General features: G+C 40.9%; 12 protein-coding genes across 12 annotated transcripts; 7 read left to right on the top strand and 5 right to left on the bottom strand.

The window, feature by feature from the left end:
- Window positions 1–3,361: 3,361 nt before the first annotated feature.
- LOC142959985 (olfactory receptor 2K2-like) lies at window positions 3,362–4,923 on the top strand. Its single transcript, XM_076101520.1, has 3 exons — window positions 3,362–3,723; window positions 4,172–4,398; window positions 4,553–4,923. The coding sequence occupies exons 1-3, from the start codon at window positions 3,362–3,364 to the stop codon at window positions 4,921–4,923; spliced, it is 960 nt and encodes a 319-aa protein (XP_075957635.1).
- Window positions 4,924–6,065: 1,142 nt separating this feature from the next.
- On the top strand, window positions 6,066–7,013 carry LOC142960284 (olfactory receptor 8G17-like). Its single transcript, XM_076102074.1, has one exon. The coding sequence runs from the start codon at window positions 6,069–6,071 to the stop codon at window positions 7,011–7,013; it is 945 nt and encodes a 314-aa protein (XP_075958189.1). The 5' UTR covers window positions 6,066–6,068.
- A 3,246-nt stretch (window positions 7,014–10,259) lies between these two features.
- LOC142960306 (olfactory receptor 8G17-like) lies at window positions 10,260–11,207 on the top strand. Its single transcript, XM_076102110.1, has one exon. It carries the CDS (start codon window positions 10,263–10,265, stop codon window positions 11,205–11,207), a length of 945 nt encoding a protein of 314 aa, XP_075958225.1. The 5' UTR covers window positions 10,260–10,262.
- A 3,136-nt stretch (window positions 11,208–14,343) lies between these two features.
- On the top strand, window positions 14,344–15,288 carry LOC142960270 (olfactory receptor 52N5-like). Its single transcript, XM_076102046.1, has one exon. The coding sequence runs from the start codon at window positions 14,347–14,349 to the stop codon at window positions 15,286–15,288; it is 942 nt and encodes a 313-aa protein (XP_075958161.1). The 5' UTR covers window positions 14,344–14,346.
- Window positions 15,289–27,018: 11,730 nt separating this feature from the next.
- Window positions 27,019–28,141, top strand: LOC142960265 (olfactory receptor 8G17-like). The gene has a single exon (XM_076102034.1). It carries the CDS (start codon window positions 27,167–27,169, stop codon window positions 28,139–28,141), a length of 975 nt encoding a protein of 324 aa, XP_075958149.1. The 5' UTR covers window positions 27,019–27,166.
- Window positions 28,142–31,272: 3,131 nt separating this feature from the next.
- Window positions 31,273–32,217, top strand: LOC142960283 (putative olfactory receptor 52L2). The gene has a single exon (XM_076102073.1). The coding sequence runs from the start codon at window positions 31,273–31,275 to the stop codon at window positions 32,215–32,217; it is 945 nt and encodes a 314-aa protein (XP_075958188.1).
- Window positions 32,218–37,645: 5,428 nt separating this feature from the next.
- Window positions 37,646–39,958, top strand: or6at1 (odorant receptor, family 6, subfamily AT, member 1). The gene is made up of 4 exons (XM_076101518.1): window positions 37,646–37,745; window positions 38,250–38,437; window positions 38,541–39,203; window positions 39,785–39,958. Exons 1-4 carry the CDS (start codon window positions 37,646–37,648, stop codon window positions 39,956–39,958), a joined length of 1,125 nt encoding a protein of 374 aa, XP_075957633.1.
- A 2,124-nt stretch (window positions 39,959–42,082) lies between these two features.
- Window positions 42,083–42,891, bottom strand: LOC142960623 (olfactory receptor 52N5-like). The gene is given in 3 exon segments (XM_076102549.1): window positions 42,083–42,620; window positions 42,622–42,822; window positions 42,824–42,891. Coding segments are annotated over 3 exon segments (807 nt in total).
- Window positions 42,892–45,791: 2,900 nt separating this feature from the next.
- Window positions 45,792–46,721, bottom strand: LOC142960622 (olfactory receptor 52J3-like). Its single transcript, XM_076102548.1, has one exon. It carries the CDS (start codon window positions 46,719–46,721, stop codon window positions 45,792–45,794), a length of 930 nt encoding a protein of 309 aa, XP_075958663.1.
- Window positions 46,722–49,577: 2,856 nt separating this feature from the next.
- LOC142960269 (olfactory receptor 52N5-like) lies at window positions 49,578–50,522 on the bottom strand. The gene has a single exon (XM_076102045.1). The coding sequence runs from the start codon at window positions 50,520–50,522 to the stop codon at window positions 49,578–49,580; it is 945 nt and encodes a 314-aa protein (XP_075958160.1).
- A 2,306-nt stretch (window positions 50,523–52,828) lies between these two features.
- LOC142959982 (olfactory receptor 52B6-like) lies at window positions 52,829–54,178 on the bottom strand. Its single transcript, XM_076101517.1, has 2 exons — window positions 54,141–54,178; window positions 52,829–53,450 (listed from the first exon to the last, which is right to left on the bottom strand). Exons 1-2 carry the CDS (start codon window positions 54,176–54,178, stop codon window positions 52,829–52,831), a joined length of 660 nt encoding a protein of 219 aa, XP_075957632.1.
- A 699-nt stretch (window positions 54,179–54,877) lies between these two features.
- On the bottom strand, window positions 54,878–55,825 carry LOC142959981 (olfactory receptor 52N5-like). The gene has a single exon (XM_076101516.1). It carries the CDS (start codon window positions 55,823–55,825, stop codon window positions 54,878–54,880), a length of 948 nt encoding a protein of 315 aa, XP_075957631.1.
- Between the last annotated feature and the right edge of the window lie 15,404 nt (window positions 55,826–71,229).

Here is a 71,229-nt window from a genome sequence, read left to right as displayed (position 1 = left end):
TACAATGAATAACTATGTTTTTACATAACATTTTCAACCTTCAGCGCCAAAGTCCGGAGTCAAAGTGTAGTGTAGAAGAGAAGTAAATGGTGAATGGACTTGTTTAGCGCCTTTCTAGTCCTTCCAACCACTCAAAGCGCTTTTACACTACATGTCATTCACCCATTCACACCCGTTCATACACTGATGACAGGACCTACCATTCAAGGTGCCTCCTGCCCATCAGAACTAACTTATCATTCACACCTGATGGCACAGTCTTTGGGAGCCATTTGGGGTTAAGTGTCTTGCCCAAGGACACATCAACATAAACTGGAGGAGTCCTTCTGATTGAGGGAGGACCCGCTCTACCTTCTGAGCCACAGTCGCCACAGGTGCCCCTTTGATGTCTTCTTCTTTATCTTCTTGATAAAGTGGATGCAGTTTATGGCGGGAACATCACCCCTCCCATCCTAATAACTATCTTTCTTATTTAATTTAACCTTACTTTACATAATCAATACTAGTGACTTACATAGTATATGTAATTCTTCCATATTTGAAAGCTGGGCTATCTCAGCTGCAGAACGGTAACAAACTGTTTGATGTAAATCACTGAATAAAACATCAGTGCTTTGGATAGCTAAAAGTTGCAGGCAGAACAATCAACATCCAGATTAAATAGCAGGAAACTAAAACTATTGTAAACAGAGTTGGCTATCATGAACTTAACGATACATAACTTTTATAAACTTAGATGTTTCCACTGTTGGAGATTTGGTAAACTTCAAGCTTGCACAGTTAATGTATAAAGACACACTATAACGAGTAATATGAGATGAGTTTTGTATGATTACAGAACAAGATTAGAATAAATGCAAACAAGGCAGTTAAAAGAGTCAATTTGTGAATAAAACACAGATAAAGTGAGTTTGTTTATGTTGAGGCAGATTCAAAATATATACATACAAATTACAAGGATCAACTAAGACTAGGACGAACATATCAATTAAGGTACCGTATTTTCCGCACTATAAAGCGCACCGGATTATAAGGCGCACCTTCAATGAATGGCCTATGTTAGAACTGTTTTTATATATAGGGCGCACCGGATTATAAGGCGCATAGAATAGAATAGCGTCGTAAGCGTGTCTCTTGAAAGGTGCCATTTTGGGGTCTTTTTACACACAAGTGGTGTTGGACTAGGAGTAAGCACAGTACCGGTGTTTACCGCGGTGCGGCTTTGTAGTTTACCAGTCGTACTGAAACATTTTGACAGAGCGCCGTGTACAACCAGTATGGATCAACCAATTAACCAATTGATCCATATATAAGGCGCTCCGGATTACAAGGCGCACTGTCGTTTTTTGAGAAAATGAAAGGCTTTTAAGTGCGCCTTATAGTGCGGAAAATACGGTACTTGTTATTTTGCATCAAGTTTCTTTAAGTTGTTTATTAACAATTGGATGTGTCTCTGTGTCCCTCAGGGATGTAGATGTTCCTAAAACTGGAAAGATGAGGTCACAAAACATGGGAGACTCAGCCTTAACGGTTTGAGTGTCAAGAGTCTTGTCCAGAGACGTGGTAAAAGACACGAGAAGTCCTGGCAGAAGTTTTTCAGTTAAGAATTTGGTCATTCTTGTATTTACTACATTTCAAGTTTCATCATCTTTCCGTGGATGTTACACAGATGAGTTTACATTTGATTTAGCTGAAGAGCCCGATGTGTCTCAAACACACGCTACAGGGTGCCTCGGTGCTGAGGGGTCAGTATTTGACGAGATGGGAGTGAGAACAGATTGTCTTATCATCTCCAGCCCTGGTGCCAACTAAAACATCCTGGACCAGTCTGTCCGCCCAACACACAACTGTTATGTCATTTCTGTATTTCAAATGTAATGAATTTTAAATTGTAATTATTTACACTGCCTTACTCAGTAATGAAGCTTAGTGGAAATTCAGTCAGGAAGAATCTCTTCACACCCTCATTAAATCATTCTTTATCTCTTTGGATTCTACTCTATCAGCTGAATATGGGTCTGAAGTCCAAGAAGTTCAATCTTTAAAACTCTTATCCTCTCTGCTATTGTCAGTTGTCAATGAACCGATGCGACCCTCCTACACTGATTCACCTCCAGTCTCAATTATATTCAGAGCCCATACTGTTCCTCATCCCTTCATCTGATCTTCAGCAACTTCCTTCACCTCCACCACCTGCACCAGTGTCTCGACTCCAGGGGGGAACAGTCCTGATGTAACTACTGCATCACTACCCCCTTTAATATACTACGTCATGATGGAGTCTAATCGCCAAAGACTATTCATTTATTAATCTTATGCATGTGTAATCAAATATTGTTTCACTCTAAATGAAACAAGCTATCGCTCAACACTTGCGTCTAATAAGAAGCCTTATCCAAACCTGATTAACATACAATTGTTGTGGCTAAAAGCTGAAGTAGAACTGAATCTGTTATTATGGCGATATATGGTGATCAACTTCACGCGGGACCATGGTGGCACCCTGATGGACTACAGGTTAAAATGCCAACCATGAACCACGACGCCTCCCCTCATGTCCTGGCATCACTCTGCTGTCAGCTATCGAGTAGAGGCATTAAAAAACATATATATATGAAATCTATGACGGCAGCTCAATAAGTAGCTTTAGGTGGAGTGACCCAGGTCAAACCTATGAAGATTGTCACATGATCCCATATAATCACTCAAGTTGTAAGATTCTGAAAATAGAAACCAAACAATTCTTTATGGTCAGCTTAGTGTTTGAAATCAAACTCTGTTTTCTGTGGAAATAAATGATTTACTCCAAGGAAGTAATCTTTTTAAAAGCAAACGTTCATTCTTAGTGCCAGCTACAGACATGCAGGCTGAAGAGGTTGGGAGTGAGGTGTCAATGGCAACGTTGACTGTGAAGGGATTGCCGTTACTAATGGACACACAACACACAAAGTAAGACCATTAAAAGCGAACACTCTCCTCAACAAGTCAGAGCATGATCAGCTCTGAAGAGAAGACGGGGGGGGGGGGGCAGTCATATAATATATTGCTGTGATCATTAGACATTACCTTTAGTTCTTTTATGTGTTTGTTTGATGAAATATTGAATTGCTCTGAGACGTCTGTCAGCTGTTTTATTGCAGGTACTTCTTTGTGATCTGTTTCATTCAGTTAAGAATTACAAGGAAAGACAAATCTCATCAACTCTTTTGTTCACATTTTTAACGCTACTGTAGAGTTTATTGTAACGTGTGGTTATACGTAAGTCTGAAATTATTATCACTGTCCCTGATGCGTGAAAAGAAGGTTTTAATAAACTCTCGTCTTTTACAGAACCCCACTGTATTGGATGGAGAACATAACAATGGTAACACCTCTCAAACAGCCTATCGTGTTCCACCTGGAGGGCTTCTATGTACCACCAGGCTATGGCGCCTTCTTGTTCTTCCTGGCTCTGTTTTACTACATCGTAATGCTGTTGGCAAATGGTGTGGTGCTGTGTGTTATTGTGATGGACAAGAACCTGCACAGACCCATGTTCGTTATGGTTTGTAACCTTGTGGTCTGTGATCTGCTGGGGGCCACGGCGGTGCTGCCTCGCCTTATGATGCACTTCTTGATGGGCCAGAAGAAGATCGCCTACATCCCGGCCATCACCCAGGCCTTCTGCGTGCACATGTACGGCTTCGCAGTGCAGACTATTCTGGCTGTGATGGCGTATGACAGGTAGAGAAATGCATCAGCACATCAAAAAAAATTGTCACTGATTTAATTATTTTACTGTCATGCATAGATAGAACAGTGCTCTCTTTTGTTATTGTATTCATACTTTGTGTCTTATGAATCATGGCTAAATGTTTATTAACCGTTGCACAAAATTCACAAGAAATTGTATATTTGCCATGGATTCTTGTGTAAGGGCCTGTGTCCACATAGCACCATTTGCTGAGAGACAGCGTCTTTTTTCATTTGTTCCCAATGAGGACAGAGCGTGTGCGGCTGCATGAGTCTGCCTAGAGAAAAGGCGCTGAGTCCAGCCTATATAAGGGCATCTTCAGGATATTTGCCGTGCATACAGAAACAGATGCAAACAGTTTGCCATGTTAAAAGAAATCTTTAACTGGAAAAAGCTGTGTATGTTTTTTATGTATTTGACAGTGCTCTCCCTCTGCAGGTACATTGCTGTGTGTGAACCACTCAGGTATCACGCCATCATGACGCCGGCTCGGCTACACTCCTGCTGCGGCCTGGCCTGGTTCATCGCTGTGCTGCTTATTGCTGTGCTCTTCATCTTCCACATGAATGCCCCGCTGTGTGGCAATACCATCCAACATGTCTACTGCAGCAACCGTGCTATACTGAACCTGGCCTGCAGTCCGACCCCCATAAACAACATCTATGGTAAGTGCATTCCTTTAGGATAACGGAACAAACATACGATATGTTGTGGAACATTGGCCCTTATCAAGAGGTGTTGAGCAAATTCAGCATGTTGCACTGCTCTCATGATACCTAACTAACAAAATATTTGTACATTTTCTGTATTTCTTTCTAGGTCTGTCCATGTCCTGGTCTTTGAATACAAGCATCTTCCTCATCATTGCCTTTTCCTACTCCAGAATCCTGCATGCTTGTGTAAAACATGGCAGAGCTGACAGCGGTATCCGCAGTAAGACCTTTCAGACGTGTGCACACCACCTTGTTATTTATGTACTCTACCAAATAGCTTCACTGGTCATAATTATAAGTCACAGGTTCCCCTCACTCTCACCAAATATCAAGAAGTTCTTCAGCATCCTGTTTATCATTATTCCACCAGCTATGAACCCCATCATATATGGACTGGTCAGTAAAGAGATACGTGCTAGCATCATCAAGCATTTTACCAATTTACATGTCCATCAGAAAAAGATTATAGGAGTTTAACTTCTTAAGGTCATTGTGTCCCTGATAATTGATTTTAAACCCATTTTACTTGTAACGTTTTCAATAACTAAGCACATTTCAGTACGAGAGATCATTTAGGTTTTAGGCGTACAGATGGTCCAGTTTGTCTCCTGTCTGTAGCTACCAACAACTCTAAAAGACATAACATACTGTCTGTTATCTTTGTTTTGATTTCTCAGACTTATCACTGGTAATTCACTACCTTTTAAATGTTGTCAGTGTTTGTATTACTCAAAGCATCGATATATTACAGAAGACAATTTAACATGTTTCTTTAACTACATAACTTTCTAGACGTTTTACAAATAAAATATTACAACCCGTTGAAAACAATGTGTGTGGATTATCCTGCTGTACAACGTAAAATAAAAATACAATGATTATTATTGTTGTTATTTCAGTTAAATTTGGCACTACAAGTGGAAACACAGTTAAGTGAATAAACTGACTTGACAGGAACATTCTGAGTTGTGTAAATGTTTTCAGTGGGCAAGCCAAACTGTAGGTTGCAGTAATCTAGTCTAGAAGTAACAAATGCATGAGCTAATTATTCTGCATTGCTTTGAGACAGGATGTGCCTGAGTTTTGCAATGTTACGCAGGTAAAAAAAAAAGGCAGTCCTTGAAATGTGTTATTTGGGAGTTAATGGACATATCCTGATCAAGAATAGCAAAGATAGAAGCTGAGAAACAATCAGAAGAATGCTTTAGTTTAGAAAGTATGAAAATGCCGAGTGAGCATTGAACATACCTTCTTGACTCTCAGCATGTAAACACAACTTGCAGGCAGCTTGTTGACATTTGCAGTTATTTCTTAATGTTGCATCACACATTATCTGACATAATGATCAATAATCCCCCCTAGAATAAAATTGTGTCTATAAACTTTGCTGCAGAGGAGCTCTTGATGGGTGGAGGTGGATCGTGTCAGCAGTGATCGGGGAGGCGAAGATGAAAGATTGAGAAACAATCTGACACTTTAAGGTGTCATTACTTATCTGCAAGCAACTGTTTCCTCATCATTTCTGATCAATGTCAAATCCAGTATATTCACTCCTGTAGCTTTTATTGCTTGTATAGATTACAAATTCTGTGACTTAAACATAATTTTGTTCTTTCAGGTTGATGGAAAACTACACTTATAACAGCCCCACGCTCCAACTGGAGGCTTTGAATGTTTCAAAAGCGTCGGTCTACCCTGTCTTTCTCTTGTTCTTGTTCTCCTACCTGTTTTTAATCGTTGCAAATGTGAGCATTGCTGTTCTGATTTTCAATGACAAGAACCTTCACCAGCCCATGTATCTCCTTTTCTGCAACCTGCCCTTCAATGACATACTTGGTAATTCTATCCTGTTACCCCGTTTGCTTATAGACATGTTGAAACCTCCCTCTGAGCTCTTCATCAGTTATTATGAATGTGTGGTCCAAGCTTTCACCACACACATGTTTGGTACCACTAGTCTCACAGTGCTCATGATTATGGCCTTTGACAGATATGTGGCCATCAGTAATCCCTTGCGATATAATACGATAATGACCAACAGAATGGTGATGAAGCTGACAGTTTGTGCCTGGGGAGTGGCACTTGTTTTGGTCGGGATTCTACTCGGTCTGACCATACGACTGAACAGATGCAGGACTTTGATCACAAATCCTTACTGTGACAACGCCTCACTGTTTAAACTCTCCTGTGAGAGTGCGTTGATTAATAATGTCTATGGCCTCACTTTCACTGTAGTCCTGTTCACAGGTTCTATAGGCAGCATGGTGATCACTTATACAAAGATTACAGTAGTCTGTCTCACCAGTAATAGCAAGTCTCTGAACAGTAAAGCCTTGAAGACCTGCAGCACTCACTTGGTTGTGTATCTGGTCATGATGATCAGTGCACTGTCAAACATTACTCTACATCGCTTCCCTCAGTACTCAGACTACAGAAAGCTCAGTAGACTTCTTTTTCATGTTGTACCTGGTAGCCTCAACCCCATCATTTATGGAGTGCAGTCTAAAGAAATACGGATTTTTTTGTCCAAGTTGTTTGACTCCAAGAAAGTTTTGCCATCATTGTAAAAAGAGTTTCCCATTATATTTTTCAACGCAACATATGTGACCTAAAGATACCGTACTGTGCTCCTGTTTTTTTCCCTTGTAAGTGTATAAGCACTTCAAGCACACATTTATGCTATTATTACTGATGCTACCGTTAATACTACTCTAATAATATGTATCATTTTTGTCATATGGATTGACTTATGTTGTACATTTATAATGTTCATTCTGTACACATGCCATCTATTACACTTCTGCTCCTCCTGGGAGAGGGATCCCTCCTCAGTTGCTCTCCCTTTTAATTCTTTTTTGGGGAGGGAGATCTTTCTGTTCCGATGCGAGGGCCCAAGGATAGAGGATGTTGTATGCTGTAAAGATTGTAAATCCCTCTGTGGCAAATTTGGGATATTGGGCTAATCAAATAAAACTGAATTAAAAAACATTTGTATTAGAATGGATGATTACTTTTTATTAGTGCTGGGTAATGATTGCACTTTTTAATCGCAGAAAACCATGCGATTAATTGCATTGTTATGGCAAAATTCAATAATGAATTCAAAAGTAGTGTATTGCACACTTTTATTTTAAAAGTACTGCTATATGAACAAAAGTGCAATAACATTTGGTTTGCAAATACTTTAAACAAATAAGGAGCTTTTTAACAGCAGTGTTCCCTTTACACAGTAGCTGTAACGGGTGTGGTTAGGACCCAGGAGCAGTACGACAGACACAATGGATAGTTTGAATTCGCTAGAAGGTCTGGCATGAATGCGGAGAATGATCTGTCAGTGAGTGTGTGTGTGACTGGGGTCTAAATAGTGGGTGCAGCAGAGTGAGCAGGTGAGAGTGATGAGCTGATGAGGTGGGTGTGACTAGCAGCTGCACTGAATGAACTGATTAGGTAAGTGAGAGATGTAAAAAACAGGATAGTAGTGGCAGAGCTGACTGTAGCAGTTATATTTCTTGCAATATCTGTCATGGTTTAGGCTTTGCCCTCTGTGTTCCTGTGTCTGTGTTTCCCCTGATTACACTCATCCTACTCACCTGCCCAGTCCACCCAGCTGCCTTCAATCTTCTCATCACCCCACACATATACTCCCCTGCTTTCCCTGTTCTGGTTGTGAGATCGTCTTTGTTCGTTCCCCTGTCTGTTCCAGCATTGTGTCTACCTCGTGTCTGCTCCGTGCTCCAGCGTTTGGTCCTCGTGTTTGCTCCTGGTTTGTACCTTTGCCTATTTTTGTGTGACTTTGCCTTTTTTTGTGACTTGGCCTTTTGTTTAGTTTTGCTCGCTCCCTGTTGGAGTCGCTTTAAGTTTTTGTTTATTTCTCTTTTGATGACCAGTAAAGATTATTTCTAAACTTCACCTCGTCTCCAGTAACTGCGTCTGCACTTGAGTCTTAGCTGAACCTGAGAGAACGTGACAGAACGATCTGACCATGAAAGACTCGGCAGACCAGTTTTGGGGAACCCGCTTGGCCAGGGGAGGGCCTCGGAGCTTCCAGAAAGCTAACCCCGAGCTAAGCCGCCCTTCCACCCCTAAGAGGACCCAAATGGACTCAGCAGATCACTGTTTGGAGTGCCGTCTCCCTGAGTGGTATGAACAGTTTATGGGATACCGCCTGGCCTTGGGGGGGCCTCGGAGTGTCCAGAAGGCAAACCATGACCAGATGGACTGCCCTTTCAACCCTCGTAGGAGGCAGAGGAAGGGTCAGACCCCCGTTCCCGCTGGGCCGCAGCGATCCCCTGTTCCCGTCTCCGCTCGGCCGCAGCTAACTCCAACTCCCTGTGTCCTGTCGGCGGTTCGGCCGTGTCCTGTCGGCGGTCCGGCCGACTCCAGCTGCCGCCTCTGCGCCGCAGCTATCCCCTGGCCGCCGCCGCCACCTCAGAGCCGCAGCTATCCCCAGACCTGGCCGCCGCCTCAGAGCCACAGCTATCCCCGGACCCGGCCGCCCCCGCCTCCGAGCAGCAGCGACCTCCAGTTCCGGCCGCCGCCGTCTCCGAGCAGCAGCGACCTCCAGTTCCGGCCGCTGCCGAATGCCAGCGATCTCTAGTTCCTGGCCACCGCTGCCGAATGCAAGCGATCACCAGTTCCTGCCACCGCTGCCGCCTCAGCGCTGCAGCGACCTCCAGTTCCTGCCGCTCCCACCTCTGCGACCTCCAGTCCGTTACCCCGCTGGGCCATCACTTCGTCCCCCTGAGCCCCTCTGCCCATCGGGCCGTCCGCCTGAGCGTCTGGGTCCAGAGCAACTCCGGCAGTCAGGCCGCCCACCCGAGATCCTGTGTCCTGAGCCCTTCTGCCCGTCGGGCCATCCGCCTGAGCGCCTGGGTCCAGAGCAACTCCGGCAGTCAGGTCGCCCACCCAAGATCCTGTGTCAAGATCCCTCCTTCCCGTCTGACCGTCCTCCTGCCCGTCCCCCAGAGCCCTGTGGCGGGTTGGATCCAGCCGTCCCTCCTCCGGACCCCCTCCACCCACCCTATTCGATGTTGGACCGTTTAAATTATATTATTGATTTTACAGGGAGCCAGTGCAGAGAAGCTAATACAGGAGTAATAGGATTTCTTAGTTTTTGTTAGTACACGAGCTGCAGCATTCTGAATCACCTGGAGAAATTTAAGAGACTTATTAGATCAACCCGATGATAAGGAATTGCAGTAGTCTAGAAGTAACAAATGCATGAACTAATTATTCTGCATTGCTTTGAGACAGGATGTGCCTGAGTTTTGCAATGTTACGCAGGTAAAAAAAAGGCAGTCCTTGAAATGTTTTATTTGGAAGTTAATGGACATATCCTGATCAAGAATAGCAAAGATGGAAGCTGAGAAACAATCAGAAGAATGCTTTAGTTTAGAAAGTATGAAAATGCCGAGTGAGCATTGAACATACCTTCTTGACTCTCAGCATGTAAACACAACTTGCAGGCAGCTTGTTGACATTTGCAGTTATTTCTTAATGTTGCATCACACATTATCTGACATAATGATCAATAATCCCCCCTAGAATAAAATTGTGTCTATAAACTTTGCTGCAGAGGAGCTCTTGATGGGTGGAGGTGGATCGTGTCAGCAGTGATCGGGGAGGCGAAGATGAAAGATTGAGAAACAATCTGACACTTTAAGGTGTCATTACTTATCTGCAAGCAACTGTTTCCTCATCATTTCTGATCAATGTCAAATCCAGTATATTCACTCCTGTAGCTTTTATTGTTACTGATCTCTGAGATTACAAGGACATTCTCTGTGACTTTAACATCATTTTGTTCTTTCAGGTTGATGGAAAACTACACTTATAACAGCCCCACGCTCCAACTGGAGGCTTTGAATGTTTCAAAAGCGTCGGTCTACCCTGTCTTTCTCTTGTTCTTGTTCTCCTACCTGTTTATAGTGGTTGCAAATGTGAGCATTGCTGTTCTGATTTTCATTGACAAGAACCTTCACCAGCCCATGTATCTCCTTTTCTGCAACCTGCCCTTCAATGACATACTTGGTAATTCTATCCTGTTACCCCGTTTGCTTATAGACATGTTGAAACCTCCCTCTGAGCTCTTCATCAGTTATTATGAATGTGTGGTCCAAGCTTTCACCACACACATGTTTGGTACCACTAGTCACACTGTGCTCATGATTATGGCCTGTGACAGATATGTGGCCATCAGTAATCCCTTGCGATATAATACGATAATGACCAACAAAATGGTGATGAAGTTGACAGTTTGTGCCTGGGGAGTGGCACTTGTTTTGGTCGGGATTCTACTCGGTCTGACCATACGACTGAACAGATGCAGGACTTTGATCACAAATCCTTCCTGTGACAACGCCTCACTGTTTAAACTCTCCTGTGAGAGTGTGTTCATTAATAATGTCTATGGCCTCACTTTCACTGTAGTCCTGTTCACAGGTTCTATAGGCAGCATGGTGATCACTTATACAAAGATTACAGTAGTCTGTCTCACCAGTAATAGCAAGTCTCTGAACAGTAAAGCCTTGAAGACCTGCAGCACTCACTTGTTTGTGTATCTGGTCATGATGATCAGTGCACTGTCAAACATTACTCTACATCGCTTCCCTCTTTATTCAGACTACAGAAAGCTCAGCAGCATTTTGTTTCATATTGTTCCTGGTAGCCTCAACCCCATCATTTATGGAGTGCAGTCAAAAGAGATACGACATTTTCTGTTCAAGTTATTTCAGTCCAAGAAAGTTTTGCCATCATTGTAATTTCATAATCAACATAATATACAATGTGACCTAAATATACCCTACTGTGCCCTTGTTTTTGTCCCTTGTAAGTGTATAAGCACTTTATGCACAAATATCTGCTGTTATTAGTGCTACTAACATTAATACTACACTAATTATATGTATCACTTATGTCATTTGGATCGACTTGTTATTTTAAAATGTTGTTCATTATGTACAGATGACATCTATTGCATTTCTACTCCTCTTGGGAGAGGGATCCCTCCTCAGTTCCTGTCCCTGAAATTTCCCCCTTGAAAGTGTTTTTTAGAGGGGAGCTTTTCCTTATTCCTTAGACAGAGGATATTGTTCCTGTTAGCCTAAACCCCATCATTTATGAAGTGCAGTCCAAAGAAATACGAAAATTCTTGTTGAAGTCATTTTAGTTCAAGAAAGTTTTGCCATCATCATGAAGACAACTTCCAAAGTATTATTCCTGGATACAGATAAATAATGATCATGATTTGTGGCAATAAATACAAAAAACACCTGTTTGCTGCTTTCAACTAGGCCCTTGAGGTCAAAGTCATTACCTCGGAGCACAGGATTGTTTTGTGATAACCAAAAAGTGGGGATACAAATTCATCTATTTTGTCTGCATTTTATGATTCCTATGATGGCAACACAGACAGTAGTTTTAATCTAAAAACTAAGATAGACAAAGCCAGAAGCACTTGTTTCTGTTAATTATTCTAGTAGAGGTCCTAGTAGGTCCACTTGGTTCCTTTTAACAGACCCGTCAGGGTTCTGGTTGTGGTCAAGACCAAAAAGCACCTTATTGAGTTGGCGTAAATTTTGTATATAGCGCTCCTGTGTTTCAGAAGTTGCCACTTTGTGTCACTCTCAGCAATGTGTAAATAAAAGGTTTTCTGTTTTTTTTTCTGATGCAAGGCCTACAGCCAAAATGTCCGGACAACAAAATGGTAAATTAGTACATATAAAAATAAATCAATAATAAGCTAATTGTATGTCGCACTCTTGGCTTATGATTCTCGGTTAGAAGAAAAATAAATAACTAGAACATAAATAGAAATATGTATATTTCATCCTTCAATAAATAAAAAACACATACAAAAAAACCAAAGGTTCCTCTTTCATTTCCGCTCTACCAAACAAGGCAGGGTATAGCCAAAATCAATGTCTGTATTTTAGCACAAAATGAATGTGATATTTCACTCACTAATTTCTGTTATACAAAGCAGACATTTGGTTATGAGAATGGGAAATGTCCTGCTTCAAAATAAATTCTAGATGAAAACAACTCCAGAGAAGAGACAGCACAGTGAAGATGGTGGAACTCAGAAAAAACGAGTTTCACTTTGAGGAAAACAAAAATGGATTCCAAACCAACCGGGAAAGAGTTTTTCCTAATCAGTATTGTTGTCAAACCAAAAAGGGGTTGCTAACAATTATTGAATAAGAGACCTATTCCATGCTAATAGATCAGTGTGTGCACCACAGAAGACATTGTAAAAAACAGTTGTCCAAATTAAGTGACATGCGGCCTTTGGAAACTATGGCAAGTCTTACGAAGCTTGCGTCTACCTTTAAGCCTGGAGTGTTTTTAGATAATGTTCTCCGACACAAATTTGTGTGCAGACTGACAAAAATACATTGAAACCTAGAATATGAATGGTCTGCGTATGGCATAGATTTAGAATTAGCAGCAGTCAATGAGTGGAACTGCTGGCTGGGCAGAAACATGGTCCACACACGCATGCAAACACAAATGACAATGACTATTTCAGATGGCACAAATGCTTGACCCCTCTGAACATACTGAACGTGCGCTCTTGCTAGAGCCTCATCAAACTTGTCAGCCATGGTTGTTTTGAGGCCAAACTTAAGGGATCAGCTTTCCCTCATTGTTTCCTGCTATAGCGCCCCTAGCAGCAACACTCAGACTGCAGCTTGCGCTGCGTCATCATTTTCAAGGTGTAATACAACGTTCATTTAAAAAAAGGTGGAATGCTGACCATGTAAAAAGAAAAGGGCACGTTGGCAAGGCCTGTGGTTCTCAATTGTCACGAGAAGAAGGACAGTAAGCCAACCATGAGGACCGAAATGGAAGAAGAACCAAAGACCCAGCTGGAACAGGTCGGGTCTTCTGATAAAAGATTGGCTCTTGCAAAATATGTATTCATAAGAAGAACTCCTGCATGCTGCTTTAATATTTATCTATCCATGCTTTTTTGGTCTGTCAATACCTGATGAAGGTCGGACGGTCCAAAATGTTGTAATTAAATAAATATTTCAGCTACAAGTAAGTTCTTCTAATTGTTTTCCACATTATGACAAAATATGAATTAACAAATATTTTGTATTTAATCCTTTTTGAGTTTGGCAAGCACTTCTTCCTGGAAATATCAAGCCTTTCACTCTTTATCCAATACTGACAGTGCTTACATCCTTCTGCCTACTCAGTATTTGTATTTTGTCAAGTTTACTGCCAGCTGTTGAGATGGAGGCACGTAGGTACTGTTACAAAGTGTCCTTGGAATACAAGAAGAATTTTGGGGAAAATATCTCAAAGATACTACTTGGGTGCTTTAAGACTTGCTAGATCCTCATTATGCATATACATTTACTAAATTGCTGTTTCAGCTTATTAATCTAAAAATAATGTCTACCACAAACCAGCAGACAAAAAAAATCTTGTTGCATCACAATGATTAACGCCTTATCGGAAATAATGACAATTGATTCCCCTACAGATGGACTGATGTGTATAAAGCATTGCAAAAGCGGCTATCTGGTTGATATCACCAGCAATGAGCGAGGAGACAGAAGAAAGAGAAACCAAGAGATTAGAACCAGAGACACTCAAAGCAGGTAATCCCGATCTACAACTTGCTGCCCTATTTTCATACGTTATTTCTACATTGATACTTCTCTCTTCATGAATTTCTTAAACTTGAACATGCAATTAAGAATTTTAAATAAAAACAAACTATGAAACAAATGAAAAACTAAATATTATCCATGATGGGATATATACATTTCCCAATATCTGGGAAAACCTGCATGTTTCTCTTGTGGTTACTTGTATACTGTGACAATCCCTAATCCCAGGACATTACTTGTACATTTACAGCATTGTTTTGTATTTTTCAGGTTGATGGAAAACTACACTTACAACAGCTTCACATTACAACTAGAGGGGTTAAATGTCTCAAAGGAATCTACATACCCTGTGTTTCTTTTTCTGTTTTTCTCCTACTTGTTTATAATTGTTGCAAATGTGGGCATTGCTGTTCTGGTTTTCATGGACAAAAACCTTCACCAGCCCATGTATCTTCTCTTTTGGAACCTGTCAGTTAACGACATACTTGGAAATTCTATCCTGTTACCCCGTTTGCTTATAGACATGTTGAAACCTCCCTCTGAGCTCTTCATCAGTTATTATGAATGTGTGGTCCAAGCTTTCACCACACACATGTTCAGTACCACTGCTCACACTGTGCTCATGATTATGGCCTTTGACAGATATGTGGCCATCAGTAATCCCTTGCGTTATGCAACTATAATGACCAAACAAATGCTGATCAAGCTGACAGTTTGTGCCTGGGGAATGGCACTTGTTTTGGTCGGGATTCTGCTTGGTCTTACCCTCCGGCTGAACCGATGTAGGACTCTGATAAGAAGCCCTTATTGTGACAACGCCTCACTGTTTAAACTCTCCTGTGAGAGTGTGTTGATTAATAATGTCTATGGCCTCACTTTCACTGTAGTCCTGTTCACAGGTTCTATAGGCAGCATGGTGATCACTTATACAAAGATTACAGTAGTCTGTCTCACCAGTAATAGCAAGTCTCTGAACAGTAAAGCCTTGAAGACCTGCAGCACTCATCTGGTTGTGTATATTATTATGTTGTTGAGTGGAATGTTTATCATTATTCTGCATCGCTTCCCGCAGTACTCCGACTACAGAAAACTCACTGCTATTTTGTATCATATCATCCCTGGCAGCCTTAACCCAATCATTTATGGCTTGCAGTCCAAAGAGATGTGTAAATTTGTGTCTAAGTTATTTCAGTCTAAGAAGGTTTTGCCATCATAATAACAACGATTTCACAAGCTCACAGGAGTTTTCAGCTCATGGGGCCCCACATTGATTCTTTGTGGGCTTTCCTACAGAAAACCTACCAACTGTAATGACAGGAGGGGATAATTGCAACTGCAAATTCATATAAAATGTGTAGATGTCTGGCTTTAATGCTGGATTCTCCTACCTGGAAACCTACATGATAGTTTATGTGTAAAAACACGAATCACAAATTGTTATCCACCTAAAAAGATTCAAAGATGGATATGTTAGACTAAGTTGTAAGGTCCATTTATGGTTATGTAGTGATGTGGTTTATTTACTGACATTCTAACAGGCAACATATCAGACTTTGTCAGGGGCATAACAATAAAGTCCTTGACTTACTTCCATTATTGTGGTCTTTTTACAGTCCACCAAAACAGACAAGATACATTAATAAAGGTGTGTGGATGACGTAAAAGTCACATAAGAATTCCGATATTGCTGTTCAGACTGTATCAGATTCAAGATGACATACAAAAGTGGCCCAATCAGAATTGAAAAGACCAGATTCCATGTGATTTGTGCGATTCACAAGTGATTCAAAGGACATCTGAGTCACATATGCACAAAAATTGGAGTTGGGACAATTCTCCCTGCAATCTGAACGTAGCCAAAGATCTCCTGGTGACTTACTCTATGTCAAAAATCTCCTTGCACTGTGTCACACCCTTCTAATTCTTAATGATTGATTTAACCAGATTACAATGGAAGTTCTGTAACTTTTGTGCACTTGTGTATTTCAATCATCTTTTTGCCCAACTGCTTTGGGTGTTCCTTTGTCTTCATGTTATAGGATTTGTCATGATGACATACCAAAAGTTGGACCTTCCAGATTATATCTTTAGATCAATTTGTAGAGATCCGTTTTCACTTTGAAATTAAATAGATTATATTTGTTGATTAAATAAATTTTGATTTAATGTTGTCCAACAAAAACATACATTAGATATTTCTGATTGCTGACCATTTCATATGCCAGATAACAGTCTGGTGTGATGTTTAGTGGATGATGTCTTTTCTTACTTCAATCATAATGTGTACTTTTGCATTTCTGTTGATTTTTAGCATTGTTTTGCATGGAATCCAGGAAACTAAGAACAACTTTGTGAAGGTTACTGAAAATGAACGTAAAAAAAACAAGTGATAGAACAGGTTACACACATTTTACTCCTTGTCTCAGTGTTACAAGTTATATATTATCAGCTGCTGCCCGCTGTCGGAAGCTAGCAGGCTAAGAAGCAGACTGACAGGAGCTCACAGGACAATCTCTGGAACAACCTGGCATGGTGGTAATAATGCCCTTTTGAAGCCTAGTAGTTGGGCCAGTTGGGTTCCCAGGAACAGGTTATGAGCAGGCTCAGGACAGGCTGGCTGCTGAATCACAAATCAAATCCTCATGGACTGGCAGGTACGTTGGCTACGAGTAAGCAAGCGTGGAGGCTTGGAAGCAGGTGGAGAGTCAATTGGGCTGGTAAGCAAGAAACAGTCGAGCTGTGTTGTGTTTTTCTAACTGCATGCTGAAGTGAATCTGCAAAGCGAAATAATGCAAATATGCACTTCTCTTACCTTAACATCAGTGGTAGGAGATTATTTTTAAAAAATCATTAAAAGAAAAGGGTTCATCCTTCATTGTTTTCACAAAAAACAAACCAAAACGGAGCGGGCATTGTTTAACCTTCAAAAGGCTAACGTAATGACAGTCTTGTGACGAGGCTTCTGACTGTAGTATAAAAGTAAATGAAAAATTCCAGTAAAAGGAGTCACAAACATTGACTATCATGTCTACTTAAAATGTATAGGTTAAATACAACGTTTATCAGAAGAATTTGGTTGTAACTAGCTACATTATACAAAGTCAGTAATATTAGCTGCTAACTTTGACTTCACAAGTCTAACATTAAGCTACATTATACAAGGTCAGTAATATTAGCTGCTAACTTTGACTTCACAAGTCTAACATTAAGCTACATTATACAATGTCAGTAACATTAGCTGCTAACTTTGACTCAACAAGTCTAACATTAAGCTACATTATACAATGTCAGTAATATTAGCTGCTAACTTCCGAAATCAGATAAATGTCAGGAACATTTGATCATCACAAGACTAACATTAAGCCACATAACCTTCACTGCTATCAATCATACGGTCAACATTTACCTTCATTATGTTTAAAATAACGTTAGCTGCTAACTTTGACTTCACAAGTCTAACATTAAGCTACGTTATACAATGTCAGTAACATTAGCTGCTAACTTTGACTCAACAAGTCTAACATTAAGCTACGTTATACAATGTCAGTAACATTAGCTGCTAACTTTGACTTCACAAGTCTAACATTAAGCTACATTATACAATGTCAGTAGTATTAGCTGCTAACTTTGACTCAACAAGTCTAACATTAAGCTACGTTATACAATGTCAGTAACATTAGCTGCTAACTTTGACTTCACAAGTCTAACATTAAGCTACATTATATAATGTCAGTAACATTAGCTGCTAACTTTGACTTCACAAGTCTAACATTAAGCTACGTTATACAATGTCAGTAACATTAGCTGCTAACTTTGACTCAACAAGTCTAACAACTGTGTGAAATCAACGGACGCGCCGGCGCGTCATTCGGCGCTCACTCATGTTTCTCTTAATATCTCCATGATAATACAGCACAGAAAAATTCTTCGAATGTTGTCGGAATCTGTAGAGTTCCACTTCCGTGTCCATATTCTCACGAGATTGTACGTGACTCACACAGCGAGCTGCGATAGGACAAATAGAGAGGCAGATCACGTTCGTCGAGCTCTGTGATTCGTGGATTCGTGTGTCCGTCAACATTTTGTGTGAAACTAATCAATGGACACTCAGGAAATCACTAAGGACCTACCCACCACTTTACGTATAACACAGTCGAAAGCCGTGAACTCAGAGAGGAGAAAGAGAATGGCGGAAAGAAAGTTTACTGTTAGTGAAGTACTTTCAGTGGTTTGGGCACAGCAGTGAGGATGACGGAGGAGCTTCAGATCCTGATGGATTTGATTCCTATGATGAGGAGCAGTACCAGGATAATATGGATCCATTTGAAGATGGGTAAGTTCATTTACAAAAACGTTGTTTAGCGTGTGTAGCTCATTAGCTCGTTTGCTAAATGTGACCGTAAGCCATTTTTACTTTGTGGATAACATTAGCTAAATGTGACCATCAGTCATTTTTCTTTTGACTCTGTTACTTTCTTTGCTGAAGTATTTCTTTGTTGCTGTAACATACAAATTTCCCCCTGGGGATGAATAAAGTATATATCTATCTATCTTGTGTGTGTGGGGGGGGGGGAGGAGAGGAGGGAGGGAGGAGGGAGGGGGATGGGGATGTGGAGGAAGAAAGGAGAAAGGGAGTGAGAACATTCTTTCCATGAACTTAGTAGTAATGACTGTTCAATATATTTTTTACAGAGAGGATTCACAGCTGCCAGGGTGCAGTGAACAACATGCAGCATCTCTGCAGCAGCCACCATGTCCTTCTCTGCCTGCCACCGGGTCACCACAGCTATCACCACCAGCCCGGCCAGCAAAGAGGTCCCGTGCCACCCTGGCTCAACAACGTCCACCACAGCCATCACCACCAGCCCGGCCAGCAAAGAGGTCCCGTGCTACCCGAGCTCCGCCACCAGCACCCCATGCACCAGCGCCCCCATCTCCGCTGTCTTGGAAGACAGACAAAGAACCGGACACTGCTCCCCCTGTCTCCAGATTTCAACCAGCTTGGACACCAGGGCCACAGCTCAGCTCCACCTCCACATACACACCCCTCGACCTCTTCAAACTTTTCTTCTCTGTGCAAACAGTACAAACACTGTGTAAAAACACAAACAAGCAGGCTGCTAAACAGATATCACAGGGAAAGAAGTACAAATGGACTGACTTGGACGTAGGGTATTTTTACAAGTACATTGGGTTGCTTCTGTACATGGCCCTACTAAAACTAGACAGTATTGTGGATTACTGGAGGCAGAATCACTATTTTTCTGTGTCTACGCCATCACAGATCATGCCACGGGAGAGATACAGAACAATATCTTGGAACCTTCATCTTAGCGACCCTGACGAGGATGTCCATAATGACAGGAAAAAGGGCACAGCCGACCATGACAAACTTTTCCGACTGAAACCCCTGATGGACACCATCAAGAATGCCTGTAAGGCATTCTATCATCCCCACATACACCTGGCTGTGGATGAAAGAATGGTTGCCTCCAAGGCTAAAACTGGGATGACCCAGTACATGAAGGACAAACCCACAAAGTGGGGATTCAAGCTGTTTGTCTTGGCTGACTCGAGGAATGGCTACACGGTGGACTTTTCAATTTACACCGGCAAAAGCAACATCCCCTCCGGACATGGCCTGTCCTACGATGTTGTGATGTCCCTTGTGAAAGCAGGTTACCTTGGCACAGGCTACCACATTTACATGGATAATTTCTACACTAGCCCCAAGCTCTTCAGGGCTCTCCATGCGTGCAGATTTGCTGCCTGTGGGACTTACAGGGAGTACCGCAAGGAGTGCCCTCGGACAGATGTGAACGCCCTCACAAAGAAGTCAGAGAGAGGCTCCATAAGATGGATCCGGGATGACCCCATCGTCTTTGTGAAATGGATGGACACGAGGGAAGTATCGGTCTGCTCCACAATTCACGCAGCATACTCTGGCAAAACTGTGCTGAGGGTGAAACACCAAGATGGCTCCTGGTCAAGGGTACCAGTCCCCTGTCCCACACCAGTTGCAGAGTACAATCAACACATGGGTGGAGTTGATCAATCAGACCAGCTCATTCAGTATTACTCTGCACAACATAAAACCATGCGCTGGTACAGAACCCTATTTTATCATTTTCTGGACATTGCCACCACCAACAGCTACATTCTACACAAGGAACTCTGTCTGGCCCAGCAAACAAAACCCATGACACGCAGAGCTTTCATGGAGGAGCTGAGTGCTGCACTCAGTGGCAAGCCTCTCTGCACAGCTCCTGCCCGGGCACCTGCAGGTCATATTCCTGTGCCTATCGCTGATGTCGAAAGTGCAGCAGGCCCCAGAGTGAAAGCCACCATGGGTTGCAGGAAGTGTGAACATTGCCAAAGCAAAGGCCAGCGAAAGGACACACCGTGGAAATGCAAGGAGTGTGATGTTGCCCTCTGCGTGCAGCTGGACAGAAACTATTTCGCAGCATGGCATGAGAGTTGAAGAAACTGAAACTATATTGTAAATAGTGTGTTTTTTCTGTTTTGCTTTTATATTTAGTAAATATTTGGTTCAGTGGACAGAAACTGTTTCGGAGCATGGCATGAGAGTTGAAATATTGTAAATGGTGTGTTTTTTCTGTTTTGCCAAAGTAAATATTTGGTTTGAAAACAAAAACTGTTGTAATGTTCATTTTTCATTTGCACACATCCCATGAAGCTTGATCTGTAGTATGAAGTCATTACTCAGTCCCATTTTATCTCAGTCCCTCTAACATGTGGTGAAAGTGGAGTGACTGACAACACTTCTACTCAAAAAACTGTTCATCCACATGAGTGGATGAATTGTTTTCACAAGAGATTTGAAGAATTTCAAAAATCGGACTTCAAATTTTCAGCTTTAGGGCCAAATTATCACTTTACACAGTGCCTTAGGACAATTGGTGCCTCATATAGAGAGCTGAGATTGTTCTGTACATTTTGATATAAGACAGGGGTATGTATCATATGCAAGTGCCTTTTAAAAGGTGAATTTAAGAAAAAAATAAAAAATCGAGAAAATGCCCTTGATCCCAATAAGCTACGTTATACAATGTCAGTAATATTAGCTGCTAACTTTGACTTCACAAGTCTAACATTAAGCTACGTTATACAATGTCAGTAACATTAGCTGCTAACTTTGACTTCACAAGTCTAACATTAAGCTACGTTATACAATGTCAGTAACATTAGCTGCTAACTTTGACTTCACAAGTCTAACATTAAGCTACGTTATACAATGTCAGTAACATTAGCTGCTAACTTTGACTTCACAAGTCTAACATTAAGCTATGTTATACAATGTCAGTAACATTAGCTGCAAACTTTGACTTCACAAGTCTAACATTAAGCTACGTTATACAATGTCAGTAACATTAGCTGCTAACTTTGACTCAACAAGTCTAACATTAAGCTACATTATACAATGTCAGCAACATTAGCTGCTTACTTTGACTTCACAAGTCTAACATTAAGCTACTGTGGTATATTTTCAGGTCTTGCACAGTACAGCGAAGACCCCAAGTGTAGTTGTCTTAGATGAAAACCAGATGTGCAGGAGACCAGGGGCAGAAGGGTGGATGTGTAGAATGAGGAGGCCACATACATTCTCTTACGTTCCGCCCAGATGTAAACATAACATGTACCCTATATAAAGATGAAGCGAGAGCCCTAGAAGGAGGGACTTTCAGATTCGACTTGAGACCTCCGGACGATCTAGACGTCCGTAATGGCATGTGTTGCTTGTTTGTAATAAACTTTATTATACCAGCAAGAACAGTGTCCACGGAGCATCCTTCCTCATCACTTCAACAGAACTGTCGCATGAAAGATACGACACTACGTTATACAATGTCAGTAACATTAGCTGCTAACTTTGACTCAACAAGTCTAACATTAAGCTACATTATACAATGTCAGTAATATTAGCTGCTAACTTCCGAAATCAGATGTCAGGAACATTTGATCATCACAAGACTAACATTAAGCCACATAACCTTCACTGCTATCAATCATACGGTCAACATTTACCTTCATTATGTTTAAAATAACGTTAGCTGCTAACTTTGACTTCACAAGTCTAACATTAAGCTACGTTATACAATGTCAGTAACATTAGCTGCTAACTTTGACTTCACAAGTCTAACATTAAGCTACGTTATACAATGTCAGTAACATTAGCTGCTAACTTTGACTCAACAAGTCTAACATTAAGCTACATTATACAATGTCAGTAACATTAGCTGCTAACTTTGACTTCACAAGTCGAACATTAAGCTACATTATACAATGTCAGTAACATTAGCTGCTAACTTTGACTTCACAAGTCTAACATTAAGCTACGTTATACAATGTCAGTAACATTAGCTGCTAACTTTGACTTCACAAGTCTAACATTAAGCTACATTATACAATGTCAGTAACATTAGCTGCTAACTTTGACTTCACAAGTCTAACAAGCTACATTATACAATGTCAGTAACATTAGCTGCTAACTTTGACTTCATAAGTCTAACATTAAGCTACATTATACAATGTCAGTAACATTAGCTGCTAACTTTGACTTCACAAGTCTAACATTAAGCTACGTTATACAATGTCAGTAACATTAGCTGCTAACTTTGACTTCACAAGTCTAACATTAAGCTACATTATACAATGTCAGTAATATTAGCTGCTAACTTTGACTTCACAAGTCTAACATTAAGCTACATTATACAATGTCAGTAACATTAGCTGCTAACTTTGACTTCACAAGTCTAACATTAAGCTACGTTATACAATGTCAGTAACATTAGCTGCTAACTTTGACTTCACAAGTCTAACATTAAGCTACATTATACAATGTCAGTAACATTAGCTGCTAACTTTGACTTCACAAGTCTAACATTAAGCTACGTTATACAATGTCAGTAACATTAGCTGCTAACTTTGACTCAACAAGTCTAACATTAAGCTACATTATACAATGTCAGTAATATTAGCTGCTAACTTCCGAAATCAGATAAATGTCAGGAACATTTGATCATCACAAGACTAACATTAAGCCACATAACCTTCACTGCTATCAATCATACGGGCAACATTTACCTTCATTATGTTTAAAATAACGTTAGCTGCTAACTTTGATACAAGACTAAAATCGAGCAATATAGTAGTAACATTAATAACAGTAACATCAGTAATGACAATGGCAATTACATTAGCAGCTCACATTGGCCAGCACTAGGCTAACATTGTTAGTGTCAGAAACATCAGCTGCTGACTTAGGATATGACAACGCTAACATTAAGCTACATTACCACAATGTCAGCAGCTGCTCACCATGTCAGGAAAAGTACCTGCTAACTATCACAGGGAATAAATTAATCTACAAAGTGTGGTGTCAGTAACAGTAGCTGCTAACTTTGACCATCACAAATCTAATGCAAGGATCGTAAAATAAATGCCAGTATTCGCTTGGAACTACCTAGTTAGCTTTGTCTATAGAATTAAGCTACTTCATACAATAAGTAACAATAACTGTTAATTTTGGTCATTGTAGGCTAACGTTAAGCATAATTATACGATGCAAGACGCACCATCTCCTAACTACAACCATAACAAATCAAGGGTCACTTACATTAGCTGCAGACGTATAACGTCACATCTGTTGGCTGTAGACTGCGGAATCATTTGCGTTTTCTCGCATATCTTGTGCTAGACGCCCTGGAATGAGGGGGGGGGGGGGGTGTCTTCAGATACCAGACCGCCGTCTTGTCTGGATTCAAAACTAACATCCGATGGCGCTCAGTGAATTTCCCCGAGCTGTGTTCACTGTATATAGCAAGCCACTCGTCAGCTGGATTACTGCTGCACTATGAACCCAAAATAACCAGATTTTGCTGTGATTTGATTGCATTTAACAGATAAGGACGCCTAAATAACTACTTAATGATGGAAGCTCGTTTTGTCAGGTCTGTCGTCCAGACTAAAAGCAATTGACTTTTAAAATTGTAGTTTGTTTTGTGAATGGAGTTCTGATCGATCAGTGTCAGGCTATGCTAACATTGTAGCTGCTCCATCAACACTCAACACAATGTATTCAAGGCATACATTTGGCAGCAACATTAGTTGAGCTACGCAAACTACACGTATGTGCGTAGCTCAACCATTTGTCGCACTAGCAATAAGTGTGCAAGAGAGTTTTTCTGCCATTAGCATGAAACTCTTTCACAGCTGTTGGCCGTTGCGCTGCCTGCCTGTTTTTCACGTAGTTTGTTTTGCGAAGACCCGCCCTACTCTACATCTGATTGGCTTGTACTCTTGCACTCTTTGCAGAGTTTGTTAATTTTATTGCTGATGAACAAGATTGGTGGACTGTTGGTAGGTTTAACATTTTGTCAACTCAGGATAGCAGCCTTCTTGTATCGTGCTTTCATATCTAAGCTAGTTACGATGTCCAGTTTTTTTTTAAAGTTGCTATGCACATTGCTTACATGGATGAAATAGAATAAAATACTATAGAATCACCACAGCGATTAACAAGAACATTTTAAACAATAGCACTTCATGTCAAAAAGGCTTGCCGATCCCTGTTTAGAGTGTAATTAGCAGAATATATTCTTCACATCATAATTTTCTCTACTTTCTCACCTACCTGTAGTGTCGTGGTAGATCTGGTAGATAACTGTCACAACCGTGTTACCGTGGAACCGCATGGCACCGTTTACCCTCTGGTTTGGGGCATCTACAGGCATCCATAAATACAAGTAAAAGACTGAGCAGTCACATCTTATTTTCACGTTATTCAATGCTTAACCTTTTTGCACATATAGTAACTCGGGATGCCCCAATTGACAGGCCGATATTCAGAAAAAATACGTGATCAGTAGTTGCACACGTGGTTGTTCAGGCGCACGAAGTGCTACTAAAACAAAATGAAGTTGAACTTTTACGAAGTGTGTGAGACAAATGTAACGTATGCCATCTGCAGGTTTCATCAACATACTGCATTCATGAAAAAGACAATATTATTGATGGTAATTACGTCAAATTTAACGAATAATACAGTTAACAGGAACCACAGTTTGAGGATTTGTCGCCCGAGAAGGAAATCTTCAGTCTCCCTTAACAATGACTCTGTTTTGTGAGTTCTTGAGTTAGAGGAAACTTAAGTTTGCGTTGCGCTGTCAACGACAAATTTCTAATTATTTGTGTAAATTCGGCAAACATAAGGACACATTAAGTTAGGTAATTTCTTTCTTTGGGAAAAACTATTAAGTCAAAAGTTTGTTCGGCCGCATCCTCACTTCCTTAAAGACTATTTGTTTTAAATAACTTTATAAATCACTGAATTTCCCTACAATTTCTAATAGGCCCTCTGAGACAGCTAGCATAGTTTACGCTACATGACTTTAGCAATGACTGTCCACATTTTCATAGCCACATTGGCAGCTACTGAACAAGCTAACAGAGAACTAAAACATGATTGTAATAACGTTACCTCACTTTAACCAACAAACAGCTCATATACTTTAACATACAGAGGTAGCTTTAGCTTTAGCCCATAGCTAACAACACCAAACACACTACTAATACATAGTATTGGGGAGCTATATCGTTGCTAACATCGCCCTGCTAATTGTGATAAGCATCTCATCTTTGACAAAGTACATCAGTTTGGTGATGTTACAGTATTAAACACACACACGTATTCTCAACCAGGTGGTTTTACTTACTGTTGACCGAAGTTATGGACGCATTTGCGTTGATTGTCTGCTGACATCGACTGTTTCCACATCGCTAGCTGTGTCTGCTTTAGGTCTGCATTAGGAATCCCACTTCTCTTCTTGTCAAGATCCGCCCTCTGGAGCAATCAAGCGCTATGATTGGCCAGGTAGATGCTCTGACTAATAGGCCATCCCAACCCTAACTACTCAAGGTTAATGGCTGATCTTAACCAATCGTCTCTGCCTCAACCAGCCACTCGGGGCCATGAAGAGCAGTGGGATTCATAATTAGAAGTCACCGTGCTGCTAGCAAAACCAGTTCAAACTGGTTCTGTCATTTGCAGGGCCGAGAATGTTCGATTTGTTCGTGTTGTGTCAACTTTTATCTCGACCAATCTTTAACGTTTTAAAACCACAGACTGTATATAACAAGAGGACGTAGCCATCATGACGTCACCCGTTGGTTTGTAGACTGATGTTTTGAAGCTTTGAGTTCGACGATTTTACCGTCACCATCTTAGATTACGGCCGTCGCCATGTTGTTTTTTCTGCAACCAATAAACAGAGGAGTGACGTAGAGACGCCGTATACGTCTCTGGTAGAGACCTGTCAATCACAGTGTAGCCCCGCCCTAAAGCATCCCCTGCTTTATGGTCTGTTTGACTCTAAATGGACCATAATGTACTAAATGAACATCATGCTGTATTGAAGAAGACTTGAAACTAGAGATTGAGACCATAAACTCATGTTTACAATGTTTACTGAGGTAATAAATCAAGAGAGAAGTAGAGTCATTTTCTCATAGACTTCTATACAACCAGAGGAGTCGCCCCCTGGTGGACAGTAGAGAGAATGCAGCTTTAAGACACTTCAGTATCGACTTTACCCGCCAGAACTGGATGTTGCCGCCTGTTTAAAACACAATTTAATTCAAGGAAAAAATTTGATTTAATTTGGTATGAATTTAATGAACACAAATAAAATGATATTTATTGTATTTCAGAAAAACTACATTTTAGATATATATATAAACTGTAACAAGGGCTGTTGGTGTGATGTAATAGTTTGTGAGTCCTCACTTCATAACAAAATTCCCCCTGAGAATCAAACTGACTATATTAAACTGCAATCGAGGAGGAGAATTTTGTTGGGTGTTAACTACCAACAGAGACACAAGACAGAAAAGCCTAAATTTGGATGAACCAGAAGACTCCCAGCAGGTATTACTGAACAATAGTCAGTCTTTCTTTAACATGAACAATTATCTAAATTCTATGCATTCATCTTTACCTTTATTTTTTATTTTTGTTGTTTTAATCGTTTGTTTATATTTCTTGTGGCTAGTTGTAAAGTGTAACTGTCATTTCAATGACCCACGAACTTTGTTATTGCAGGTTGATGGAAAACTACACATTCAACAGCTTCACGCTCCAGCTGGAGGGTTTAAATGTCTCAAAGGAATCCGTCTACCCTGTCTTTCTCTTCCTCTTTTTCTCCTACATTTTTATAATGCTTATGAACGTTGGCATTGCATATCTGGTTTTCATTGACAAAAGCCTTCACCAGCCCATGTATCTCCTTTTCTGCAACCTGCCTTTTAACGACATACTTGGAAATTCTATCCTGGTGCCTCGTTTGCTTATAGACATGTTGAAACCTCGTTCTGAGCTCTTCATCAGTTATTACGAATGTGTGGTCCAAGCTTTCACCACACACATGTTTGGTGCCACTGCTCACACAGTGCTCATGATTATGGCCTTTGACAGATATGTGGCCATCAGTAATCCCTTGCGATATAATACGATAATGACCAACAGAATGGTGATGAAGCTGACAGTTTGTGCCTGGGGAGTGGCACTTGTTTTGGTCGGGATTCTACTCGGTCTGACCATACGACTGAACAGATGCAGGACTATGATCACAAATCCTTACTGTGACAACGCCTCACTGTTTAAACTCTCCTGTGAGAGTGTGTTGATTAATAATGTCTATGGCCTCACTTTCACTGTAGTCCTGTTCACAGGTTCTATAGGCAGCATGGTGATCACTTATACAAAGATTACAGTAGTCTGTCTCACCAGTAATAGCAAGTCTCTGAACAGTAAAGCCTTGAAGACCTGCAGCACTCACTTGGTTGTGTATCTGATTATGTTGATCAGTGGGTTTATTGTCATTATTCTGCATCGCTTCCCTCAGTACTCGGACTACAGGAAGCTTTCTGCCATTCTGTTTCATATCATCCCCGGCAGCCTTAACCCCGTTATTTATGGCGTGCAGTCTGCAGAAATCTGCAAATCCTTGTCAAAATTACTCCGATCCAAACCAGTTATGCCATTATTCTGAGTGTTTAAAGTTGATGACGAAACATTTACAGGTTGAGAAAAAAACATCAAATTTAACCTAAACTTCCTAAATGTATTTGTGTTTTAAGTTCTATGTATATGTTTACAAAAAATGATGAAATTAAATTGTCTTTGGAATAATGCACCCAGCAATTATCTACACCTGCTTGTCTTTTCCAGGTTCACGGGGCTGGAGCTCACTCCAGGCCACTTTATCTATAAAATATGTTATGAACACAAGTATAAGGTGTGTGTGTGTGTGTATATATACACCATATACTGTATATACCAGTGACCAACAATAAAAGCAGAAATAAAATGTCCATGTACGAGTCACGTATCTGTAAGTTGGAGAAAAAAAAATAGATAATGGACTGGATGATACAGTATAAAGATTTCTTGGTACTGTATATACAGTGTTTACATAGCGAGAGGCGTCCTTTAATGTAGTGTAGCACTTGTCCACTGTGTTATTTTCCCTGGCGGGGTTCTTAATGTACTGTCTGTATCTTGGTAGTTCTTTGCTGAGGTTTGTTCTGTTTAGGTCCCCGAGGAACAATGAATAGGAAGTCTGGATGTTTGTGCTCCACGATAGTGATCTTGTCAGCTCTGTAAGATCTCACTAACACAAGCCTGAGGATGTAAACACCAACCAAAAAAAACAAGGAAAACTACCGCGGTGAATTAAAAGAGTTTGCAGATTCGTTTTAAGTAGGTTGTGTTTGGACCGCATGAGGCTGCCATTCACGGCATCTTGAATCTTCAAATAAGCTCATACAGAAAACTCACTAGCCAGTTGACAGAAAGTTCTTCTAAGTCTAGCCAAATGCAAATGATTAACACAAATGGTTGATATATATGTGGAAGAAAAGACACAGAATTCTGATATCACAGAGGAGCAGGGCTGAGTGTTCATTTTGAGTAGTAGTCAGACAAATGTTTTCTGTAAAAAAAGGAAAAGGTTGGTGGAATAAGCTTACATTTTGTACTTTCACTGCAAACTGGGTGAGACTTGAGACTTATTTACAATGAAAATACAGCAATTTGGGTTTCAACAAAAGTCCCTTTTTGACCAAAAAGTACCACTATGGAACTAGATGAGTTAAATTAGAAACTAAAATTTATTTTGACACGTTCTTGAACCAGGACGATAAGTTAAATGATGAAAACGTTTTATGTGAAAAGAACAAGCCAGAATCAGCAGCAAAAGTAACATTGAAAACAAAGATGAAGATGCAGTGACCAAGTCGTTAATGTTGGTTGGGAACAACAGAGTTCTGAGGTGGGAGCCCTGTGGGACACCAAAAGTAACTTGCGCCATACGAGAGGCCGATCCATTAAAATTTACAAATTATTTCCACTTAGTGATAGAATTTCGGAGTCATTCTTATGACTCTTATTGCAGATATAATGTAATTACTATGATAATAGGTGATTATAAGCTTTTGTTTAATCTAAAACAATATGCAAAGGGTATTTATTGTTGTTTGAGGCAGTTTGAATGAACACAATGCTTGATAAGGCTTAGGAAAAGATCACGGTTTGGGTCAAAATAACTACTTTTGATATGTAACTGGCATTAGTAAAGTCTGGAAGTTACGCAACAAAACTATGTAAAATAAGTCAATGTTGACTTTGTCTCACACAGAACACAAACAGCCGTCTCCTGGGTATCAGACGTCGAGGGGCACTGTGCAAGCACCAGTATTTATTACATAGAACAACAAACCTTTTTCAAATATATTGACAAAAAAACGAGGGCAATCAAGGAGAAACCAGATTGGAGATACCAAAAAAAACACTTATTAACTACCAGGGATAAGGACAGGGTAGTAAACAAAGCTTTCCGACGGCTCCTGCTTTCCTTCTTATCCAGCGGTTACTGAGCTGTTGTGTGCCTTGGTTCCCTTCAGATCTGGGTGAGCTGGCAGTGTCGGTAATCCTGATTGATAACTCTTCCCCCTCTGCTGGAGGTCAGGCAATAGTTGTGAGGAGGGACACCACAATACCCATTCGGTTTTCTACTCATAAATAAATTGTAAAGACATAATTGGAGACGTCGTCGTTTTCTTTTTTACAAGCTGGTTCTTTGCAATTCTTATTGAATGGTGTAGTTTGTTCTTTTTAACCACTACTATACGACTACAACTAGTCATTGTTATCCTAGGAATGTTCGTTGTTCAATGTTCTAGACATCACCAAGAGAGTTGGTAAAAATGTTATGAGTCTTTGTGCTCCAACATGATGAGAAGATGACAAAAAACACGGCGTGTTTGTGATGAGGTTCCACCAAACAAGCTTGTTGACAGCTTCCAATAGTCCCATGAAGATGACATAACGTTTGGTTACGTAATGATCAAGGTCTTCCCAGAGGAAATAATGCCCATGAATCAGACTCATGCGAGTAGATTCTTTAGAAGGCTTGAAGACTGATAAGAGAAAGGTTCTTATTGACTTAACCTTTACTTCGACGGATTTCTTCATGCAACTCAGTGCAGCTGGTAACGAAGCACAAACATTGTTTCAGGGTAGGATGTTTAAAAAGGAACTTTGTTTTCAGGCAAACGTTTGCATTCAAGATTTTAATACCTGCAAGGCAACATGTACGTGTACATGACTGTACTGTTGGAGGGTTTACATGTTAAATGTCTTGGGTGGTAAAATAATATAAATCATGATGGGAGAAAAAATAACTCTTTACCAACCTGTTTATTTTGGTGATCAACTGGTGACATCTGGACTCTAGTGCAGCTAAATGTAAAGGTTGCAATGATAGAGAAGTTCTACCTGTTGTTAGCAGTACAGAGAGAAAGTGTTGCTGAGATTTCCTTTCAGCCTTATTTCTGTCAATGATACATTTGAGTTGATCTTCACAGCCTTTACTTTTGAGTACACTTTAGTGCTACTACTCATTTTTTACATGTAATGGTATTTTTTTCCATTGCAGGATCAATTCTTCTACTTATGTGAAGCGTACTTTGTCCATCTACTGTTGAGACTGAAAGGTTAAAAAGCACCTTCATATCATAGCAGTATCTTTTTCTTTTCTTGTTAGATTTTCATTTGTTTCATTATGTCTGTCATTAATGGTTTCCTTCCTCTTTCTCTTGTTTTATTGTCTGCATTGCACAGATGGAGAACTACACGTACAACAGCCTCACTCTTCAGCTCGAGGGGTTGAGGGTCACCAAGACTAGCAAGTACCCTGTCTTCGTATTCCTGCTCTTTGCCTACGTGTTCATCTTAATCACCAACGTGGGCATTGTGATCTTGATATGGACGGAGAGAAGCCTCCACCAGCCCATGTACCTCCTCTTCTGTAACCTGTCCATAAACGACGTCATGGGAAACTCTCTCCTGGTTCCGCGGTTGCTGGCGGACCTCCTGGTGCCCCCCTCCGAGCACCTTATTCACTACTACGAGTGTCTGATGCAAGCTTTCACCACACACATGTTCAGCACCAACGCTCACACTGTGCTCATGATTATGGCCTTTGACAGATATGTGGCCATCAGTAATCCCTTGCGATATAATACGATAATGACCAACAGAATGGTGATGAAGCTGACAGTTTGTGCCTGGGGAGTGGCTCTTGTTTTGGTCGGGATTCTACTCGGTCTGACCATACGACTGAACAGATGCAGGACTATGATCACAAATCCTTACTGTGACAACGCCTCACTGTTTAAACTCTCCTGTGAGAGTGTGTTGATTAATAACGTCTATGGCCTCACTTTCACTATAGTCCTGCTCTCGTCCTCTATCGGCAGTATAATCATCACCTATTCCAAAATCACAGCAGCCTGCCTGACTAGTAAGAGCAAGTCTTTGAACAGTAAAGCTTTGAAGACCTGCAGCACTCATCTGTGCCTGTATCTGATCATGTTGATCAGTGGGTTGATCCTCATCACCCTCCACCGCTTCCCCCAGTACACAGAGTACAGAAAGATTTCAGCCATTCTCTTTAACGTTGTTCCCGGCAGCCTGAATCCTGTTATCTACGGGCTGCAGTCCCAAGAAATACACAAGTGCTTGTCAAATATATTCAAACTGAAAAAAGTTACGCCATCGTTTTAATTCTGGAGACGGTTTTCTTCTGTTATTTTTAACGGTGAACAAAGTGAATCTATGATGAAGACCTTAATCGCAATAATTCACCCGAACCTTAACAATTTAATCTGTAAAAAGTAGGAATGTAACTTGTGACATTTGATGCAAAACATAAGTTTACATTTAAAAATATCTCATGCACTCCTGCTGTCCTGTAGTTTGGTGTTTATGTGATTAAATGGAAGACCTTGTTATGTTGTACTTGTATGTATTTTCCTTGCTCTGAAAGATGAACTAAGAAACTGACACTAAATTTACTTTTTGACTGTTAAAGTTTTCTCAAAATGTTACTTTTTGTTGTGAATTTGAAGTACTCTTGTTTAGTAAAACTATAAAATGAAATGACCAAAATCATGTTGTTTATTTGAGTTTGATCTTCCATCAAAGAGCACAAATATGTAACAACCATAGATGTCCCAATAGAGTTCCGATCACATACTTGTATTTCTTAGATAATAGAGCTGTACAGTGCACATTCCAATTACATTTAAGTAAATGAAAGTAATCCAATGTGTATGCTTGACTATTGAATATCAATTTTTTAAGGAAAGAACATCTTGTTTCTGAATAGTTAATTGTCTTTTTTATATAATTAATAAAGTAAACGACTGTGCTCCACAAAGAAATGATAAAAACAGACCAGAGAGGACGAGATGGAGCTCGGAGTCGGAGAGACACACCAGTCGAGCATTACTCAACACCGATCCACATAAATTAAATTATAAGGCACTCTTGACAATCATCAGTTATCAATGGGCTTCTATTGGATCTGCTACAGGAGGTTTTCCTCTCATTCAGTAATCTATATTCTTACTTTTACTTCAAAACCAAGTGAGGGTTCCTTTTGAGGAAAATCAACATCTGTGCCGTGTTAGCAGACAGCATGGTTCCTAGAGTCTCTCACTGTCAACGCTTGTGCAGGTGGCACAGGGAGAAACTTGGTTGCATTAGCACCTTTTAGAACAGGGGTCTTCAACATTTTTCAGGCCAAGGACCCCCAAACTGATAGAGAGATGGAGCAGGGACCCCCGACTATATATATTGTATACAATTGTGTTTTATATTAAATGGGCCTAGTACCATGTATAAACATACTTCTTTATTGTGCATTCAATACTAAGCTATTCAAATAATACACAGGTTCATATATTCATGTTTTTATTTTAAACATGTGCAAGGTACAGTGAGTAGGGAGGCCGTGCCACTGCCATTTATAAACATACCTTGTCAGCTGATACCAATGCCAATATCAACATTGTCTGTTAATTGCATGATAATCATCATACAAGATATGCAAATTGACGTTTTTATTTTAAACATAAACGTGGAAACGAAAAATGAGTGATGGCCTATTAGTGCCACTGCCATGTATAAACATACCTGTTATCTTTCATACAATACTGAACTATTACAATAACGGACACATTCATGTTTGGGGAAAAAAAATAAAAAATGTAAAAAATTGTCTAATCAACCAAGTTTTGCGGACCTCCTGCAGTAACCTCCGCAGACCCCCTGTTGAAGACCTCTGTTTTAAAGGAAATGCCCTCCAGTGCTGTAGTCTGTCTTAACCTGGCTGAAGCGTCTATTCACTGCCCCCAGGAGAGTACATTTCATCGTCTTGATTGGAGCAAAGGCCACTTCACCAGTGTTTGTTGTGGTGACGCTTGTACTTTTATCCATGCTAGTGGTCTGGCTCTTGGTTGGGATGGCTTGGGTCGGTCCAACACTTTGGTCCAGACTGAAATATCCCAACAACTCTGGCATGGATTGAGATGGAAATTGTATACAGATTCATGGTCCCCAGAGATTTAAGCCTATTCACTTTGGTGATTCCCTGACGTTTCATCTAGCGTCACCGTGAGGTTTGAATCTGTAGTTCAGAGTGAGACCTACATGGCATCAAAAACAGATAAACTATTTCTTAAAACTAGATAACTAAAAGTTGGGATCCAATTTCTATCCAGCCATCCATTTTCTTCTGCTTATTGGTTTACGGCTCTGCTCCCAGCTCCCTCCGAATCTCTAAAGCTGAACTAACTCCCAACCAGGAGGCAACAATACACCTTTCTCCGGCAGAGAACCATGGCTTCAGACTTGGAGGTACTGACTCTGATCCGTCTGAAGGAACCAACAGAGCCACATCGTCTGCAAAGAACAATTCTGAGATCCCCAACCGCATGTTGAAACCCTGTCCATGAAAATAACAAAAATAATCCCTAACAAGGGACAACTTTGGCAAAGGCCAACATCCACAGAATGAAAGAGTTCTCACTTTTCTTTATATGGGGACCAGGTGGCTTGTAGCAATGACCCTGGTACCCAGTATTTCTGCAGTACCCCCCCACAGGACTTATCCAAGTCCGCAAAACACATTTAGACTGGATGGGCAAACTCCCATGACCCCTACGAGCCCTACGTCAGCAACCTTTCAAGGCTGAAGATCTGGTCAATGGCCAGAATGGAACCTGCATCGCTCCCTCTGGATCTGAAGTCCCTCAGTTGGTGAAATAGTGTAATTTCTTTATTTTTGAACGTATGAATACATTTATTTTACTATGAAACTGCAAATTAATTTAGAAACATTGATGGATCTCAAAGTTGTGACTCAGAATAACTGTTACTGTTATTGTGCTCAAAGAATCAACAACAGGAAAGACTACTCACACACACACACACACACACACACACACACACACACACACACACACACACAACAGCAATCAAAGGAAAGTAAGAGCTTTAATAATGAATCTCTAATTAGGAGGATAAACATTCGAAACAGACATTTGTTACCACGGCAACAAGGACAATTATGTTTCTTATGTTTTCTCTTCAGGCGCTCGTTCATAACCACAGAGGTTACTTAAACAGGTCCCTTTGGTATTCTTCCGCTATCGTGTGTATAATTGATGTTTTTAATGAAAGGGATCTGATGTCACATTGTGTAATTAAAGTTGTTTGGTCTCACCATACTCTTCATTATCATCAGAATAAAGGTCAGTTGCCCTTGAAAAGGCAGAATGTGGACGTGATGAAGTTCTCGTGTCTGAGCAGCAGAGTCTGATCCACACTCAGGTAAGATGATGATATCTCATTCATGAGCCATGTCGAGGTTTCTGCACATTTAAAAAGGCCAATCTGAAGAAGTGGTGTTATGTTGTGTGAACGTGTTGAGCTTTTTAAAGAGTTGTCTTATTTGACTTTGTAATTAGTGAGGTCTAAATGAGCTTGTGTTCAGATGAAGTCACATACAGAGTTAAGTTATTCTTATTGTTCACTTGTCTGTTGACAGCGTCACCCGTCTGTGCGTCCGTCTGCTGAGAGATGGAGCTCTGGACGTTTGATGTTTCTCCTGAGAGCCTCAGAGGTCTGTGAGTTACTGTTCTCATGAGGTTCAGTACAAACAAACTGCACACTTTCATACATCATCAATTCATCAGAAATCTTTTTTTCAATTGAAAATAGAACAAAAATGTTCAGTAAAATAGTAAGTAATGTTAATGTTACGGTTACACATCTCTAATAATAATCATAAAGTGTAAATGTGTTAATGTGGAAACAATACTTTTCATTGCTTCAGTGTAACTGCATGTCAGTGATTTAAGGCAATAACATTATTTTCACTGCTTTGTTAAGCCTGCGTTTTTCTCAGTGCTGAATATTTTTTAATTCATTTAATTTGCATAAAGGCTGAATATGAACTGCTGTAATATTGCATGTTGTAGCTGTAAACTGCATTTATGTGTCTTGTTTGAATATCTAATCTGGTAAATAAGGGATTCTGAAGAAGCATATCACAGCTTCTACTTCCCACCTCAGTTAAAGCTGACTGCTGAAGCATCTGTTTACTTTGACATTTTAGAGTTTTTTCACAAAACAATAGGTGTAGATCTTGTCCTCCAGCACTGAGCTTGTAAGCATGTTAGGATCTTTTCTTGGCCGGTATGATCAGCAGGAGTCATTACAGCAAACCTCCGATGTGCATCAGTGACGATTGTTGAAGACAGTGTGAACCCATCCTTCATGGATGGTGTTTCACGTTGTTCTCACATGTATGTTTCTTGAACGTGGCACATGTGACAGAAGAAAATAACCTCAAATTGAGATTATTCTGTCACATTATTTTTATGTTTATTTGTACGTGTAGTTCAGAAAGGCAAAGCTGTTGCAGCTTAGCGCTGCTGATGCTAAGTTAACTTCATGCCTGCAGTGGTGGGAAAGGTTGTTTTTTTACTTAAAATAACACCGAAAGAAAACCGCTTTGAATGTCCTGAAGTCCAAATTATTTATATCTAAAAGTTTCAAAGTATTTGCATTAAAAGTACCTAAAGTATCAAAACTACAAGTACTCGGCAGCAGAACGATGCCTTTTATTGTAATGCTAATGTATCATGTACTATATTATCCGATCATTATTACTATAACATTGTTGTACTTAGTCGAGGTGGAGATAAAATAACTAATATAGCCTACTTTATACACGTTACTTCTCGGTAGTTAAACCCTGAACAATATATCATTTTAGAAACTCATCATAGGTTTTCTGTTCAATGTGAACTAATAACTGAAGCTGTGAGATAAATGTAGTGTAATTAAAAGTACACATGTTTCTCTGTGAAATGTAGTGCAACAGAAGTATGAAGTACGTTAGAATAGTAAAGTACAACCATCAATCCATGTTCTGCTGCTTATCCGGGGCTGGGTTGCAGTAAAGAAGGTTTTTGATCACAATCTTTATCATTTTGATAGTTTTAAACATTTTGCAGATTCTTGCCTTGTCTCTAAGGTTCTACATGGGTTTGCACCTCCCGCACTGAATCAGTTCATAATAAAGAAGGATAGCAGCAGCAGGGTAACGAGCACCTATCAGAGGGGGCTGTGGTGTACAAGACAGACTTAGCAAGTTTGTTCTCAGTCAGAGCAACCCACTACTGGAACAGCCTTTCTATTGAGTTAAGGGAACGCATTCATTACCGAGCTCGCCATTGCAATATAATTCAAAAGCACAATCTTTTTAATTTTGAAAGGTTTAAACATTTTGACAATAGTAAGGGTCAACAGGTCTGAACATGCCTCGGCCCATCTCTGACTTCCATTCCAGGTGGTTTGCTAAAACTTCCTTGAGGCCAACTGAAAGTCTTTCTCCTTAGCCAAACCAGGGTTTTGGTGACCGCTGTAGCCCTTCTGGTCCCCCGGTACCTGTCTGCTGCTTCTTTGTTATATTGCCACCATGACTGGCATCGACAACCTTCTGACCACCGCAACAGAGGCTTTGAACAAGAAGTCGGATTCCATGTCCCCAATCTCATTGTTTTTAAAAATGATCATTTGATATTTTTGCCTTTTTTATAGACAGGATCAAAAGGGAAGACAGAGAGGGGGGGGGGGCGATATGCAGCGAAGGGCCACGGGTCGGATTCAAGGAATCGGCCTTAGCAGCCGGCAATACACCAGACTCCACCAACTATCCCCGGGGGTGGTGGGCCCACAGGGTAGACCAAAGTAAAAGTACATCAAAACTTTACTTAAGTACAGTACTTGAGTCAATATACTTCATTACTTTCCCCTACTGCGTGCCAGTTACACTATCCTGATCTATTGGTAGCTCTGGTCCATTAATACATGGTGCTTACCCATGTTTCCAAACTAACAACCCAAGAACTGCAACTAAACTAAAAAGAGTGAGCATATGTGTTACAAGTATGGTCTTACAGCCCTGCCTAGAGTTATGTTTATAAACTACTTATCTTTTCTGATGATCACATTTTGAAGAAAACATAATTGCTACCTGGATGATTCTCACTGGCAATATTTTAAAGCTAGATGGGGAGGATGGTGCTGGACCTGATGGGTTAGGGTTCGGCAACATAAACACCGGTGCTTTGATTGAATGTTAATAAATGAAATGTGCCCGGTGTCTGGTTACAACCCCCCTCCTGTCTTCTGATGTCTGACTGTAAATAAACAGTGACGCATCTCTTTCCTCATTCTTCCAGATTCATACCTGCCCTTGTCGACCAATCACAGGTCAAGCTCTGTTAACGGCACCTGGGGGCCTAATGGCGTCACTTTCTTCATCATCCAGGGCCTCGCCAGCTTTGGCCAAGAAAAGATGATCCTCTTTGTCATCCTGCTTCTGGGTTACATGATCATTCTGGGAGGAAACAGCATGATTATCTTTGTGGTAAAAAACAAAGCCGTCTATCTAGTTCTGACAATTGAATGGGTATCGCCTCATTCTGACAAGATGGAATTCATAATCGCTGCCAATGTGTTTTCTCATGCAGGCGTTAACTGATTCGAAACTCGACTCTCCCATGTTTTTCTTCCTCTACAACCTCTCCTTTGTGGACATCATCTACACCACCACCACCATCCCCAGCTTGCTGTCTGGCCTCCTGGCAGGCATGAAGACTATTTCTGTACCGGGCTGCTTCCTCCAGATGTATGTTTTCATTCAGCTAGCCGTTACTGGCCGGGCCATCCTGACTGTCATGGCGTTCGACCGCTACGTAGCCATCTGCAACCCTCTGCGCTACAATGCCATCATGACCCTTCCAGTCCGGCTGCTCCTCATTGCAGGAGCCTGGAGCTTCGGTGCCCTCTGCACTTTGCCAGCCACCTCCATGGCCTTCCAGCGGTCTTACTGCGGCCCTAATGTGGTGAAACATGGCTGGTGCGACCCGTCCTCTGTAAGGCGGCTGGTGTGCGGTGACGTTACGGTGGATAACATTGTGTCCCTTTCCTTCGCCCTGGTGACGCTTTTGACCACAGGAGTCCTCATTCTCACCTCCTATGTCCTGATTGGGGTTTCCGTATCGAAGATGGGTGTAGCTCAGAGGCTGAAGGCCTTCGGGACGTGTGCCGCCCACCTCACTGTGGTGTCCATCTCTTACAGCTCGGCCTCGTGCGTGTACATCTCCTACCGGGTGGGAAACTTTCCACCAGAGGTACGAGATGAAGCATCCTGCATATTTAGATTTGCATTTGTCTTATTAAATGTCTCAAATATGTCCACTGTGTCTTTTGCATTATAAAAAAATCTTTAATAGTAAACATAAAAGGCAACTTTTGTTTGGAGTTACTTGTGTTTGCGTTGCAAACAGCAGGCCCAAAGATATAAAATGCTGATTAAGAGTATTTAGCTGCTTTGTATTTGTATGTGCCACACCAACAACGTGGCTCTGCAGATGGAGATCACTCCACCACTTTGAACCAGACTGTATTATCTCAACAACTATTGGATAGATTGCCAGAACATTTGGTTCATCACATCAGGATGATACTTTGGTGATCCTTTGCCATCATGTAATGACATCATCGGGTCATGTTTCATTTTCAATACCTGTGCAAATTAAAGAAAGTTTGCAGAAACCCTGAAGTGAGATGGTAAACATGATACCTGCTTAACATCAGAGTGTTGTCATTGTGAGCATGTTGACCGACCGACTTTGTCATCCTCAGGACCTGCAGATATTAATGCCCGATACGTGTTGTGTTCAATAAATCATTATTCATGGTTTTGTTACAGGTTCGTATCATTGTGTCAGTGCTCTACGCCGCTCTGACTCCTTTCCTGAACCCAATGATCTACAGCCTGAAGAACAAGGAGCTACGAGAGTCCATCAGGAGGACTCTGAGCAGGTTCAGACCTGCTGCTGTGTTACCAACCAAACACGTCCACACAGTGAACACCGTGTCCTGACTGGAGGAGGAAACCTGCTGGATATAAATAAAGAAGCCTCATTCAGAAATGATCTGATTTGAAGCCATTCTGCTGGTTATTGTGCCAATCATGTGATATGTTTGTCTATTAACTAACTTATTAAGTTATATTTGAAATAAAGGGTCACATTTAACTACTTAATATCCTTTTAATTAACTACGGTAATCAACAGTCTCTTATTACATGAATAAACATATATATTGCATTAAAATATTGTTTTATTTCTTCATATAGCTGTGTGAATATGTCTCAATACGCTGTTCATCAACATTATGGCTCCTGGTGCCCAGTTACAGACGACCTTTAACCTAACAATGACTCAGACGAGGAATAAAACTAAATATGCTTATTAAGGGATGGACTTAAGTACACTTCTCAGGTATTGGTTCTTTACGGTTTTCTATTCATAACATTTTATACTTCTACTCCACAACTCCTTCACAGATATATTTACAGCTTACATTTCAATTTTAACACTTTACCTCCTGTAGACTTATAGAACATAATGCATTGTTGAAAATGAATCAAGTGGCTCCCAACCTCTCTGGGTTGTGTCCTCTGAATAATCAGCATGGAACTGTTTCTGGGAAAAAATACATTTTCCTTGAAATGTAATTGTTGATGATGTTATGTTGTCTGGTAACGTTATGTTTTGAGACCAGGCTGAACGATGATGCATCAGTATAAACATTTTGATTATCACACATCATCAGCTGTATCATTTGATTTTAAGAACAACATCATTTTAGTTTTGTCAACATTTAGTACAAGTCTCATTAACAGAGATTCCTCTGAACCACAAAGCAGATTGCAGTTCCTCCATCGACCTCGCTGAGGTTGAGCGGAACTACACATAATGCTGTCGTCCGCATACATTAGTTATTTTACAAATGATATTGCAAAACAGATTATTGATATAAATTAGCAGAACTATACATAATGGTTTCGTCAGCATACAAATGACATTTAGTAGTAATCACATTGCAAAACAGATTATGGATATGAATTCTAAATAAAATAGGACCTGATATGGACCCGCCTTTGTATATTACATTACATTACAGTCATTTAGCAGACGCTTTTATCCAAAGCGACTTACAATTCAGATTCTATCACATTTCTACACCGTAGGCACAGCTACGGGAGCAATTTTGGGGTTAAGTGTCTTGCTCAAGGACACATCGACATGCGACTAGCAGAGCCGGAGCCGGGGATCGAACCACCGACCCTCTGATTGAAGGACGGCCCTGCTATCCACTTAGCTACAGTCGCCCCACGTATATTGGGGCGAAGTATATTTAATGTAACTAAACAATGACTCTGTAGAGGAATCAAACAAAGTATATTTATTCAAAGACTGGACTTAAGTACAAGTTTGAAGTGTTTGTTCTTTACTTGAGTCTTTACATCGATTACATTTTACACTTGTACTCCACCACAGATATATTAACAGCTTCACTAATTTAATTAAAATTTTAATATTTAGCATCTGGTAAACAATGGTAGAAGACAATGCATTGTTGAACCAGTGGCTCCCAACATGTTTTGGTTGTGTACCACCAGAGCTAGGTTAGAACATTTATTATTGAACAATAATAATAATAATTGGTCCCATAAGGTCTGGTGGATTTGAGTATACCATACTTTTATATTCAAGAATAAGGAGAAAAATATTTTTTGTATCATTCAAACAAACAGTTTACTAGTATTTGAAATATCTCATTTGCATATGAAGTGAACATTTGGAACCTTGTCCCTTATCTGGAAGGAATAATAATGCCAAATACAAGTTAATACTTAAAACAGATGATTGTACTTAAATAAAATGACTATTTTACTACAAGAAAACGAGCTAAATCAATTAAAATATACAGAAATATTTCATGTGTCAATAAATACAATACACAAACAATCTCAGTTTTTCGATCATCAATCAAATAAAACCAAAGACAGATTCAGGTTCAGACAGTTCTGCAAAGTCAACAAATCAAACGTAAACTCAAATAGTGAGAACAAATGAATATCTTAAATTCACTAAAATGTGCATCACACTCAAGGTACTGAGCTGATGGGATGTTTATTAGGAGGTTTGTACATATTTAGTTATTTATGGAAACCTTTGTTCTTGATGAACACCCTGACAATCTTCTGCCTGAGCTCGTTACACTGCAGCCCGTAGATGATGGGGTTCAGGACCGGCGGGACAACGTGGAACATGACGGACGCCACTTTCCCACCGTCCGCCCACTCGGGCTGACGGTGAATGATCATGGGCGTGAAGGATGCAACCATCATGATCAGGTACACCAGGTGAGTGGTGCAGGTCTGCACCGCTCGGCTGTTCAGCACCTTGTTCTTGCCGCTCAGACACACCGTAGCAATCCTCAGGTAGGTGAGCATCACGCTCCCGAGGGAGGAGCCCAGGATGACCACGGCACTGCCGAGCCCGTAGATGTTGTTTATGAGAAGGTTTTGGCAAGAGAGCTTGAATAAGGAGGCGTTGTCGCAGAACGGGCTGACGATGACCCGCCTGCAGCGCGTCAGGCAGATGGTGAGACCCAAGAGGATCACAACAGAGATGAAGGCCGCCGTCCACGCCGACAGCGACAGCTTCACCACCAGAGGGCTGGGCTGCAGAGTGGATGTACCGCTCTGTGATTGGAGTAAAAACGTTACTCAACAAGCGAGGGATGACGGTCGTCGCCCCGAACGCATCGTTAACACTCATGTTGCAGAAGAGCAGGTACATGGGCTGGTGGAGGCTCCTCTCCATGGTGATCAGGACCACCAGGCCGACGTTGGACACCATGATGAAGATGTAGATGAGGAGGAGGAGGACGAACGGAGGACTCTGGGCTGACCTTTAACCCCTCCATGGATATGATGTCCATACTGAGAGTTGAGTTGTCCATGCTGCAGAGGACCAGAGACAGAGTTAATGATGATGATGATTCATGAGCTGGTTCAAGAACATGCAATAAAACAAGTCAAATCCTTCAGTTTTGACTTAAAAGAGAAAATATAACGTGAGTAACCTCGTCCCTCCTCTTTTCATTCAAAGCTTGGTTTCAAACATTTCTCAATAATATTAAATATGAATGACTAAATATTTACAGTCTGTGCACATGAGACATCCTCTGACCCTCCAAATAAACAACTATGGGGAAAAAACATGCTTTTTTATTTTACATTAGGAATTTTACAGTCAAACATTCAGTTAATAAGCCGATCTACAAACACAAGAAAACACAACTGTCAATAGATTTTTTCTTTAAATAACCAGTAAGAAAAACACAGAAACGGAAATCTGTCGAGCGAAATGATGAAACTATATTTGAGGTTTTCACTGAATATAAGTCTAAAGAATGCAGGTATTGTTATAAAACATCTTTACTGTAATCCCACTTAGACCCTCGATGCATCGCTGCTTTAAAGTGTGACGTGAACATTTGATCACTTTGTTCTGTTTGCTAGTCAGAGATCATTTTACATCAACATGGTGCGTGATGCAGATGCAGGTTGATCTAATTATTTATTATTATTATTCATACATTTTATTGCAAGGCAAGTTTATTTGTATCGCACATTTCAACAACAAGGTGATTCAAAGTGCTTCACATAAAACCATTAAAAGCATCAACACACAAGGCAAAAGAAAAGGAGATGTAAAAACAATTAAGAACATTTATTAACACTAAAAAGTTGTGGAAGAAATATAATACAGTAGTAAAATGCAGAAATGTATTAATATCCGTGAATGTGGTTGAAGTAAAGGCAGCGAACAGAAAGTCTCAGTCCTGATGTAGAGCAGCTGAGGCTCTCAGCAGACCTGCAGCTCTCTGGACTCTGTTCAGAGATGTGAAACACTGAACGCTGCTGAACGTCTTCACCTCGCTTCGATTTGAAATTCATTCAGATGATTAACTTCACTTCATTCTGCTGATCCTAATCACATGTAAATAAAGACATGTCACTGGTTTTAAAAGAGTCCTCTGTCAGCACTGTCACATTAAACATCGTATGTAACAAAATAAAACTAAATAAATTCACTGCGGTTGAAGTTGCATTCACTTACACACACATACACATACTGAAGTCAAAGACATGAGACAGAAACCTTAAACATCAACACAGGATGAACTCATTTAACTGAATCTGAGTCTTCAGAATGTAGAGACCAGTCACATGATATTCAGTACAAACCACCAACAGGTCACCACTTCATATTGGTCAAATTTGAGTAAAAATAGTTTTCTGTGGAAACAAAACTGCTTTCTCTTCCCTTCATTGGTGTTTAGATTTGGCACATTTGTTTATCAAGAGTTAGATTCAACAGTTTGAATATTAATAGAGAGCAGCTGAAACGCATCAGAACCAACAGCAGCAGTAAAACATCAGTGGAACACGTCACTGCTATGTGAGTCAGGTTTACCTCGAATGACGTGAACCTCATGCAGCCAGACCAGAGGTGGACTGACAGACACCTTTTATGAGCTGACTGAGCCGCCCCTGGTATGCACAGCGTTGCTCAACAGTTTGTCACCAGGCAACTGTTGCTGTCAACTTGGCATCTACATCCTGAGCGTGTTCTCAGTATGTGGGTCAACTCACTGTTGTTCAGATCTCAGCTGTTGTTTTCTTTATTGATTTTCTGTTCGGGATCTAATTCCAAGTTGGTAAAACACCTGATCCATAAGAGTCAACTCCTTCATCTCCTTTCACCATTTTATAAATCAAGACCCAAAAAATATATGTTGATCGTTAAAGAGGCTACCTGCTCAGGTACTCTGTTCTCTACCTGCTCAGGTACTCTGTTCTCTACCTGCTCAGGTACTCTGTTCACTACCTGCTCAGGTACTCTGTTCTCTACCTGCTCAGGTACTCTGTTCTCTACCTGCTCAGGTACTCTGTTCTCTACCTGCTCAGGTACTCTGTTCTCTACCTGCTCAGGTACTCTGTTCTCTACCTGCTCAGGTACTCTGTTCACTACCTGCTCAGGTACTCTGTTCACTACCTGCTCAGGTACTCTGTTCTCTACCTGCTCAGGTACTCTGTTCTCGACCTGCTCAGGTACTCTGTTCTCTACCTGCTCAGGTACTCTGTTCTCTACCTGCTCAGGTACTCTGTTCACTACCTGCTCAGGTACTCTGTTCTCTACCTGCTCAGGTACTCTGTTCACTACCTGCTCAGGTACTCTGTTCTCTACCTGCTCAGGTACTCTGTTCTCTACCTGCTCAGGTACTCTGTTCACTACCTGCTCAGGTACTCTGTTCTCTACCTGCTCAGGTACTCTGTTCTCTACCTGCTCAGGTACTCTGTTCTCTACCTGCTCAGGTACTCTGTTCACTACCTGCTCAGGTACTCTGTTCTCTACCTGCTCAGGTACTCTGTTCTCTACCTGCTCAGGTACTCTGTTCTCTACCTGCTCAGGTACTCTGTTCACTACCTGCTCAGGTACTCTGTTCTCTACCTGCTCAGGTACTCTGTTCACTACCTGCTCAGGTACTCTGTTCTCTACCTGCTCAGGTACTCTGTTCTCTACCTGCTCAGGTACTCTGTTCACTACCTGCTCAGGTACTCTGTTCACTACCTGCTCAGGTACTCTGTTCTCTACCTGTTCAGTGTAAAGGCCACTCAACTAACTTTTTCAGAGCCTTATTCATATATATTTATTCAGGACTTTAGAGATTATTTTCAAAACATATCAGAACATTTTACGTTAGTAAAGTACGTCAATACAAGTATCTCAGTATTTAATTACAGTTTCTTTACATTAAAGTGACTTTTGTCATTTCATCTCACTCGGTCAGAATCATTTTTTTCTAGTAAATATGACGATCATTTGTTCTCTGACAGCTTTGATCTGCAGTCCGTAGATAACGGCGTTCATGGAAGGAGGAACCACGTGGAACAAGATGGAGGCCAGCTTCCTGTGGTCCGACAAGTGAGGGAACCGATGGAGGATGATGACGATGTTCCCCGACAAGAGCAGGATGGCGTACACGGCCAGGTGTGTGGCGCAGGTCTGCAGCGCTTTGCTGTTCAGAGACTTGTTCATGCTGCTCAGACACACGACGGCGATCTTCAGGTAGGTGAGCATCACGCTGCACAGCGACGCGGCCATCATGAGCATGCCGCTGCCGAGGCCGTAGATGTGGTTGATGAGGACGTTCTCACATGACAGCTTGAACAAGGAGGCGTTGTCGCAGAACGGGTTGAGAATAGTCCTTCTGCAGCGAGACAGGCGGACGCTGAGGCCCACGAGGATCACGATCAAAAAGAAAGCCACCGTCCACGCCGCCACCGACAACGCCACCACCATCCTGCTGGTCATGATGGTGGCGTATCGCAGGGGGTTGCAGATGGCCACGTAGCGGTCGAAGGCCATGATTATGAGCACCGTGTGGGAGACGCCTGCATGAAAGTGAGCGCAGAAGGCCTGGATGACACACTCATAGTAGTGAATGTAGCGCTGAGTCATTGGAGTGAAAACATCCCCCAGGACACGAGGGATGACGGTCGTCGCCCCGAACGCATCGTTAACACTCATGTTGCAGAAGAGCAGGTACATGGGCTGGTGGAGGCTCCTCTCCATGGTGATCAGGACCACCAGGCCGACGTTGGACACCATGATGAAGATGTAGATGAGGAGGAGGAGGACGAAGGCGGGAACGGAGAACTCTGGGCTGACCTTTAACCCCTCCAGCTGTAGAACATCCATATCGATGGATTCGTTGTCCATGCTGCAGAGGGAGGATGAAGAAAGCATAAAGCCAAAATAAATCATTATCAAATTAAATGGAGTAACAAATTAATATCATGTTTAGTGTGTTTGGACTCAAAAGAAAAAAGTCAAACAGAACTGTAGTTCTATCTGGAGAAAGTTAAGATTTCTCCTAATGCAGTTGTTTTACAATAAATCACAAGTCCATCCATCATCTTTCACTGCTTATCCTGTTCAGGGTCGCAGGAGGGCTGCAGCCGATCCCAGCTGACACTGCGGTGAAGGCAGGGTTCACCTGGACAGGTAGCTAGACCATCACAGGTCTCATAGAGACAGACAACCATTCACGCTCACATTCACACCGACGGGCGATTTAGAGTCATCACTGTCTTTGGACTGTTGGGAGGAAACCTGAGTCCCCGGAGAGAGAACCACGCTGACACACGGGGAGAGCATGCAAACTACACAGAGGTGATAGGTTTGTACATTTAACATGTTATATATCATTGAAGAGGTTTTGCATTAACCACAATAACATTCACATGAACAGTGTATCACTCTCTCTTTCCTTCTATTACGATAATCACCTCTGGTTCAATTTCTATTTAGTTTGCACGTTGCACAGAAATCATTTCAGATTTTTATTTAAAAGCAGCTGTTCATAAAGATCACAATTACTTTCTTAAACTGTAAAATAAATATAGTTATCAGGAATCAGAAAATATTGTATATAAAGTTGAATATGTTGTTTTTAAATGTAAACTGAAAGAAAACGAACACTTTCTAACCATGAAACCAGCTTCAAATATACAAATCTGAAAGTCAAACTTGAATACTTCACCTAATCCAGTTCTGTCGACTGTGGAAGCTGAATTTATTCAACATTTCCAGGCATGAAGAGAGAGTCGCAACATGTCGAACAGGAAACTCCAAAACTGAAGTCACAAGATTCTACGAACTAGAAGGAAAATATTCCTGCAAACAGAGTATTTCAATAAAGTACTGATCAGTTCAATGAAAACAAAGATGAAATCCTAAAGAAACACTTGATACAAATGTTCAGTCTGAGGATTTCAATCATTTCCAGACATTTCAGATTACTCTTTCACTTTTCATCAATATTGATATTTGGCTGTTATTCATGTTTTCAGCCACACAGAACATGTTCATGAAGCTTGAATAGAACAAATGGACATTTAATAAAAAAGCATCTCAAATGAATTTAACATGCTTCATTTGAATAAGTCTTTAAAACATTTGATTGTTATTGATTTGCTCTTTTCATTCAATTTCATCTTTTTTTTAAATTTGCCAGATTACAGTTAACATGTCAGTGTTGTTACACATTGTAAGACTGTATGAGTGTGAGTCAGGTTTACCTCCTCCAGCCAGACCAGAGGTGGACTGGAAGACACTTTATAAGACGCCTGAGCGCTTTAGACCACATCTCCAGCGGCCCTGAGGGCTTTGATCTCCTCACATCAAAACAATTTAATGATGTTTTTAAGTTTCATTCAACTTTACTTACAGAAGTTAACTTTCTTCAACTCCAGTATTCTGTACTATTATGTACTTAAACACGGCCAATAGAACCTTTGATATCAGTAATCCTGATTTTGATCACATAGCATGATGCTTAAATGGAACTTACATAGTTTTCACATCACTGTCTAAGTGATTCTCAATGTTTCTGACTGCCTGGTTTGTTCCAACATATTACAGTTTACGGTGCACACTGGGCCTACGTTAAAGTTAGTGAAGCTGAATTAGAGCTGGGCTATTTGCTGTTGTTTTTATTTTACTTTGTCAGCGTCTCCAGCTACGTCACCCTGCATCCTCATTCTACGTCCGTCCACTTGATGTCCTGAGACGTTCCCAACTGTCCCAGTAAGCTCCCAACTGTCCCAGTAAGTTCCCAACTGTCCCAGTCAGCGCCCCTCTGCTTACCTGTTTCCACTTTCTCTCATCAGCCTGCAGTACTCAACCAGCCTTTTTTCCACTTATTCCCTGCCAGATGTTAATGTTGCTTCATGCTGATACTCTCCAGCCACCTAGACCTGGACCTAGAGCTGGACCTAGACCTAAACCTGGACTTGCAACTGAGCCTGGGCCTGGACTTGCAGCTACATCTGGACATGGACATAAACTTGCACCTAGCCTGAGCCTGAACTTGGACCTGGACCATAACCAGGACCTGGACATGAACCTGCACCTGCACCTACTGTACATGTAAGCTAATCTATCTTGACGATAAATCACTGAACTCTTCCCCTGCTGCCCCACTTCACAACTTAATAGGACGTGATTATTTTCAACAAGTGTCAACACAGTCTCATGGCAGTTTGTTAAATAGTCACAATATCTATTTATTCATACACATGGACAAAGATTTTAAATTTGGCGACAGCTAAAAAACAAATGAAAACGGTCAAAAACCAAGACGAGGACAGTCAGAAACCAAGATGGCGACAGTCAAAAACCAAGATGGTGACGTTCAAAAACCAACATGGCGACGGTCAAAAACCAAGATGGCGACGGTCAAAAACCAAGATGGCGACGGACAAAAACCAAGATGGCGATGTTAAAAAACCAAGATGGTGACGGTCAACAACTTCTCCACTGCTTTCTCTTAGCCCCTCCCCTCATTTTAAGTACTGGAGAAGCGCTGTATGAATCTTATAATTATTGAAATCAGTTGAGAAACAAGTCAAACTCTAAATAATTATGTTAACATACTTTTTATTTAGCATCATTACTTCAGAATATTGTTACTGAATGGATGTTTAGAGAAGTGAAATACATTTGAAAATAAAGAAGGTGATTTCTCAATGACAGAGTCAACTATTTTATTATCAGTTATTTACATTAAATTCACTATTGAGTCATTTCACCTCTGTTCCTGGTAAACATGATGACAATCTTTTGTCTGACGGCTTTGATTTGCAGTCCGTAGATAACGGCGTTCATAGCGGGAGGAACCACATGTAACAAGATGGAGGCCAACTTCCTGTGGTCCGATAAGTGAGGGAACCGATGGAGGATGACGATGATGGAGCCCGACACAAACATGATGACGTACACGGCCAGGTGTGTGGCGCAGGTCTGCAGCCCTTTGCCGTTCAGAGACTTGTTCCTGCTGCTCAAACACACGACGGCGATCTTCAGGTAGGTGAGCATCACGCTGCCGAGGGAGGAGCCCAGCAGCACCACCGTGTAGCCGAGGCCGTAGATGTTGTTGGCGAGGACGCTCTCACAGGAGAGCTTGAACAAGGAGGCGTTGTCGCACAACGGGTTGAGTACAGTCTGCCTGCAGCGGGACAGGCGGATGCTGAGCCCCACGAGGATCCCCACCATCAACAACGCCACCGTCCACGCCGACACCGATAGCTTCACCACCGTCCTGCTGGTCATGATGGCGGCGTATCGCAGAGGGCTGCAGATGGCCACGTAGCGGTCGAAGGCCATGATCATGAGCACCGTGTGGGAGGCGCCCATGTTAATGTGAACGCAAAAAGCCTGAGCGACGCAGTCGATGTAGTGGATGTACCGCTCTGTGATTGGAGTAAAAACGTTACTCAACAAGCGAGGGATGACGGTCGTCGCCCCGAACGCATCGTTAACACTCATGTTGCAGAAGAGCAGGTACATGGGCTGGTGGAGGCTCCTCTCCATGGTGATCAGGACCACCAGGCCGACGTTGGACACCATGATGAAGATGTAGATGAGGAGGAGGAGGACGAAGGCGGGAACGGAGAACTCTGGGCTGACCTTTAACCCCTCCAGGATTAGAATATCTGTGTTTAAAGAATGGTTATCCATCGTGCAGGCGGTTAATGTAATCCTAGTGAGGATGGGAGAGAGACAAAATACAGAACTTTACTGTATTATCAGATAAGAGTGTCGATAATAGTGTATAATATATAATAAAAATAGATATTGTGATCTACACAATCACAACAAATGGCTTTAGCAGCAGCCAAGAAATAAAAAGAGGGGAAAATATTCATCCATATGCACAGATTTATCATATTAAAATATGTTTCTGTAGTCTGGAGAAATGAATACTTGGCAACAACATGCATGTTTGCTTTTTACATCCAAAACTTGGTTAAATGTTGTCATTGAATAATTCAAACAGGCAAAAAGTATATATGTGTCTAATACCAGAAGAAAACAACCTTTTTAAAGTAACTTCTAATAATCATAAGTAATAAATTCATTACATGAAACAGAGTTAGGGGCATTTGTACACACGATCAACAACAAAACTAAACAATGTTCAAAAATACATTCAAACAGATTCTTCTAATTACTGCTAAAAGTAACATATTGCACCATTTGACATGAAACCTTCATTGTGTCACATGAACAGTCGTTTGAGCAGCTGATTAAAAATAATATGTTCATACATTTATAACACAAAGTCACTTTTTAACTTCTTTAAATTTCTATTCAATCAAAACAAAATGTTTATTTGCCAATAAGCTGTCTGGTAGCACAACCCACAACCACACAGCAGCAGTATTTTACTGTGAAATGATATTTGTTATTTTGATGTTAGATTACTGTCTGGTCCATGTACAGCAAAGCTCAGAGTATTTCAATAAAGTACTGATCAGTTCAATGAAAACAAAGATGAAATCCTAAAGAAACACTTGATACAAATGTTCAGTCTGAGGATTTCAATCATTTCCAGACATTTCAGATTACTCTTTCACTTTTCATCAATATTGATATTTGGCTGTTATTCATGTTTTCAGCCACACAGAACATGTTCATGAAGCTTGAATAGAACAAATGGACATTTAATAAAAAAGCATCTCAAATGAATTTAACATGCTTCATTTGAATAAGTCTTTAAAACATTTGATTGTTATTGATTTGCTCTTTTCATTCAATTTCATCTTTTTTTTAAATTTGCCAGATTACAGTTAACATGTCAGTGTTGTTACACATTGTAAGACTGTATGAGTGTGAGTCAGGTTTACCTCCTCCAGCCAGACCAGAGGTGGACTGGAAGACACTTTATAAGACGCCTGAGCGCTTTAGACCACATCTCCAGCGGCCCTGAGGGCTTTGATCTCCTCACATCAAAACAATTTAATGATGTTTTTAAGTTTCATTCAACTTTACTTACAGAAGTTAACTTTCTTCAACTCCAGTATTCTGTACTATTATGTACTTAAACACGGCCAATAGAACCTTTGATATCAGTAATCCTGATTTTGATCACATAGCATGATGCTTAAATGGAACTTACATAGTTTTCACATCACTGTCTAAGTGATTCTCAATGTTTCTGACTGCCTGGTTTGTTCCAACATATTACAGTTTACGGTGCACACTGGGCCTACGTTAAAGTTAGTGAAGCTGAATTAGAGCTGGGCTATTTGCTGTTGTTTTTATTTTACTTTGTCAGCGTCTCCAGCTACGTCACCCTGCATCCTCATTCTACGTCCGTCCACTTGATGTCCTGAGACGTTCCCAACTGTCCCAGTAAGCTCCCAACTGTCCCAGTAAGTTCCCAACTGTCCCAGTCAGCGCCCCTCTGCTTACCTGTTTCCACTTTCTCTCATCAGCCTGCAGTACTCAACCAGCCTTTTTTCCACTTATTCCCTGCCAGATGTTAATGTTGCTTCATGCTGATACTCTCCAGCCACCTAGACCTGGACCTAGAGCTGGACCTAGACCTAAACCTGGACTTGCAACTGAGCCTGGGCCTGGACTTGCAGCTACATCTGGACATGGACATAAACTTGCACCTAGCCTGAGCTTGAACTTGGACCTGGACCATAACCAGGACCTGGACATGAACCTGCACCTGCACCTACTGTACATGTAAGCTAATCTATCTTGACGATAAATCACTGAACTCTTCCCCTGCTGCCCCACTTCACAACTTAATAGGACGTGATTATTTTCAACAAGTGTCAACACAGTCTCATGGCAGTTTGTTAAATAGTCACAATATCTATTTATTCATACACATGGACAGAGATTTTAAATTTGGCGACAGCTAAAAAACAAATGAAAACGGTCAAAAAACAAAATTGCCACGGTGAAAAACCAAGATGGCGACGGTCAAAAACTAAGATGGCGACGGTCAAAAACCAAGATGGCGAAATTCAAAAACCAAGATAACGACGGTCAAAAATCAAGATGGTGACGATGATGATGGAGCCCGACACAAACATGATGACGTACACGGCCAGGTGTGTGGCGCAGGTCTGCAGCCCTTTGCCGTTCAGAGACTTGTTCCTGCTGCTCAAACACACGACGGCGATCTTCAGGTAGGTGAGCGTCACGCTGCCGAGGGAGGAGCCCAGCAGCACCACCGTGTAGCCGAGGCCGTAGATGTTGTTGGCGAGGACGCTCTCACAGGAGAGCTTGAACAAGGAGGCGTTGTCGCACAACGGGTTGAGAATAGTCCTTCTGCAGCGAGACAGGCGGATGCTGAGCCCCACGAGGATCCCCACCATCAACAACGCCACCGTCCACGCCGACACCGATAGCTTCACCACCGTCCTGCTGGTCATGATGGTGGCGTATCGCAGAGGGCTGCAGATGGCCACGTAGCGGTCGAAGGCCATGATCATGAGCACCGTGTGGGAGGCGCTCGCGTTAAAGTGAGCGCAAAAAGCCTGAGCGACGCAGTTGATGTAGTGGATGTACCGCTCTGTGATTGGAGTAAAAACGTTACTCAACAAGCGAGGGATGACGGTCGTCGCCCCGAACACATCGTTGAGACCTCAATAAGATAACAGGTATATTTTTGGCAGAATTATAATCTGTATAAAACTTTGTAAAGTGGGACATTCCTTTGCATGGACATGACAAGTCTGCTAGCATTTTTAGATGCATATTTGAGACTATGTGCGAGGGAGACTCTAGTCCAAGGAACCATTACGATGCTCAACGCTAATTTGAGGGCTCAAAAATAATTTTCGGATTGCATGTACAATGTTTACAAAGATAAGTATGCTTTAGGGCGGGGCTACACAGTGATTGACAGGTCTCTACCAGAGCGGTAAATGGACCATCATGTACTAAATGAACATCATGCTGTATTGAAGAAGACTTGAAACTAGAGATTGAGACCATAAACTCATGTTTACAATGTTTACTGAGGTAATAAATCAAGAGAGAAGTAGAGTCATTTTCTCATAGACTTCTATACAACCAGAGGAGTCGCCCCCTGGTGGACACTAGAGAGAATGCAACTTTAATGCACATAAGCGCTGACTTCACTTTTCAGAACCGGAGGATGCCGCTTGTTTAGAACTGTTTTTTGATAGCAGTGCAGTTTTTTGGGCGGGTCAGTTGTTCCTTAAGTCCTTAAGTTTTCCCCCAAGTTTTAACCGAGTTGTAGAAATAATACTGCTGGTTGAGTCACGTGCTTCATGTACGTCAGTATTTATTTAAACATTTTATTTCAATGGCAAACTTACAAACATGTGGAAATGTAACACTGTCATGGATTAACAGACCATTGTTGATGTCATTTGAAACCCCTGTACTTTTTCCTCATCATTTTTAATTGACTGTCTAATTTGATGACACATTCATTTTTTACTGCCAAAAAGTCAGAGTGTGAAGAATCTGACATTTTCACATATTTATCAATTGGTACGTAATATGTTTTTGAGAAATGACTTCACCACAAATAAGTTTTGAAAGGAACCTTAAGATAAGATATATATATTTAATGAACACAATTCATCAATGCATAGGAAGTTATATATAGATATATTTATATCTATATATAGTGTATATAAGTTTAGATCCTTGTTGTTGAGCTAAACTGACTCACTGACTGTACAGTACTGTCTGTCTTCTAAGTGCTTTCCTCATTAATAGCACTTTACATGGAAAAAAATAGACTATATATATATTTATATATATTTGTATGTATATCACAAAGTTGATATATATATATATTTATATATATATATGTGTATATAAATATATATAGTCTTTAACTTCCTACATGTTGATACATTTTGTTCATAAAAGCTTTTTTCATTACTACAAATTGATGAACAGGTAGCTCACCATAGTGTTGTATTTATACTTCTAACCATGAAACATGATCCATTAAAAACATATTATTATTATATTCTATAAGCATCCTGAGCAACAACATTTCCACTTTGCCCTCTGATCACATCGTATAATTAAACATCCATTAAAGCTACTTTGTTGTTATGGAACAAAGCCATAATCCTCTGCCGGACCTCTTTAATCTGCAGCCCGTAGATGACGGCGTTCAGGACCGGCAGCACTACGTGTCCCAAGACGGCCGCCACTTTTCTGTGGTCCGCCAGCTGAGGGAAGCGGTGCAGGGTGACGATGATGAACCCGGACACCAGGAGGAACACGTACACGGCCAGGTGTGTGGCGCAGGTCTGCAGCGCTTTGCCATTCAGAGACTTGTTCCTGCTGCTCAGACACACGACGGCGATCTTCAGGTAGGTGAGCGTCACGCTGCCGATGGAGGAGCCCAGCAGCACCACCGTGTAGCCGAGGCCGTAGATGTTGTTGATGAGGACGCTCTCACAGGAGAGCTTGAACAAGGAGGCGTTGTCGCAGAACAAGTTCGATACGACCGACCTGCAGCGCGACAGGCGGACGCTGAGCCCAACGAGGATCCCCACCATCAACAACGCCACCGTCCACGCCGCCGCCGACAGCTTCACCACCGTCCTGCTGGTCATGATGGTGGCGTATCGCAGCGGGCTGCAGATGGCCACGTAGCGGTCGAAGGCCATGATCATGAGCACCGTGTGGGAGGCGCTCGCGTGCAGATGAACACAAAAGGCCTGAACGGCACAGTCTGTGTACCGAATGAACCGCTCTGAGTCTGAGAGTAAAAGATCTCTGAGCACATGAGGGACGATGATCGTGGCCCCAAAAACATCGTTAATGCTCATGTTGCAGAAGAGCAGGTACATGGGCTGCTGGAGGCTCCTGCTCCTGAAGATCAGCACCACCAGGCCCACGTTGGACACCACGATGAAGGTGTAGACGAGGAGGAGGAGGACGAAGGCTGGAATAAAAGAATGGGAGCTGAGCTTTAACCTCTCCAGGATTAGAATTTCTCCTCCAAAAGTGCTGTTTTCCATATCTCATCCGTCACGGAGCACTAAAAAGAGTTCTGCCTGGATAACTGAGCTCTCGGGTACATTTATACAAAGTTATAGTTACAGAAACACAATCTTTAAAAACACCTTGATGAAGTTATCACAGTGAATCTGTCCACATCACAATATCAATGCTGTAATTTGACTCAGAATGATGTAACTCTGAATAGTTTTTAAAGACATCCAACATATAAAGTCTCCATTTCCTTCTATTTCTTATTGATTGAAAGGTTGATTCACCTAAATGACAAAAAACTTAAAACAGCATTTAAAGATTTCAACAAATGTCCCAGAACCAGAAGAATCACCGGCTGTCCAACTTAATCTGTTACAATCTGTGAATGACATCCTGTACCATCAGAGCCTCGGCTCAGAACAGATCAAACATAAACATAAAGAACATTCAACATGAAACATTAACATCTGGATGCAGAGCTCAGGGTGGCAGCACCGACCTCCCTCCACCTCGGACCAGAAGTGAAACTGCAGAAGCTTTTATTTGGTCCGTCAGCCGCAGCATCACACGCTAACAGGTCAACTGTTGCTCGGCAACCGTTGATAATGAGCATCGTCATCGTTTCTCTCTCTTGGAAATGAATTCAAGATATTGTTATTGAAAATGGGCAACAGATATTATAATAACACTACATATTGTTTTCTGCATGTTTGACACATTTTTTTCACTTTTTGTTTGCACTTATTGATTTCATCAAACGTTGTGTATTCGTCTGTTTCTTGAGTGTCTGTGACGGTATTTTTACACTTGTAAAAGAGATTTTAGTAAAACTCTTCCACACAACCAAACTGCATCCTCAGTTAATGTTTTAGAGGGTATTTCTCCCGGGTTACGGTCGTAGTTTCAGCACCTGGTTAACGTTAACGTGAGTTGAAGGAAAACAAAACAACTTGTTTGTGTTTAGTAAAAGATAACGGTTTGGCTTAAAATAAGTACGTTTGTTAGGTAACTAAAGTTAACTAAACATGAGTCAATGTAGACTTTTTGTTTCAAACGGGACAAGGACAGTGGTCTCCTGGGTGATAGTCCTGTGTTTGTTTGACCTCCCGAATCAGACTTCCTCTGCAACCCGTTGGAGGCAGGTTCTGAAACCCTCACCTTTCACCTGATCAATGCACCTCAGAAGACTGACGTTCTAGGGACACCTTACCTTCATCTTCTTTCATCTCAAAAACATCGCCCGTCTCCGTCCCTCCCTCTCCTCCGCAGCCGCTGAAACACTCATCCACGCCTTCATCACCTCTCGACTGGACTACTGCAACAGCATCCTGTACGGCTCACCCACCAAAATCATCAATAAACTACAATACATCCAGAACTCAGCTGCCCGTCTGCTCACCCACTCCCGCACCAGAGACCACATCACCCCAGTCCTTCAAAACCTCCACTGGCTCCCCATACAGCAAAGAATCCAGTTCAAGCTCCTCCTCATCACCTACAAAGCCCTCCACAACCTCGCCCCTTCATACCTTTCAGACCTCCTGCACCGTCACACTCCCAACCGCAACCTCAGATCTGCTGACGCCAACCTCCTTACCCCCCCTACTCTGTCCAAGCATCGAACCTGGGGGGACAGGGCCTTCTCCGTTGCTGCCCCCTCCCTCTGGAACTCCCTGCCCCAACACCTCAGACATTCTTCGTCACTTGCCACTTTCAAAACTGCACTAAAAACTCACCTATTCAAATCTGCTTTTAACCTCTAAAGTCAGTCATGTTTGTTTTCGTTCTTCCTTTTCATGTTTATTTAATTTTATTTATTTTTTTCTTACTGTTATGTCGTATATTTTGTTCTTATTATAAATGCTTCTATTGTTTCTGTTTTTAACATGTAAAGTGTCTTTGAGTGCCTTTTAAAGCGCTATATAAATAAAATGTATTATTATTATTATTATTATCATCATAGACTGGGGAGGTATTCTGCAAAGGAGTACTCACTGTCTCAGATCTGTCCTGGTCTACCTGTCCCCTCTGAGTTTCTAGACCTCAAGGAGGTTTTTAACAAGACTTCTTGAAACCTGGTGGGGCTGCGTTCTTCTTTATGGAGGACAAGTCCTGGCCTTTCATTGAATAAGACTTAGGGGTCGATCACACCGAGATGCATCGCAACAAGTGCGGACGCTTCAAAAACGCCCCTTTGAAACAAAACAGCTAATGAAATCAGCTAACCTCTAACCCCCTAACCTCTAACCTCTAACCCCCTAACCTCTTAACCCCCTAACCTCTAACCCCCTAACCTCTAACCCCCTAACCCAGGCATGGGCAAACTACGGCCCGCGGGCCGGATACGGCCCGTTGGGCTTTTTAATCCGGCCCGTCAAATATTGGTACAAAATTGTCCAAACTATAATAAAGACTAGAGCTGGGCAGTATACAGGTTTTAATTTCCCTTATGATATGAATTCTTCACACATCATTATACCGGTGCATAGCCGAAACAACTGCTGTCTGCTTTCAACAGGCAGCTAAATGTATTCTTTGCTGCTAATGCACAGCGGTCAGCGCTAGTTATCTTATATGTATTGAGAGGGAACCCGAGTCATGGTCATAACTTTATAACACAACAATTAACAACCCACAACTAACGCTCTTTAACAGAGAAAAACACAACAGCACACAACAGTCTGTGACACATAAACAATTTGTAACACTAATAATTGTACATTTATAAAATTTCACCGCCGAACTGCATGCTGGGTACAGCTCGCGAGCGAGCCTGCTTGCTAGCACAACAGTCTGCTAACAGCTGGGAGAGGCTCCGTCGCTCCAGTTACGTTACATTAAAGAACAGAACAGAGCGATGCAGGATGAACAAAGACAGACCGGAGATGCACCGATAGAGTTTGACACATATGCAACGCTGATTACCGTGTAATATGTGTGGTATTTGTTATAAATGTACATTGGTGCAAAGAGGCGATAAGAAGCTGTACAGGGAGGGGCTTAGGACCCAGGGGAATGTAGGTGAAGGAAACAGGAAGAGACGGAAGACACGCCACACAAACAGCTGTTCACCGCTCGTCACGATCCTGTAGACCAGTGATTCTCAACAGGTGGTTCATCGTGGACCCGTTTTCTGTGGGTTGCGGGCCTTTGCTTTATGCAGCGGAGTTATTCACGCTCCTTTCCAGCATTTACGGCACTTGTTTAGCGGTGCAGGAAAAACACCGACCAAAGCGTTGTAAATCACGTCACGTGATGCAGTTTAGCCAATAAAATAAAGGTATTATGATACGTTTCCTGACGGCAGTGAGATGCACCCACACCGTGACACAGGGGGGAGAGACGAGGAAAGACATTACAGAGCAGAACTCTGATAATGTTAGATGTGACAGTCAAAAAATACCGTGTAAGATCCCAGCTAACTGATGAACACCTCAGATCTGTTCTGAGAATTGCCACAACCAAACTGACACCAAACGTTGACGCACTGGTTAAAAAGGGTGACCAACAACACTGTTCCCACTGAAATTAAATGCAAGTTACTTTTTAGGTCATGGCTTTTACTTGTAATTTATATTAGTTCACACAAACACTCCATTCATCTGCTACTGGCCCGGCCCGTCTGTCAAATTTTAAAACTCAATGTGGCCCCCGAGCCAAAAAGATTGCCCACCCCTGCCCTAACCTCTAACCCCCTAACCTTTAACCCCCCCTAACCTCTAACCCCCTAACCTCTAACCCCCTAACCTCTAACCCCTCTAACCTCTAACCCCCTAACCTCTAACCCCCCTAACCCCTAACCTCTAACCCCCCTAACCTCTAACCCCCTAACCTTTAACCCCCCTAACCAGGGGGAAATTATATAGTTCATCGTAATTAACTATCGCTAACATCAATGTCTGTTCCAACCACATCTACCAGCATAGAAACAGGAAGTCAGTGGAAGTAGTAAAGCCCGCCTCTTGCTTGATTTGATTGGCTGCCTTGGTCAATTGGGACATTAATGAGCGGTGCAACTGCAAAAAGTTGAGAACATCTTACTTTTTATGCCTGAAAACGTACAGTAGGAAACAATGGTTTTGCGGGCGACGGCTTTCTAGAAACATGTCTCAGTGTGGTCGGCGCTACCACAAAGAAAAACTGCACCTCAGTTCAGCCATGGATTGCAAAACCAGTGTTCTATCAGTTCAGGTTTTTAGTCACCAGTGTCGGCGCACTTGCATGTAGTCCATCCCCACCACCTTCACATCCCTTCACCCTATTTCACCCCTGGGAAGTACGTCTGGTTGTCTATGCTGGACTTTCTCGTCAGGGGGGAATCCAGGGAGCTGTCTCTATGATTCCCTGTCTGGATGGTCATCAACCGTTTGGCTAACCGCCTCCACTTCCCACGTCTCCAGGTTCAGACCTGTCACACAAAGTCTGCTTCGTTTTATACTGTTTATCTTGCAATCGTTGTTACAGAACTAAACTTTTGGATCGAATTTCACTGTCTCACTGTTACCTCAAGCATCGCCGCCCCAACAGTCCTCTGCAAAGAACCACAACTGCATGTTGGTAGAAAACGGGAAGTAAACGTCAGTCTGCTGTGTTGAAGTCTGATGAACCTCCCTTCTTTGTGTACTTTGTATTTCCTCCTTTGATCTGGATGGAAAAGACTCCTCCAGTCACCAGATGACTGAGCATCCTGTAGAGCCAACATCCTATTTGGTATTATATTATTCTCCATCCGTCTTCATCATTATAAAACCACAACACAACAAATGTTGAGGATGACTAGTTTTCACTCCTGCCACCTAAAAAGAGTCAATGAAATGTCTGATGTTACTATTTCTAATTTAAAAGATTTTGGGTAGGAATTTGGCTCTTTCTTGAGGGAATAGTGTAGTAGCAGAAGTATTTTATTTATTCGTTTTTTTAATTAAACCTTTTTTTAACCAGGCAAGTCATTAAGAATAAATTGTATTTACAATGGCGTTCTGGCAAAAGGCAAAATCTAAACAAAAAATCACAAGTTAGAAAGACAGCAACACACAACCGAACATTTCCAACACACCCATTACTAACACACAACCACAAACAAGCATTACATGAAGACGTTATTCTTATTAAACAGTAGAAACGAAGCAGACTTTGTGTGCCGGGTTTGATCCTGGAGACGAAGGGAAGTGTAGTTTAGTGTAGTGGGGGAAGGGTGAAGGGATGTGCCGGTGGTTGGTGCACTATTGATGACCTTTGGTCCATTGATTTTCCGTCCTATCAGAGACAGAAGTTGAAGGTATTTTAAAACCTTAAATATTTTTGTGGCTTTTGAGAAAACACTGAGAATCCAACTCCACCTGCTCCTCCCTCTGAGCACCCGACGCATCATTCAGCAATTTAAGAACTTTAACAAAAGCAAGACATTCTTTTTTTAGAAACTCCAGCAGCTCATTTACTCGACTGCTTTTCTGTCCCATAATAACACATTCTTTGTTAGATTCACTTTTATTTGATCTTGAACTTTGTCTGACACTTCTTGATTTTAACAAATGGAGGAAAAATGGAAACAATTTTTGTGGAAAGATTTTGTTTATTGATTTAAGATTTATTGAAGCGTATATAACTGACCAGGTTTAATTATGATAACAAGCCTATTCAGCTTTTAATACTTCTTGTCAAAGGAAAAATTTTGTTTTCTGAAAAAGTACTGGCAAAAAATTCTGAAGCATAAAAATTCAAAAGCGGGGTGTTACAATTTCATACATTATAATGATGACGATTATTATTATTTTATATTTTAACAACTTGAGAAAGCCTGTCATACTGAATTGGCATCAATATTCATAACTCCTCCGTGTCACATTAGTGTTCAACATGATCCCGGCATGATGCTCTAAATGAATCCTGTGCAAAGTGAAAGTATTTACAGATATTATTTAACTATCGCTTCATTTCCTTTGAGCCACTTTCCTGTTGTGAAACAAAGCGATAATCCTCTGCTTGATCTCTTTTATTTGCAGCCCGTAGATGACGGCGTTGAACGCAGGCAGAGTCACTTCACACAGGACGGACACCACTTTCCTGTAGTCGCACTTTGAGTGAAATAAGAGTTTAGGCCGCTGGATATGAAGTGACGTGTCACATGACGCTGCTTTGGTTTGGTCTCCCTTCTGCTGAGTCATCTAATGAAAACATGACCTCACTGTTGTTCAGCACCAGTGTGTGTTTGCTGTCGTTACAGTGACAGTTTGTTAATTAGTACCAGAAGCAGAAGGAACTCTTCAGGGAAGCTTCGGCCTCCCACCTCGACACCAGCTGAACTCTTTCTCTAAATAACATGAAGTCACCAGCAGGTCTGCTCCCCCGCCGGGTTTCAGCCTTTCAAACAACATCAACAGTCAAAAGATCAAACGACTTTCTCAGTTTAATGACTTTAAAGAATCAGGGAATGGTTTCAATATCTCTAAAACTCTTTTTCCTTTACCTGTAACATGATTAAATGTTTGAATAATGAGGAATCTCACTCTCCACCTTTCATAGAAAAAACATGTTTGTACAATCTGTGACTGTTTTTAGATACTTGTTCTCCAACCATGTCTGTATAACATGTGTTTTTGCACCATATTTAATATTACATTCAGCCTTTATACCACAGGCAAGCCAGGCAAGGCTGCACAGCCACATGGGACAATGAATCACGTCTATTTGAACCCTTTTAGACCGAAAACCTCCGACATTTGAAGATTTCTGCCGTTTGGATAGTGAGCACTTCTGTTGTACTACTAAAGAACCTCCTTATTGTCAGAATACATAACACAGCCATACATCCTCTGACCGTCCTCCGTCCTCCGTCTGTGGCTGTAAAGTTTCATGACGCTGTGATTATCCTCCAGGTCATTTTATACAATGACGTCAAGTTTAGTCTCACTCTGTGAAGATGCTTCTATGAGGACTAACATCCTCACACATGGACACAAGCGAGCTCATTAGATCCACAAGAGTCTCGGCTGTCCAGTCAAGTCACATTAATTCACTTCAATTCACAAGTTTAGGTTTAGGGACACGTAAAAATATCGAAAAACTGCATGTGATCATCGTTACATAGACGTGTCTGTGAAGCGTGGTCCCACAGGAACCTTCTTCATTCACAGACCTGCAGGTGAGAGACTGAGTGTGACTTCCTACCGCCTCCCTGACATGCGAGCATGTACATTTATTTAGGAAAGTTGCTCAACTTAAGTGCAGTACCAACTGGAAAGCTCCTGCTGTATTAGCTAATCTACAGGTCCCATCCTTTGGAACCATTTATCAAACAAACATGGTCAATGTCAGCGAGTTTTGAGTTCATATTTATAGTTAAAGTTGTATTTATATGAACGTTAACGGGTCCAGAGTGGGGGGGGGGGGGGGTGGGACTAGCATCAAAGACTGATGTTAATCCAGCCTTGAGTTCATGTAGCTTTAAAAAGTTACAGTTGCTTAAAAACATCCCATCGCTGTTGACTGAGCAGCTGTAGATCGTCCCCCCATCCCCCCCAAAAAAAACCTTCTGGTGCCTATTTGATGACAGGAAGTGACCCCCGCTCCGAGAGTTAAACATCAATCCATTATCCCCCCGTTCCTATTGGACGATGAGTTCAAGGGTTGAAAGAGTCACAATAATTCAGACCATTCGGACAAATGAGTTCACAAAATCAGAAGCTTGACCTTTGAAGACTTGTTTGACTGGATGATTACTTCCTGGATGAGGTGATTTTGAGAATCTTTTATGTTTTGTTTGTTGTGTTTCTTCTGAAAGCTGAAGCATGAGTTCTCTCAATGACTGCAGACTGGTATGTGCGGTTGTTATAACTATTGGGCTGTGATGAGAGTCCTGGAGGCCTCGGAGCTCCCAGGTGTCTCAGTGACCAGCAGGTTAATAGAATTAAAGCTGCAGTGAGGCGTTCAGGGGCCGACGGACAGGGAGACGCTCTCTCTCTCCCTCTCCAGTCTTCTGTCTTTACCCTCTCACTCGCTCCATCTCTCCATCTGTTTCTGATATTCATTCATATTCATGTTACTCAAACACAGCTCTTTGTGTCCAGGATGGGTTTAGCCTAGCTTAGCATTTAGCCTAGCTTAGCATAAAGTCTGGAAGCAGGAAGAAACTGCTTCCTGTCTTTGTGCTAAGCTAGGCCGTTTTGACTCTGGACAGAAAAACCAATGGATGCACTTCTACTTATCACCAATATGTCGTTTTATGGTTGATGGTCAAGTATCAGATGGATTGTTGTGGTTCAGACGTTCAGGATGAATTATAATAACTTTAACATAGTTTTATTTGTCCAATACGCGATACTCAATTCAAACTCGAGGCCACGAATTTGATGACTTTAGACTCAACTTTTTGGTGGAAATTGTATTCAACACAAACGTTCCAATGACTCGTGACTTCACTAAGACTTTGAGCCTTTTGACTTGAAAACACTTGATAACTTCGTATGTTATTTAGTTTATCTAATTAATTTTCCTTCATCTTCTCAGGTTAACTTGAACACTATTCAAGTCAAACACTTATTCCAGCTTTGTGTGATCTGACAGCATCCGATCACTGAGAGTCACGTTACTGAGCTGCAGTTGGAAAAGATGAAATAAAAAGATGATTCTGTTTGTGTACAAAAAACGACGAGACCAGACGCCAATGACTTCACAGAGAACTCTGACTGGTGCTGGACTCAAAGCTCAAAGTTCAGTACTTGACTCATGACTTGCAGAACAAGGACTCACATGGACATTGAACCTGCTAACCATTAGCATGTTAGCATTGTAGCATTGACCAGTTAGTGGCTCTGTTTTACTCTCTGACGTCGTGTATCTTCTATCTCAGGATGTAGATCCCAGAAGCTTTCATTAGTGTCTGATGAGCATCTATCACTGGGCCTCTCCCAGCGGCTTAATTACCTCCACAAGCTGCTGATAAGTGTTTTTATACGGGACATGCTCACGGTGGACCTCGTTAATGATCACATCGGGCGGTGATGAACTGGTGGACCATTAGGGGGGCGATGTGGTCCCGGAGCTCCCAGCATGCAACAGTTTGAACTAACTTTGAGTTTGTAACCAATAACAATAACAGCGAAGTTTCACTTCACAGATTAACTTGTGACGTCTCGTGTGTCTCAGAAACGTGTCAAATATCTTTCTGTTTGTATCGAGTTTAATGCTGACGTCATCAAACGGATCATTAAACTCTCACAAGAGAAAACAGGAAGCAAATGTAACTTTCAGATCTTTAACATCGACACCGATAGCGGATCATTGATGATCCACATCGAGTTAGTTGTTTAGTTACAGCAGCTGGTCTACGAGGCTCTGAAGTCATTGAACCATCATCCATGTGAAACATTATCATTTCACTTTATTAAAGTCTCACTGTAGTTTATTCTGCAGTTATTTTATGTTGAAGATGTTGGCAGGATGAGGGTTAAACACAGAATCATTCGTGAAATTTAACAAAACTTTCATAATCTAAACAATTTGTTTGTTCGTTTTTTAAATCAGAAGAAAATTAGAACTCTTTCTAAATCGACCAGAGAAGTATTATATCATAAACACCCACAGCACTCGATACCAGCGGAAGGTCGACGACACGGTTTAGTAAAAACAAGCAAGTACGGATTAGAAGCTGCAGATCTGAGCGGGACACAAACGATGGTGCGTTCAGGTGCTCCTCGGATGGTCCCAGTAGTTCTTGTGAATTCATTAACAACAACATGGACGCTATAAAGAACACATGCTGTATTTCACTGCTGCAACAACACGGGAGCTGTTTTTGAGTTCAAACTTGAAAGGGCGTTCATGTCGGGAACTCGTGTAATTGGTATTATTCCGACGCAACCTGAATGCAGCACAAACGCCCTGTTAACCCAAAACAGAACCTCCTTTGTGAAGGTTATTAATTGAGTGACGTGTTCTCTTGACGTGTTGTTTTAGGCTTTTATCAGACAGCTGCTGGCCCCTCTTCCTGGTAGTGTGACCCGGTTCTGAATCTCTTCCTGGTGTGAAGTACCGGACTGTACCGGACTACTTTCACTCCGGTTCATACCCAGATAAAAGTTCCTCACAGTAACTTTCATCTGCATTTATAAACCAGATGTTAGTTGTTGCTGGTGCAAACAGGCAGAGAGAGGTTCAGATATTAAACCACCAAGCAGCTAAAACACGTTTAAGGGGTTCTGGTTCTGACAGAGTTTCCAGATGTCTCAGCAGATGTGGCTTCTTGTAAAACAACAACCAGCAGTTTGTTTCTGGAGTCTGTGAACTGGAGCAGGAAGCTGTGAACACAAGTCTGATGCTTTGAGCTTCTTTATGTCAGACGTGTGAACAAGGAACCCGGTAATCATCATCTTCATCATCATCATCATCATCATCATCATCTTCATTATCATCATCTTCATCATTATCATCATCATTATCATTATCATCATCATTATCATCATCTTCATCATTATCATCTTCATCATCATTATCATCATTACCATCATCATCATTATCATCTTCATCATTATCATTATCATCATTATCATCATTATCATTATCGTTATCATCATTATCATCATCATTATCATTATCATCATCATTATCATCATAATTATCATTATCATCATCATCATCATCATTATCATCATTATCATCATCATTATCATTATCATCATTATCATCATCATTATCATCATTATCATCATTATCATCATCATCATCATCTTCATCATTATCATTATCATCATTATCATCACCATCATTATCATCATCATTATCATCATCATTATCATTATCATTATCATCATCATTATCATCATCATTATCATTATCATTATCATCATCATTATCATCATCATTATCATTATCATTATCATCATCATCATCATTGTCATCTTCATCATTATCATTATCATCATTATCATCACCATCATTATCATCATCATTATCATCATCATTATCATTATCATTATCACCATCATTATCATCATCATTATCATCATCATTATCATTATCATTATCATTATCATCATCATTATCATCATCATTATCATTATCATTATCATCATTAACATTATCATCATTATCATCATCATCATTATCATTATCATTATCATTATCATCATCATTATCATCATCATTATCATTATCATTATCATCATCATCATCATTGTCATCTTCATCATTAACATTATCATCATTATCATCATCATCATTATCATTATCATCATTACCATCTTCATCATTATCATCATCATTATCATCATCATTATTATCATCATCATCATTATCATCTTCATCATTATCATCTTCTTCATCATCATCATCTTCATCATCATTATCATTATCATCTTCATCATTATCATCTTCATCATTATCATCTTCATCTTCATGATCATCATCTTCATCATGATCATCATTATCATCTTCATTTTCATCATTATCATCATTATCTTCATCATTATCATCTTCATCTTCATCATGATCATCATTATCAGACGTCTGGAAGCACAAACACACGTGAGCATGTTGTATAGTGGACGTCCAGAGGAAGACGTTTAGTTTCCGTGTTGTCGTCTGAATGTTTCCTGAAGCTGAGTGAAGATCTGAAGCTTTGACGCCTCGTTCATAGATCCATAACGTCCTAATAACTACTCCATCAAAAGGTAACAGAGGAATACTGGTTGTTTTTATATGTAATGCAGATAAATATAATATACAATGTCATATATGAACTTTTCACATGTTTTTATGTGTAATATTTATCTGAAAAGTAACTAAAGCTGGCAGATAAAAGTTATAAAGTTGCATTAAATGTATTTAATTAAAGTACAAGTACGTAAAGATGTGTAGTACTTGACTAGTAGTACTGATGATCATCAGGTATTCTACAGATGCAGGAAGTAGAAGAACTTTAGATTGGACTTTGGCTCCACCTGTTGGTCACATGACTGCACTGTAAGATAATAATAAGTATGATTTATGTCTCTTGATGCTCCTTTTTTATTCTTTATTTTTCTGACCTAGTTCGACAAGAAGAAGAAAAAATCTTTGTTTCTGATATCGAGGTGTGTTTTAGTTCTTACATTTTATATTCCCTAAAGATGAAGCCACGAGTCTTTACTCTGAACTAAACATCACGATCCTTCAGTGACTCGATTCCATCCGTCATAAATACATCATAAATACATCACAAATACATCACAAATACATCATAAATACATCACAAATACATCACAAATACATCATAAATATATCACAAATACATCACAAATACATCATAAATATATCACAAATACATCACAAATACATCATAAATATATCACAAATACATCACAAATACATCACAAATACATCACAAATACATCATAAATATATCACAAATACATCATAAATACATCACAAATACATCACAAATACATCATAAATATATCACAAATACATCACAAATACATCATAAATACATCACAAATACATCATAAATACATCACAAATACATCACAAATACATCACAAATACATCATAAATACATCACAAATACATCACAAATACATCACAAATACATCATAAATATATCACAAATACATCATAAATATATCACAAATACATCACAAATACATCATAAATATATCACAAATACATCACAAATACATCACAAATACATCATAAATATATCACAAATACATCACAAATACATCACAAATACATCATAAATATATCACAAATACATCATAAATACATCACAAATACATCACAAATACATCACAAATACATCATAAATATATCACAAATACATCATAAATACATCACAAATACATCACAAATACATCATAAATACATCATAAACACATCATAAATACATCATAAATATATCATGAAACAAAGACAAAGAGATGAAAACATCTCATGTGAATGTTTGTATATTTAGTATTTTAACTATTAAAGTAGGAAGATAAATAATATGATTACATAATGATCTACTATAACATTTCATCGTCAAACATCTAAAATCAGATCAAGAGAAGAAAGAGAAAAATACATATTTTATAAATCACAAGTTTGGTTTCATACGTCAGTAACGAATAAGAGAAAAGATCAAGTTATTATTTTATGTATTCTAAATGAAGAGGAACTTCATTCATATGTCCAAACCTGATGCCTACAATACCCACAATGCAACAGGACAGACTTGGCTTTTCTCAGACTCTAGTCCTGCCTTCAACACCCAGGGTTCACATTCCAGTTCCTCCTCCTCTTCCTCCTCCTCCTGGGAGGTTTAAAGAAACACTACGAGAGGAAACCAGAAGAACAGAGTCGACCTGCAGCTTCTCACAGTGAGTCTGAATGAAGCACTTCTGTCTGGGACCTCTTAGTGATTGTTACTGGGATTACTGGGACCACTGGGACTACTAGGACTACTAGAACCACTAGAACCACTGGGACCACTGGGACTACTAGGACCACTGGGACCACTAGAACCACTAGAACCACTGGGACCACTAGAACCACTAGAACCACTGGGACTACTAGGACCACTGGGACTACTAGAACCACTGGGACCACTAGAACCACTGGGACCACTAGAACCACTAGAACCACTGGGACTACTAGGACCACTGGGACTACTAGAACCACTGGGACCACTAGAACCACTGGGACCACTAGAACCACTGGGACCACTAGAACCACTAGAACCACTGGGACTACTAGGACCACTGGAACCACTAGAACCACTAGTAGAACCACTGGGACTAGGACTACTAGAACCACTGGGACTACTGGGACTACTGGGACCACTAGGACTACTGGGACCACTGGGCTGTGAAAGGAGAGTTTGAGCAGACTGAAGTGAGAGGAGCTGATTTGTTGACAGCTGTGCTTTGATTCATGAGTGAATGCAGCTGTTGATGTTTGCAGATACTTCAGTACACAGAGTACTACCTTAATTACAGCTTCCAGGTATATCGATCACTTCCTCTTTACATTTTCAGAGTAATAATAATAATTATATGTACTTTTCTTTTTTAAAGGCAAAACATTCAACAATTTGTTACAATTTGATATTTTGTGCTCTTTTAGTAACAAAATGTCATTCGTTTGGAGTCTCTGATGTGTTTATTTACTTTATTTAACGTCTTTAAAATGTTTCCTCTAAATGAGGCTCTGGTTTGTAAATCAGCTTCACCACATGATGATGATGATGATGATGATGATTCATTCTTCATCCCACAGAGACACTCACTCAGATTACTGGAATTCTTTTGGTGAATTATAAAAGCAGAATCCTGCAGTACCTCTAACGGCCACCAGGCTCTGCTCTGCAACACTTTATTTAACGTATAAAAACACATAAATACGGTCGTTAGATGTAAAAATAATTATTAGATCCTGTTTGAGTTGTGCCATGAATTAAACACACGGTGTTTGTTCATTTGAAAGATAATTTTGCAAGTTTTGTCATGAATAAAGTACAGTAGACTGTGAAAATATGTAATAATAAAGACGACACCTAAAAGCGTCGTCTCTCTGTCTGAAGCTACAATGTGTTTGGTACCAGGATGTTCTCTCAACAACATAGTTCTCTCTCTTCACTGATAGAAAGAGTCGCTGATAAAACACATCAGTTATTTGGGAGCATAGCTAAGTTAGCTAGCTTGTAAGACAAGCAAACAGCCATGTTGGATACCCGAAAGAGGCGGGGCTTCGCATCACTACATATAGAAGTGGACAAAGTCATTATGACGCCACCCGTTGGTTTGTGGACTACAGTTTTAAAGCCTTTAAGTTTGGCCTTTCGGCCATCGCCATCTTGTTTTTTGCAACCAGAAGTGACACTAGTGGGAGGAGCTACAGACAATCGAATGATGGACATTTTTAGGAGCAAAATTTGTGGTAACTTGTTGTTCAAAGAAGTAATAAGTAACATTCATGAAGTGAACCCCCCCACTGTGAAAGAGTTAAAGCTGTAACGGACAACTCCCAGACCGGACAACGCCGTGGTGGAGACCTGTCAATCACCCTGTAGCCCCGCCCCTAAAGCATCCCCTGCTTTATGGTCTGTGTGACTCTAAATGGACCATAATGTACTAAATGAACATCATGCTGTATTGAAGAAGACTTGAAACTAGAGATTGAGACCATAAACTCATGTTTACAATGTTTACTGAGGTAATAAATCAAGAGACAAGTAGAGTCATTTTCTCATAGACTTCTATATATAGGCACAATAAAAAGGCGTTTTTATCCTGTAGTTGGTCTTTAAAACAGACTCAGAGGTCTTTGTTGATGGAATAGTTCTTCAGTTAGCTGTTGTTGTTTTTGTGTAACGTTGAAAGATTTGTATTTGTGTCGGACGTTTTGGTTTTTGAGTTGGAAGCTTGTTTTGTTTCATCGGCTCTGAGGAGAAAAGAAAAGCACTGAGAATCTGTTG

Source organism: Anarhichas minor, unplaced genomic scaffold (genome assembly GCF_050575085.1).
Source record: "Anarhichas minor isolate MPS153535 unplaced genomic scaffold, ASM5057508v1 ptg000027l, whole genome shotgun sequence".
In the NCBI taxonomy this organism is placed as follows: Eukaryota; Metazoa; Chordata; class Actinopteri; order Perciformes; family Anarhichadidae; genus Anarhichas; species Anarhichas minor.
The sequence above is the reverse complement of the archived record's forward strand: the minus strand, read 5'-3'. Positions and strand labels throughout refer to the sequence as shown.

Bases quoted from the DNA above. Each gene is read 5' to 3' on its own strand.
- LOC142960265 (XM_076102034.1), top strand. From the start codon at position 27,167: ATGACCCACGAACTTTGTTATTGCAGGTTGATGGAAAACTACACATTC.
- LOC142959982 (XM_076101517.1), bottom strand. From the start codon at position 54,178: ATGACAGTGTTACATTTCCACATGTTTGTAAGTTTGCC. The intron at 53,451-54,140 runs ATTGAAATAAAA...ATCTTATTGAGG, and splicing joins CACATGTTTGTAAGTTTGCC to TCTCAACGATGTGTTCGGGG.
- LOC142960283 (XM_076102073.1), top strand. From the start codon at position 31,273: ATGGAGAACTACACGTACAACAGCCTCACTCTTCAGCTCGAGGGGTTG.
- LOC142959981 (XM_076101516.1), bottom strand. From the start codon at position 55,825: ATGGAAAACAGCACTTTTGGAGGAGAAATTCTAATCCTGGAGAGGTTA.
- LOC142959985 (XM_076101520.1), top strand. From the start codon at position 3,362: ATGGTAACACCTCTCAAACAGCCTATCGTGTTCCACCTGGAGGGCTTC. The intron at 3,724-4,171 runs GTAGAGAAATGC...CTCCCTCTGCAG, and splicing joins GCTGTGATGGCGTATGACAG to GTACATTGCTGTGTGTGAAC. The intron at 4,399-4,552 runs GTAAGTGCATTC...ATTTCTTTCTAG, and splicing joins CCCCATAAACAACATCTATG to GTCTGTCCATGTCCTGGTCT.
- LOC142960270 (XM_076102046.1), top strand. From the start codon at position 14,347: ATGGAAAACTACACTTACAACAGCTTCACATTACAACTAGAGGGGTTA.
- or6at1 (XM_076101518.1), top strand. From the start codon at position 37,646: ATGCAGCGAAGGGCCACGGGTCGGATTCAAGGAATCGGCCTTAGCAGC. The intron at 37,746-38,249 runs GTAGACCAAAGT...TCATTCTTCCAG, and splicing joins GGGGGTGGTGGGCCCACAGG to ATTCATACCTGCCCTTGTCG. The intron at 39,204-39,784 runs GTACGAGATGAA...GTTTTGTTACAG, and splicing joins TGGGAAACTTTCCACCAGAG to GTTCGTATCATTGTGTCAGT.
- LOC142960622 (XM_076102548.1), bottom strand. From the start codon at position 46,721: ATGGACAACGAATCCATCGATATGGATGTTCTACAGCTGGAGGGGTTA.
- LOC142960284 (XM_076102074.1), top strand. From the start codon at position 6,069: ATGGAAAACTACACTTATAACAGCCCCACGCTCCAACTGGAGGCTTTG.
- LOC142960269 (XM_076102045.1), bottom strand. From the start codon at position 50,522: ATGGATAACCATTCTTTAAACACAGATATTCTAATCCTGGAGGGGTTA.
- LOC142960306 (XM_076102110.1), top strand. From the start codon at position 10,263: ATGGAAAACTACACTTATAACAGCCCCACGCTCCAACTGGAGGCTTTG.